At 36.8% G+C, this 71,818-nt stretch overlaps 4 protein-coding genes across 7 annotated transcripts; all 4 read left to right on the top strand.

The window, feature by feature from the left end:
- The first annotated feature begins 34,439 nt into the window (after window positions 1–34,439).
- LOC113297101 (K(+) efflux antiporter 2, chloroplastic-like) lies at window positions 34,440–45,013 on the top strand. Its single transcript, XM_026545501.1, has 20 exons — window positions 34,440–36,556; window positions 37,064–37,235; window positions 37,411–37,501; window positions 37,664–37,800; window positions 37,914–37,973; window positions 38,080–38,199; window positions 38,507–38,575; window positions 39,350–39,415; window positions 40,776–40,865; window positions 41,036–41,140; window positions 41,227–41,355; window positions 41,678–41,887; window positions 42,046–42,195; window positions 43,187–43,240; window positions 43,340–43,398; window positions 43,591–43,657; window positions 43,745–43,921; window positions 44,081–44,137; window positions 44,267–44,341; window positions 44,512–45,013. Exons 1-20 carry the CDS (start codon window positions 34,881–34,883, stop codon window positions 44,632–44,634), a joined length of 3,687 nt encoding a protein of 1,228 aa, XP_026401286.1. The 5' UTR covers window positions 34,440–34,880; the 3' UTR covers window positions 44,635–45,013.
- Window positions 45,014–50,320: 5,307 nt separating this feature from the next.
- On the top strand, window positions 50,321–52,946 carry LOC113297100 (glutamic acid-rich protein-like). 3 transcript variants are annotated; one of them, XR_003333285.1, is made up of 4 exons: window positions 50,321–50,818; window positions 51,177–51,871; window positions 52,002–52,107; window positions 52,329–52,946. XR_003333285.1 is itself a non-coding variant. In XM_026545500.1 (3 exons), exons 1-3 carry the CDS (start codon window positions 50,532–50,534, stop codon window positions 52,848–52,850), a joined length of 915 nt encoding a protein of 304 aa, XP_026401285.1. In that variant the 5' UTR covers window positions 50,321–50,531; the 3' UTR covers window positions 52,851–52,946. The 3 variants fall into 3 exon arrangements, 1 of the variants encoding a protein (XP_026401285.1); XR_003333283.1 differs by having other exon boundaries at window positions 51,969–52,107; XM_026545500.1 differs by lacking the exon at window positions 51,177–51,871.
- Window positions 52,947–60,986: 8,040 nt separating this feature from the next.
- On the top strand, window positions 60,987–62,942 carry LOC113297098. Of its 2 annotated transcripts, none has more exons than XM_026545498.1 (4): window positions 60,987–61,122; window positions 61,792–62,244; window positions 62,362–62,549; window positions 62,667–62,942. In XM_026545498.1, exons 2-3 carry the CDS (start codon window positions 61,801–61,803, stop codon window positions 62,512–62,514), a joined length of 597 nt encoding a protein of 198 aa, XP_026401283.1. In that variant the 5' UTR covers window positions 60,987–61,122; window positions 61,792–61,800; the 3' UTR covers window positions 62,515–62,549; window positions 62,667–62,942. The 2 variants fall into 2 exon arrangements, with proteins under 2 accessions (XP_026401283.1, XP_026401284.1); XM_026545499.1 differs by having other exon boundaries at window positions 62,362–62,545; window positions 62,667–62,936.
- A 133-nt stretch (window positions 62,943–63,075) lies between these two features.
- Window positions 63,076–67,618, top strand: LOC113297097 (transcription factor MYB75-like). Its single transcript, XM_026545496.1, has 5 exons — window positions 63,076–63,653; window positions 63,735–64,592; window positions 64,693–64,822; window positions 64,914–65,969; window positions 67,286–67,618. The coding sequence occupies exons 2-4, from the start codon at window positions 64,451–64,453 to the stop codon at window positions 65,488–65,490; spliced, it is 849 nt and encodes a 282-aa protein (XP_026401281.1). The 5' UTR covers window positions 63,076–63,653; window positions 63,735–64,450; the 3' UTR covers window positions 65,491–65,969; window positions 67,286–67,618.
- Window positions 67,619–71,818: the final 4,200 nt, after the last annotated feature.

Raw genomic sequence — 71,818 nt, 5'->3', positions numbered from 1 at the left:
ATAACGAAGAATCGTAGAATATTGTTGGATATTCAGGCAATTAGAGATAATTAACTGATGATTCTATACTAGCAGGGCTTCCTATCTAGGAGCGTTAATTATCTGAGAGTTGAGCAATATGAACTTGTTGGAGTATCATATTTCTCCTATATAGTCAGGGAAAACCTGGTTGCATCCTGAAGACGTTGTCGCTCTATACTAGCATGCATGTTGTCTAGGAGCCGCCCAATCTTTCGATTCTATATAGAAACTAGAATATGACCCGCGACGTAACGGCCCGGATTTTGGATTGTTGTTATTTAAAGAATTAATATCATAACTGAACCTCACATTGGTTAAAGGCCTTGGTTAAATAGTTAAAAAATTCTTTTGTTTGACATCCCCAAATATCATCTCACGCACTAATGCAAAAAAATTGTATTTGGATATCAAAATCTTGTGCACATGGTAAGTGTTTGCCAAAAAGGAGAACAACATGGTGCTGCTCTTGTACAAATAGCTCAACTCAATAAAGACAGTGGATTTCCTGTCACTCAGTGTTGCGTAATATAATAATTTTTTTTACATAACGATCACCTAATTTATGACATCTCTTCCTTGCTATACAGATTTACAAAAACCAATCTAATCTAGTGCGGAAATACGAAACCAACCTCACGTGGTTTCAACCTAATTTGTGACATCTCTTCCTTATTAAGATTAATAAGAACATTCATAGAATTTGATGCAATAGCAACTTCCTATATCCATTACAATTTTCCAAATCACAAAGAAGGCCATACCAAGAGATTCCTCTTTAAGTTCCATTAACAGAAATCTAAAAAACAATCAATTCAACCTTCCAATAAAAAACAACTAAAAAATGTTTACAAAATCATTCGTCCTTCATCCATAGTACTTTTTGCAAGTTTCCTCTAAATTTATTGTCTTCATCGATGCAATATTCTCAAATTCAACATCAAGAGGTCATTTGATAGTGCTTAAAATGGTTAATCTACTTTCCGCGGTTGGAGAACATATATTCCAACTGATCCTACGCATCTGAAATTGATTTCTCTGAAAATAATCCAGGTCCATCATAACATACCTTTTCGTTAAAGCTTACATCCAGCTCTATTGATGATCTGCATTAAAAAGCACTACCCTACTTAGGCAATGAGTTTAAACTATTGAAAAGCATGGAAAGATATATATCTTGATTGATATTTGAAAAGATAAAGTGACTCTCAAAAGGAAGCAGAAAATTAAGAAATCACCTGTAACTAATTAGAAATGTTGTCAGGAAAGTATTCAAGTTCATAAGCAAGCGAATCTGGCAATGACCCCATTCTGTTCGGTGATAAGCTCCTCAAGATTTTCTAGTCCTGAGCTTGAATCAGAAGTTATATGTCCCGAAAACATGAGCACCAATTAGTCACTAAGTATGACAGATCCAATATATACAATAACTACAACCAAATTATCACAGAAATTTCCATATGAATGAAAATCAATTGCGCCTTATATGTGCGTGGAAAAAAGAATTTTTGCACCCAAATGAGATTATTAACAAACCATCTAGAATTATGCACCCAGTAATTTATAATTTTGGAACACCACAACGATGATTCGGATCCTAACTTTAAAAAAAAAATGAATCATTATAGAGACATCTTATACTAATCACAAAACACCTATTGCCGATGTAGACAAATTCAAAATGTAATTATAGGAAGAAGACCATAAACTTGTACCTTGTAGAAGACATGCACAGACATTGAGAATTGCATTATGTTCAGACTTGTAGATATGCAAGGCAACCCCATAAACTTCACAATAAAATCCCAATGCTACAATCAAGTCCAGATATACATCAATGCTCTAGAAAATTTTGGCTATTCAGAAACAACCCATACAGGGACTGCACTTTCCCAACACCCTGCTTAACATGCTCTCTGCAAAGAGATTATTCTGCAGACCTCTCTATTATATATATGATATGAGGACCAAATACTGAACTCTAGCATGACTTGTAACTCATCCAATATCTCCTCCGTTCAAATCTACTTGGAACCTGCAGTATACAAATCATAATAAAAATGGACATACTTTTAAATACCACCCCAACTTTTCATAACCTTTTGGTGCAGACTTAAATATTCTCAGAATTTGGTTCAATGAAAATATTCTTAGTATTCCTTGAAAACCTATTCTAGAACCACTTTACAAATTAATGTAGGTTCACCTCGGCTCACAACCTATGCCTCCAAACCAATAAGTCTTTTTTCAAAACTGGGTAACATGTATCTAGCGCATTAGTTAATGAAACTCCTTCATTTTTGAATCATTAGTTTTCCAAATTGCACCGGAAAACAACATTTTGGTACCGCAATAGTTCAAATTTTTGGACCTTCATTTTGTCGTTAGAACTGCCGAAGGAAAAACAGACCAATAACTCACTAGCAAAAGGGAATTCAAATCAATATGCACAATGAGTCTAACATCATTTTTGTAAAGGTTTCCCATATTCGAGATATATGGACAACGAATAGTGCTTCGCAATATTAAAAGTACCTAACTTTAAATAATTAAAAACTCAAACAATTATGCTCTTTTGTGTCAAAGCATATTTTTGTTTCTATCACTCCATTTAATCTACTAACAGTAACTGCTATATTTTCCAACACAATTTATTGAGTGCTTACTTTCTCTAATTGGGTTTTAGTTTGATTAAACTGCTAACACATATTTCTCTCCCAACTAATTAGGAACTTAAGCTCATCCTTACACTAAAGTTTTCCAAACCCAAATGCCCCATATAGCCAATCCTTAACCTGAAAACTATTATCTTATGCTCTCTGATTATAATCTATTCATGCAAATCAACCAATGAATTATAATCAAGTTTTTCACTGAAAGTCGCTAGCCTATCTTCTAATGATAATTCTGGCATAGGAGAACTTCGAACTGTATCACTTCCATCTTATCCACTTTCTTTGTTACTAAGCCTGTTTAAATAAGCATATTACTTATTTAAACTGCAGTTGAGGAACTCTTGGTTGTTAGCCTAAAATTCAACTGTTTATCGTCTTGAAGATAGATGGACAACCAATTTTACACCTAATTTTTTTTTTTTTTTTGCATAAATCCCCAGACATGATAATATTCAATTACCTTGGCTTGGATTGACATTCCTTCTGCCATCTTGGTTCATGTACCGATCGCTTTTAATTGTCGTGTCGCTTATTGCAAGTCTTTTGCGCATGATATGGATATAAGAAATATTGACTGACCATCACTCAATTGAACTTGCAAGTAAAGATAGTAAAATTATTGGACGACGACCAAAGTGAGGAGTCCCTTAGTGATGAAAAAATGGTGAGTTTGTCCGTCACAATGTTTGTGCAGAGAAACTGAAATTGGTTTTCTGGAAATCACAATTTCATGAAATTAAGCTCAAACTTGGGATCATCAATCAAATTGATTACAGATTTCAGTCAAACACCATTAAACAAACAGATTCACAGCTTAAAATTCAAGATAGCCATCAGATTGATTGAAGTCGATCAATTTCAGTATCATTTTATTAAAAAGCAGTTCCCTTTCATCGTCGGCCTTCACTGCTGCAGCAGTAATCTAGTACTATATCAATCTTTTACCTGATGACGATGACCATTCTCATATAACAATTCATTCAAGAGAATTCAATTGTAAGATGAAGACAGGATAATAATTGCAAATCTTTCTCATCGATCTTCAAAACTTCTTTTAGCACTCAGTGAGTTAAATAAAACAAAATTCCAAGTTAGATAATAGTTACACATCAAAGTAATAAAATCCAAACCCTAACTAACATGTTATTGTGGCATGATTCTGAGCATAACCACCACCAAGTCCGTCATCCTAAGTTCTGAACAACAAAAAGAACGAAGATGATCAAAACAAACTCTAATACGGAAGAAGTTGATGAAATGGACTAAGAAGAAAAGAATCCTAATTAAGAAGAAGAGAATGTATTTACAGGGTGACACAAAAAATGCACATGAGAATGTATCTCTTCTTACCCAGAGAGAGAAAATAAATAAATAACAACAGAACAATATGAGAATGCATCTAGGTGAATCATTACTCTCCATAAAGTGGAACGGTCTAACGTTGATTAGAGATCCATTTTTATGGTAAGAAAACTTGAAACGCATGGAATTGACTGTTGACAGAGAAGACTGTTAGTTAAAGCCAAGGGAGTGTTAACATAACGGTGGTTCTAATTGATTTCATTCGTTACGGATGAAAAGCTGCAGCAGAATAAGCTGAGACGTTGGATGATAGCGTAAGAAAGGGGTGCATCTTGAGCCACGATTTATCCTCTCTGTTTTTCTGCATTTTAAAAGCAATGATAACCGTTGATTGCTTTAAAATTTTCGTCCAGAACCGTCTGATTGGACAAAAACCATTTGTTTTTGTAAGATAGATAATTACTGAAATTGCTCAGTATTCATGAGATGTGCCTTGGTATCAGCTGGGAGACTACACATCTACAGATACTCTGAGAGACAACCTTCTCAGTCAGAGGTTTTATGGCATGAGCTTTCATGCTTTATTGAGAGACATGAGTCTCAATACTCATCCAATTGCCGGATCCGGAGTATAAATAGTTAGGGTTTTATAATTTTACCCTTGTCAAAAATTCACCATCTGCATTGAGTCCCCTACTTAGTGAGAAACAGTCATGTTCCTCAGTCAGCATTGAATGGTGATTTTCCAGGTACAAACGAAAATAAGTAATTAAACTTAGTCATAAGATAAGACATTACCGGATTTCGACCGAATGAGCAAACCATGGTTTGAGCGAAAACCCCAGTGGCATAATAGAGCGTCATCCGGTGAGCACAAATTTGTGTAGAACCGATGATTTGATGACGAGTCTTTGGTCATTTTAGGATTCACGGGCCGGGCCCGACAAGGAAATCATTATGAAATTAGATTTTGGAAATAAAATTTGATATAAAAGGGAATTAATCCTCTCTTTTTTTTTATTTCCTCCCACCTTGGCCGACCACCATCTTCATCAATTCACTATCTCCCTCACGTCTCAGCAGGAGAAGAATTTTTTTTTCGCCGGAGCCGATCGTCATCGCCCATCCCCGGCCGAATCCCGGCGAACTCCGGCGCCGACCAGGTACGCCAAATTTTTTTTTTTTTGCTTTTGTTGTTTGTTCATGAGTTTTTCATCATAAAATTTTATACATGTGTATATATGAGTGTGAGTTTTGTTGAAAAACCCTGATTTTATTTAAACGTATGTTCGTTCGATCATTAGTTCAAGAAACTAGCAATACTCCCTAACTTGAGAGAGATTTTTCTTTTGAAATGGACCTGTATCCAGTGATAAAAATTTGTTTACGAGCTTTCATGGAAACCAAAACTTTATCATAAAAGATGTGAGCTTTCACGAAACCAAAATAAACCTTCGTTTTAAAGAAAAACGCTCGTACGAAGGAAAATAGATTTTTTTTATATGTAGACGTGACATATTATGAAAAATATGATGATATTTTATTCACATGAGTTTGTTCTCATTAGATAAAAAATTCGAAAATTTACATGAATAATTCACGTTAATTATTGTTTTGTAAATCAAAACGTGGGTTTTGAGTAATCCTCGAAATTAGACAACTTATTTATGATGAAATATTGTCTTGGTGTAAATTTCATAGTTCAGTTGTGGATGTTTATACTATGAAAATTATGTCTATGATTTTATGAAAAATCGGTTTCGGAAATCAATAAGGCTTCGTTCGTTATTGCAGGTTTCAAGGAACGAATTAATTTTGGAGCGTTAACTCTTGCGGCACAATCACTATTGTTAGTGGAATTGTAAAGAGGTAAGAGTTAAGAATTACCATTTTTGTAGATGGATTTACTTGCATGTCGATAATTTTATGTTCTTGGTTCCAGAAAATGGCAGTTTCCAACAGCAGCAATTCTTCCAGTTTTGCTGACGTGGATTCCAAAGCTTCTGCAACTAATTCGAAAGCTAACACAACTCATGATGAAGGGACAAAGTCCAGCATACCCCTGAACAACCGGAGAGTCACTTATGCCAAGCTTATGAAACGAAAAGTCGAGACTGGTGAAGCAGAGGATCGTAAGCGTAGGAAGGATCGGATCCGGCGCTAAATACTGGCGGCAGAGGAGAGGCGTCGATTCGTCGATGGGGTACCTTCTGACTCTGATGCTGACGCTTCCGAAGAGGAAACCACATGGGTGTTACCAGAATACAAGATCAAGCCTGACCGGCGTACCAGGGAGCTTGGAGATGAAGCAGAAGAAGACTCGGATTCGGACGATCCTTATACCCATCAAGACTTCATCAATGGTCCTGATAGCGATTCTGACGAAGAGGAGGATTCCAAGAAGGACAGTGATGATGAATCTGACAGCTTAGATGAATCTGACGAATAACTTTACTCTTGATCTTTCTTTTAAACATTTGAATATTTTCTTAGCCTTCGTAGTAGACATCTTATTTGAACAACTTCTCTTAAGTATTAAGATTTTTCTTTTGTGAGAAATTCTTTTATCAAGGTTATTTCCTCTTGATTGAATCAGATAAAATGGGTCAATCCTCATACACTGAACCCATGGTGATCTTCATTTACCTGCTTTATGGTTTTCATCTATGAAAACATCCAAACATGTCGCAGAAGACATGTAACACACAAGGCTGTCTGACTTCTCTGACCATACCTAACTTTGGTCAGTCCCATGTGTATTATTTTACTCCGCATCTCCATTATTGACCTTGCTCGAGATTTAGGGTTTCAGTAAAACTCGCAACTGAATTGACTATTTGCAGAAGATAAGCGCCTGCCGTATCTTGTATATAACTCCAAGATTTAGGGTTTAACACTTGCGCAAATATTTCTTTCATTCTTGATCTAGTTTCATCGCAGAAGAAACTTCGATTGCCATACCTTTCATCATTATGTCTAGCGATAGTACTTCTTCTCGAAACGGACTTCAGTCGAAGCATGAAATAGAAGCGTCCGTCTCGGTAGGTTGTATATCTTCTTGGTCTCTGTTTGATCAAGGTTATTGATCATAAGAAAATGATTTGTTGCAGGATAATCAGAAGAATCCTTCTTCTCATAATTCGAGGCCCAGGCGGACTGTTAGGGCTCCTGCCCGGTATAGATCGGCTCATGCTGAGGCTGGATCATCCGTAAGTAATCTTATAATTCTCGAAGTTTTATCGTGCTCCATTCTGATAAAACTAAACACTTCCTCATTTCGTCGCAGGCGGATGTTCGTGTCGTTGTTGATGCTAGAAGGAGAATGAATGGAAAGTCCGTGACTGTGGTTGAGGTTGAAGATAGCAGCAACCAGGTATGTGAAGACTCTTCAGAATCCGTGGAGGCTGGAGACGGGGTTCGTGACTATCCAACAACTGGACTCTTGTTTGAAGCTCCTTTGATCAACACTTCCCCGGACAATGAGGTGGTCAGTGGATTTGTCATTCCCAAGTGTCACGCGCCTCTATACACCAAGATTTGGAAAAGGTATGGGCATATTGCTACGACCGAAGTGAATAAAGGTTTTCTACCAACCCTCCTGACTACAGTTGCAGGGTTGTTGCCGATCATTGAGGAGATGGAACAGATGTATCTGCGAGATGTCAAGAATCAGGAACTACACAGGTGGGATGAGATGATTTCAAACTGTGAGACATTACGGTTCAATGTAGGCTGGCTTCGTCGTCGGCTCGAGATAATCAAGATTCATAAGGCGGCGGAGGCTGCTGATGCGATTTCTGTGACCACTGCTTTACTGGAAGAGGAGAAGATGCTGGCTTTGGAGTCGGCAAGAGTCGAGAAGGAAGTCGAGGATTTGAAGACAAAAACTAGGACTTTCCAGAAGAAACTTGACAGGTTTTCTTATAGAGATTATCCATTGTTGGACGGATTGCTCTGAGTGATCATTCGGGAGAGTTGAGGTGTAGGTTTCTGATAAGGTAGAATAATATGATGGCATAGAGGAATTTCGTTCAATTGATGAATGTTTAATGAACAAACGAGCATTTTGCATGCTCTTTGAAAGAAATAAATTACATTTGAGATGTATTTGAATAAAGATTAATTATCTGTTGCTGATCAAGCATAATAGGCTTTGAGCCATTTGTCGTTGATAATATTTCCTTCATTTCCTCCACTGACTGCTAAGATTTTGTAGTATCCACTAGACACTGCTTTGGTGATAACATACGGGCCTTCCTATTTCGGAGAGAGTTTGGGAGAAGACATGTCTTGTTGAATGTGTTTTGCTGTCTTTAATACCAAATCTCCTACTTGGAAAGTTCGAGGTTTTACCATTTTGTTGTAAGCTATAGATATTCTATGTTTGTAAGCCTCCGCATCATTTTCTACTTTATCTCTCCTTGATTCGAGCATGTCCAGTTCAACAACTCTTGATTTGGACACTTCAGCTTCATCCCATCTTATTCCACTGGCCGCTGCAATCCTTGCTGAAGGAATTTTTATCTCAGCTGGGAGTATAGCATCAGCCTCATAGACGAGCGAATACGGTGACGTTCCAATCGAGCTCCTTGGTGCAGTTCTGTAAGCCCATAAAGCCATGGGTAATTTATCATGCCACGGTCGTGGATTGTCATGAATTGTTCGATTGATAATCCGGATCAAAGTTTTGTAGGTAGTCTCTGCTTGACCATTTCCTTGGGGATAGTATGGTGTGGAAAAAATCTGTTTGATCCCGTACTCCTTGAGCAATTTTTCAACATCCTTGTTGGCGAAAGGAGTCCCATTATCTGTGATGATATGTTTGGGGACGCCGAATCTACATATAATGTGTTCCTTGATGAAGGCTGCAATAGTTACCCCTGTAATACCTCTGAGTGGGATTGCTTCGACCCACTTAGTGAAATGCTCAGTAGCTGTGATGATGTATTCATGCTGCTTTGAGGATGTTGGATTGATCTTTCCGATGATATCAAGTTCCCAACTATAGAAAGGCCATGGACTATTCACAGAGTGTAATGGAAGACAAGGAGTATGAATAAGGTTACCGTGGACCTGACATTGATGACATTTCTGAACGTACGCAACTGCATCATCTTCCATAGTCGTCCAGTAATACTTCTCGTGAATTTGAAGAAACAATTTCTTTTTCCCCTGATGTTATCCTTCATGAGTTTCTTTCAGGACTGTCATAATTTCATCTCCGGCCAGGCATCTCAACAAGTCTCCTCCAAAGCTTTTGCGGTACAGGATCCCGTCAAGAAAGACAAATCTTTTAGCTTTCTGAGTGAGTTTGATTGCATATTTCTTTGCTGGTGGTGATTTATTGTCTCGAAGTATTCAATGTAAGGCTACCTCCAGTCCTCGTTGTGATGAAGTGTCAGGGCCTCTAAATGATGAGGAGGCTTCTGACAATTAGGACAAGATCCTTGCAAAGTTCTTGACTGCGCTTCCATGGAGGGCCAGTAATACCCGAGTCTCTGAAGTATTCTATAAAGTGTTATCACCAGCGTCTGTCCACATACTTCTTGATGCACGCTTTCGAGCCTTTCCTTCGCTTCTTCATCGCCAAGGCACCGTGATAGAGAGGCATCATGGTTGCGATGGTACAAGGCCCCGTGGAGTAGGAAGAAGTTTTTTATCTCTTTAAGGCTGACTGTTCCTTCTGCAACGGAACTGCTCAGTTCATGAATAATAGGTTCTCTCCAGTCGTTTCTTGAGCATCTTCAGTTTGACTAAGCCACGTAGATGATACAGCTCGTCTCTGCACTATGATAGCTTTCTCTGACCCTTCGATTGCAACTTGGAGGCGAGGGTTGCCAAGCAATCAACATATCTATTGTTGGTACGGCCAGTGTGAGTGATAGTTGCATCAGCGAAATGAGTTAGGAGTTGATGCGCTTCAACCCTGAATGGAGCAAGCGTTATCTCCTTGAGAGAGTATATCCCATTCATTTGATTGACCAGCAGTTCCGAATCTCCTCTGATCTCCAGATGTATTGCTCCTACCTGTTTAGCTAAGGATAATCCTAGCAAGAAGGCTTCATATTCTCCTGAGTTATTTGTACAGTGGAAATCCAGCTTAAATGAATGTGAGAATACTTCACCAGATGGAGAGACCAAGACTATGCCCGCTCCTCCAGTATCGTTGCTAGGAGTAGCAGATCCATCAAAGTACAACAGCCACGTTTCTTCTTTGACGACTAAAATTTCTGGGAATTCACCTGGTACATCGTCCCGTAGTGTCGTGGAATCTTCCCCTGGAAAGGCATCCAGTAGATCTGCTACCACTTGACCTTTGATTGCTTTGAGAGAAACACATGCTATGTCGAACTCTGACATCTGAAGCAGCCATTTTGTAGGTCTTCCTATCAAAGCAGGTTTCGAGAGTAAAAACTTGATGGGATCAGCTTTAGAGACAAGCACGACCCTGTTAGATAGCAAATAATGTCTGAATCTCTGCATTGCATGAGCTAATGCCAGTCACGTTCTTTCAGCTTTTGGGTATCTGAGTTGAGCATCTTTCATGGTTCGGCTGTAATAGTAGATTGGATGTTCAACGCCTTCTTCATCTTCTTGAGCTAGCAGTGCCCCAATAGCAACATCACTGGAATTCGTGTACAATATCAATGGTCTTCCTTGCACTGGAGATCTCATGACTGCGGGGAATAAGAGTATCTGTTGTATCTTCTGGAATGCCTCCTGCTGAACAGCCATCCAGGCGAAATTTGCTCCCTTCTTCAGTAGAGGAGTGAACGAAGCAATAAGCTAAGCCAAACCCGGTATGAAGCGTCTGATGTAATTTACCTTGCCCATGAAACTCTGTAGTTCCTTCACAGTGCGTGGAGGAGGCATGGTTGTAATGGATTTTGCTTTGTCAGCATCGACTTTGATCCCTTCAGCAGTAACCAGGAATCCTAGAAACTTCCCAGAAGAAACTCCAAAAGCACATTTCAGGGGATTCATCTTCAACTTGTATTCCCTGCACCTTTCGAAAACTTGCCTCAGCACTTCTAGATGCGATGCTTGAGCTTTCGATTTCACCACAACGTCGTCGACATAGTCTTCTACTTGTTTATGCATCATATCATGAAATATTGTTGTCATGGCTCGTTGGTAGGTAGCACCTGCATTCTTCAGTCCAAAGGGCATCACAGTGTAGTGAAAGTTCCCAATGGGAGTGCGGAACGCGGTTTTGGCAGCATCATATTCAAATATCTTGATCTGGTTGTATCCACTGTAACCATCCATGAATGAGAACATACCGTGGCCGCTGGTTGCATCGACGAGCATATCCATGTTGGGTAAAGGAAAATCATCCTTTGGGCAACACTTATTCAGGTTCCGGAAATCTACACATCATCTTATTTGACCATTCTTCTTCTTAACTGGGACAACATTGGCCAGCCATGTTGGATGTTGGATAGGCTTGATAAATCCTGCTACCAGCAATTTCTGAATTTCGACTTTGATTTGTTCCTCGACTTCATGTCTGAACTGTCTAGGTGGTTGTTTGACAGCTTTGGAGGCAGGAGTGATATGCAGACGGTGAGTGACCAGCTTGTCGTCGAGACCAGGCATTTCTTCGTACGTCCAAGCAAACATATCCCGATACTCTTTCAGAAAATTTACTAAGCATGTTCGTTCCTCCAGTGATATTGCAGAACTGATTAAGATTGATCTCGGGTTTTCTTTTGTGCCGATGTTAACTGTATCAAGATCATCAGTAGTAGAATTCGTGCCATCTTGCAACTGTTGCGGAGCATCTTGAACCTCATTATCAGGCGATTTCTCGATCTGGCATGATTCATTAGGTCGGGGAGACTCTTGATCAATCTCCCCTATTAATTTCTAATCTTTGCGCTGCCGATAAATGACCCTCCCTTCTGCATCATGGATGGTCATAAAATTGGATCCTGGAGTCGTGACCTGATCCTTGCGGCGTTTGACCGGCGTAGCAGGTGATTTGACTGGTTCTGTCTCTGGAGATAGTGATGACGCATCAACAACTTCAATAGTTTTCCAACTTGGAATTGGAGTACTGTAGATCTTCTTAGGAGGTTCATGAATGCTCTTCTGAGATTCAATGAATTCAGCATCGTAGGCCAGAGCGTAAGGAGATGATGAAGCGGCTATGCGAACGATCTTGTTGTTGAGTAAAGCCTTCATACATTGATAGTAGGTTGATGGGACCACCTTGTTGTCATGGAGCCATGGTCGCCCGAGTATCATGTGATAGTCAGGTTCTTGTTCGATCACATGAAACTTCACTTTCGATTGAATTGGCCCTACCCTCAAATCTATATACGCATATCCATATGTATGGCTTTGGCTTCCTTCAAATCCTGTCATTAAAATGGGATGGCGAATGATTTTACCTTGTGGGAATCTGACCATCCTAAGAGTCTTCATAGTGACGATGTTTGTGGAAGCGCCTGTGTCAACGAGAGCCCTTCTAAATTCGGTGCCTTTGATGAAACCAGTTACGTACAACGCCCGATTATGTCATTCATTTGCCATGCGATCTTCTTCTCCAAAAGTGATGTTGTCGATCGAATGTTCAGGCACCATGGAGACTTCTTCAACTGTTGGGGTTGGTGGAGTTATTTGCACGTCAGATGATATCTGGCTGAGTACGGCAAACGTGTATGTACGCTGCTCCCTGGAAAAGTGTAAAAGTTCACACAAATTTTCGGTCAATTGTGAAACTTTCTGATCTACCGACTTCTCATAAGTAGTGAAGCTATTGCTTTGAGGGTCGGGTGACAAATCATTCCCCAGTGTGGGGACTTCTGAAGCGGAGATGCCGCCTAACTCAGATGTTAGTTTGATGAGGAAATCGAGTATGTGGTTCATCGTATTCTTCATCAGATCCATGTTCCTGGCGTGAATCTCCATGATTTGAGTCAACTCTGTCAGAGTCGGGGTCCTTCCGCCTTTTGTGCCGTTAGATGTAATGTTAGAAGGAGCAACATTACTATTTGAAAGATTCTGGATCGGGTTTGGATCAGTTGAATTAGTCCTAAGACCAACCATCTTGTGAAATCGTGATATTGCAACCGAGAGATTAATCTCCCACTGTGGTCGCCAATCTGTAGATGGGGAAAAACGATTTGCTGGTTTTTACGGAATTGAGGAGACGTCCGTGTGGAGACTCCTTGAACCAAGCGAAATGTTGAACCTCACACAGATGCACTGCAATAAGGGACTGCTTTAAGTTCGAGAGATCAATCCGTAGGACTCCGGCCTAAACCAAGAACAATGGCCGTTCCAGAGTCAATTCGGTCATAAGAGAGGATGGGTTGATCTGTAGGAGGAAGCTGAGAAATGTGTGAGATCAATGGTGATCTGAGATTGGAGGTGGGTTGTGAATTCAGCGTAAGAACGCTCTGAATGATTGAATTTTACTCAATTGAGAGTGATTGCTCAGACGATGAGTTCGTGTAGACGAAGGATTGTCTGTATGAACTTGCCGAGAAATTGCTTGTTTAGACGAATGTTCGAGTATTCGAATCTTGTCTTTTCAATCAGGATTCAGAGACATTTTATAATGCCGGAGTTGAAAACACCATGATCCCATGAAGTGTGACAGTTGCTGGAATCAGAGAGTGGGGAAGTGGGAAATCGTGTTAAAACCAGTTGCTCATCGTGAGAAGACTTGGTTAATTTTCCACCCACTACTTTGCTGACTCTTCCAACTGATTGCACGACTTGCTCACATTCTCGTTGTGGGTGAACACACGTGCCGTAGACCGCCAGACCAAAACCCTAGTTAATATCCCCCCATGTAACACGATTGATATCTCGTGATTGTGGGGTCAGTTGCTGACTTTATGGGACGATGAGTCCATGTATTGTTGAGTTGAACATGATTTTCAAATGTTCTGAAACTCATGAATTAAATATGTCTGCTGAGACGAGGTATTATTATGTTGATTACCTAAGATGAGCAAACTGTGTTGCTGAATTGTTGAATATTGATAGTTGAATCAATATTCTTGAATCTGAGCAAATATTGCTAATTCGAGCAAATATTGTCGGTTTGAGCGAATATTGCTCGTTTGATGAATTGTTGATAGCAGGACCAAATAAAATATCAGTTTAAGATACTGACTGCTGGGTCGAGTATAATAAATAAAAGTGTTGATCACGGGATCAACATAAAATTATTAGTATTTGAATCCGCTCAGAATCATGTTTTTGCAGAGTTCTGGATTCAAAACCCTAATTTTAATGAAATGATGATTTATTGAAAATCAACCGCAGAACGAAGCAGCGAACGGCTACATGGGATGATGACTCCACCATGTAACGCCCAGATGCTCGAATGAGCAAAATACCAAAGTCTCTTGAGGACCAGTTGGTGAAAGAATGATTAAATGTTGGTTTAATCATTTATTAAAATAATGCTCGTGTGAGCGAAAAATAACAAAACATATCCATGCAAAGATGAGGGACCGAACAAGAAATCATGAGACCGGCACTTGGTGGTCATGGGACCAATTGATGGTCGTTTGAGCAAACCCTCAATTGTTTGAAAAGAGTTTGAACCTAATATGAGCAACTGAGCAAATTAGGTTAAAATAGTTAAAACATGTGGGACCGGCCACTTTCAAGCCTCAGGGTCACCCTTGGTCGGTCAAGGGGATGCACCCGTGTCACCATGGTGTCCGTGTCTCAGTCCTGAGAGTTTTGATATTTTCCGATGCGCATTTGAGCAACATTTTGAGAAAATATGAAGAATTCAGGGTTTTGCCGAAACTAGGAAAATACATGAGATGATGAAAAATAATTAATAAAATAGGGAATTGCAAGGTGTGGGACCGGCCACGGCTAGGGCATGGCCGGGCGGCTGACAGTCACGGTCCCACACACTTTTCCCAGTTTTATGTATTTTCTCTGAATTGAGGGAAATTCCATGAAACTGGAGAGTTTTATGAAATTAGGGACCTTCCATGAGATGAGAGAAATAAAATAATAATAAAATAGGGAATGATCGAGTGTGGGACCGGCACTGGCTAAGGCATGGCCGGCCGGCCAACGGGCACGGTCCCAGGGCACTCTTCCCAATTTTATGTAATTTTCATGATTTTATGGAATTTTCATAAAATCAAAGAGTTTTGTTGAAACCAAGGTATTTTGTTAAAATCAGGGAGTTTTCATGGAATGAGGAAAACAAAATAAATAATAATAACAAAATAATAGGCGTGTGGGACCGGCTAGGGCATGACCGGCCGGCTAGGGCCCGGTCCCACAAGTTTTCTTAATTTTATAATATTTTCATGGTTTTAGGAAAAATTCATGAAATCGGGGAATTTTCATGGTTTTAGGAAAAATTCATGAAATCAGGGAATTTTCATGGTTTGAGAGAAATAATAAAATAATGGGGACGTGAGGTGCGGGACCGGCCACGGCTAGGGCATGGCCGACCGGTTGGTGCTCAGTCCCGCGACACCTTTCCCTAATTTTATTGTTTTCTTGATATAAAGAAATATCATGAGATTAGAGAATTTCCTTGAATCGAAGGAGATTTGCTCGAACGGGAGAATTTTCATGAGATCAGGAAAAATAATAAAATATGATAAAAATATAAAATTGGGTGTGGACTGGTCACGGCATGACCTGCCGGCTGGCGAGCCCAGTCCCTGGCGCCTTTGCTAATATTTTATTATTATTATTTTTTTTATTTTTTTTATTATAAAAGGGGCCACGAAGGCTTTTATTATGAATCAAAATCATTATTACAGGGGAAGGCGGGTAACCTAGCAACAAGCTGGGCACCAACACCTTTTTGAATAACTATTCCTAGTATGTGAAAAAGAGAATTGCCTATCTTAAAATTAGCATCATGTCTAGCCATACAATTTCTCAATCTCTTTAAAAAGGATGTTAAATCAGGACTAAGCTCCCCGAAAGTGGTAAAGGCTAGAACCCCAAAACCATAGCCGAGTGAAGTGCACTTGTCCAGGTACTTATTGTTCTTGCGAGTGATGGCTGCAGAAATAGCAGACCCTGGTATAAAGTTGCGACTCCTAGCACTTGTCCAGGTACTTATTATTATTATTATTATTATTATTATTCCTTCGTATTTTGCATAGGTTCATCGTTCATTCGTATTTTTGAAATGCTCGTTTACGCATTCAAATGCTGGTCTGTGCATTATTGCTAAGTACACTTGCATCATTTTAGTCAGGGCTTATTCGATGCTCAGATGCCTGTTTCGTCGAATATTTATCACTAACCCGTGGAATTCTGTCAGGAAGAACCACGAATTGAAGTGACGAAATATAACGAAGAATCGTAGAATATTGCTGTATATTCAGGCAATTATAGATAATTAACTGATGGCTCTATACTAGCAGGGCTTCCTATCTAGGAGCATTAATTATCTGAGAGTTGAGCAATATGAACTTGTTGGAGTATCATATTCTCATATATAGTCAGGGAAAACCTTGTTGCATCTTGAAGACGTTGTCGCTCTATACTAGCAGGCATGATGTCTAGGAGCTGCCCAATCTTTCGATTCTATATAGAAATAATTACTGAAATTGCTCAGTATTCATGAGATGTGTCGTGGTCTCAGCTGGGAGACTACACATCTACAGATACTCTGAGAGACAACCTTCTCAGTCAGAGGTTTTATGGCATGAGCTTTCATGCTTTATTGAGAGACATGAGTCTCAATACTCATCCAATTGCCGGATCCGGAGCAGAAATAATTACTGAAATTGCTCAGTATTCATGAGATGTGTTGTGGCCTCAGCTGGGAGACTATACATCTACATATACTCTGAGAGACAGCCTTCTCAGTCAGAGGTTTAATGGCATGAGCTTTCATGCTTTATTGAGAGACATGAGTCTCAATACTCATCCAATTGCCGGATCCGGAGTATAAATAGTTAGGGTTTTACAATTTTACCCTTGTCGAAAATCCACCATCTACAAGAACATGTTCAATCAATCAATGCAAGTTCTTTTTCATTGCTTAATATTCGTCTCTACGAGGGTGAATGTCGATCTCAACAAAATATGACTACTGAGAACTACTCTGGAAGACTTCGTGGTCGTATATTCTCAAAAGCTGAGAGGGTATCATTGGCAGAAGATTTTGTAGAGACGTTAAGAAACAACATGACAGTTTATGCCCACGATAGTATTTACATGAATGATGCTTCATTACGATCAACAAGAGGTATAAGTGGGTTAGCTGCACATCTAGCACCAACAGTTGACATCCTACCTTCTGAAAGGTACCTAGTGAAAGGTATGGTTTATTGTACGGAGGCTGTTTAGAAAACACGAAAGTGGCCTGTAAAGGAGAGTTTCAGCCAGAATGTAGTTGGCTTGCTGAATTTGTAAGTTCCTCAAAGAGTGATGCTGTCACATTGATACTTCCAGGTTTGTTTAGAGTTCTTGTGTTTGCAATTGATTTTGTGCACAACGATGCACCATGGTTCGAGAACAATAATGATTACCCAAACACCCATTCTGAAACCGGGAGAGATACAAGTTATAAAAGACAGCTTGTTTGTCGAGCATGTGGTATATGGTTCATGTGAACACCCTTAATTTGGTTGCACAACCAATTGAAACACATGATAAAGTAATAATTAAAAACAAGATACGAAATCAAATCATGAACAAGCTTAAGTGCAGTAAAATAAAATAGAAATTAACACAGCAATATACGTGGTTCGACGGATTGTCTACATCCACGGGGCTAATGGGATAGTTTATTAAGTATTAGATCTGTTACATCTGGTATGAAGAAAAACTCCATTGATGAAGTTCAGAGAGGTAGAGAGAGAAAGCCGAAGCCCCCCCTTCTCTAAACCTAATCGCATCTGCTTATAAAGGGGAGGGATGTTTGGTTCATTACTAAAGTGACCTTGGCGTCACACTGAAGCAGTCTTGGGCTTGATATGGTACACTGTGCTGCTTCATATTATCCTTCTTCAGTTGTTGATGGTCGCCACGTGTATGGTGGAGATTATGGTATCTACAATTTGCCCCTTTTCTTGAGGGTTGTGGGTGAACGATCCTTGAGAAAAATTCCTCTCACCATAATCGTTCATGCTTCGGTTGTTGTTTCCTTCGGCCGCTCCTTGTCGAACGGTTCTGCATTCTTATCATACTGGTACAAGCACTCTTTGTGGCTTGTTCTTTGTTGGTATTTGGCATTGATATTTTCAATACCCGGCTTGGTGCTTGTCCGTTGCATGCTTCAAGTTGAAAATGCTTTGTAAGGCCGGTTGAGAAGCAACAACCTATACATCGTAGCGTCGACAACTTTTACTTCACAACACCGTATTATTTGGGGTCACAGGACCTCGTAGGATTACTCAAATTTATCTGGCACAAAAATGTAAGTGGACGACATTTCGTATCAGTTTTTTGTATTATAATAAATAAGGTAAATTCATCTTATGAGCAGTAACAAATTTATTAATTATTTGTATGGTTTGATCTTGCCCCTGCATTGTGGGGAATCGTAAATCGATTGTCGCTGAGGTAAGATGAGTGTTTGAACCTGTCACCCCGTTGGCCAATCTCGGGCCAGGAGATTACCGAACGGTGGGGGTTGAAAATCTCCCGGAGACGTGGTGTAAAACTGAATGTTTTGCAAACACCCGTTCCGCTGAGCTGCCAAAGGCATGTCATGTTGGGCATCTCTTTCTTATGGAAGCCTTCCCCCTGGTCGTACACTCATAGACGCTTATGGGGGAGTCCGGAGAGATTGCGTGTGAACGCTTTACCCAGTATGAAGATATGAGACCGGTGGTGCTTGCCCCGGTTCTCCATTATCCAAAAACGTATCCAATTTATGGAAATGTATGCATTATTCCGAATTGAAATGTATCAAATGCATATAACAATGTATGCTAATATAAACAAGATGCAAGGAGTCTGAATATTTGCAAACTCTTTAGTTGTGTGTATGCTCCCTTTTGGTTTCGGAAGGTGGTTCTTAAAGCTTGCGAAAGCAAAAGTATCTGATCTAACGTAGGATGCTTTGGCTGTCGAATTTGAGCTGCCCCTTGAACTGTGCTTTTGAAATGATTGCCCCGACAAAGAATTTATTAACTTCTCCGTTGCTGTCACCTTTTCTCTATTGCAGTTGACAAAATCCTGATTTGCTGGAGATCTGTAACAACCAGCACATGCTTCTGCGTGTATTGCCGTCGGGCATGTTTGAATGAAAAAAGTTTCGAGGTTACAGTAGAAGGCTTGTTTACTTGGTATCCACGTGAGATATTTAATCTCATATTGTATTACCCGCTCGTTTTAGGATCGGTCCATGACAAGAAATTATTTTATTTCTTGTGCTTCAAGATACTCGTTAGTAATACCAACATTATGAAATTATTTAATTTCAATTAGCAACTTGAAAACCGCCAAAAAGACCTCGAGATTGACCTTTGTTTATTGATTGGGTTAAAATTATTAAACCCCAAGGACACTTTAGGAGCTTGTAGGGAATTGTATTGTCATCATCATGCATCATCGGAATTTCACCGAAGCTATATTTTCGGAGTGGGGCTGACACCATATTGGCCAAGTTTCTTATGCTTCTCAGTAGTTAACTAGTGCGGTGTCTGGAGCAATAATCGTCGTCTTCGGCAAGCATCATGTCTGCGCTACTTCTCATTTATTGTACAGACGCCTTTGTCTTCGAATCGTCGTTGCAAAGATTTGCACTCTCCATTGGATTATGCATCGTTGATGTCTTTGGGGCATCCCCACCGGATTTTGGATCATCGTGAATGCAAAAGAGATATCTTCCTATCTCTGTGGTAAGAGATATCTTCATTCACGAAGATCATATCTCTCTTTTTTAAGGGATATCTTCATTCATGAAGATATGAAGTTCAGGGAGATTGCTCCGTAAACATTGACCGTCCTGCTCGACCATCATATTCTGGATCATAGTTGTGAGCCTTTGGCTCATTGTTAGTCTTTGGATACTTGAAATAACGCAAAATGAGATGCTGAAGAGACCCTTATCATAAATCATGTGAAAATACATCATCACAACAACCGCCTTGTTGTCATTGCAGATTCTCTAGCTCTCCTTGTCCGAGTGGCGTCATCGGAGTACAGTCTGTATGCATCATAGGGCAGAGCTGAGCGCCGGGAGAACTCTTCTCAAGTTTGCTTTCAGCATCGTTATTGGAATGAAGATCGAAGCTGGGAAGAAACCGTAGGTACACCATCGTTGGAGTGGGGGAACGCAGGTACATCAGACTCGTGCTTCGTCGTTAGAATTGGCATCTTTATGGCATCGTAATGGTGCCATCGATGGCATCCCATTTTGCGTATGAACGAGGTTCGTACTTTGCGTACTAACGGAAGTATAAGAATCATTCTTATAAAGAATGAAGCATCAGCTCTCATATCATCATACTAAGCATTGATGCTTAGTTTAAGGCAAGTCCATCGTACTGATACAAAGCTTTCGTCATTCGCTTCGTAATTTAAAGGTTTTTTCATCAGCTTCGTATTTTGAAGCTTCGTGTTTTGAAGCTTCGTCCTTAGCTTCGTGTTTTGAAGCTTCGTGTTTTAAGGCTTCGTGTTTTAAGGCTTCGTGTTTTAAGGCTTCGTGTTTTGAATCTTCGTCCTTAGCTTCGTGTTATAAGGCTTCGTGTTTTGAAGCTCGTGTTTTGAAGCTTCGTCCTTAGCTTCGTGTTATAAGGCTTCGTGTTTTAAGGCTTCGTCCTTAGCTTCGTGTTTTGAAGCTTCGTGTGGGTTTTAAGGCTTCGTGTTATAAGGCTTCGTGTTTTGAAGCTTCGTGTTTTGAAGCTTCGTCCTTAGCTTCGTGTTATAAGGCTTCGTGTTTTGAAGCTTCGTGTTTTGAAGCTTTGTCCTTAGCTTCGTGTTATAAGGCTTCGTGTTTTAAGGCTTCGTCAACAGGGCCTTCGTTGTTGGAGTCCTCGTCAACAGGTCCTTCGTTGTTGGAGCAAAGCCTTTGTTGTTTGGACCTTCCTCACCTGAGTCTTCGATGAATAGCAGAAGCTTCGTTGTTGGAGCCTTCGTCAACAGGGTCTTCGTTGTTGGAGTCCTCGTCAACAGGTCCTTCGTTGTTGGAGCAAAGCCTTTGTTGTTTGGACCTTCCTCACCTGAGCTCTTCGATGAATTGGAGAAGCTTCATTGTTGGAGCCTACCAAGTTACGCGAAATGTGTGATGTGTGCGTGATAATGTATGCCAGTATAAATAAAATGTAAGGAATGTAAGGAGTATTCAGTATTTGCAAACTCTGTAGTTAGGTGTGATGTATGTATGCCCCCTTTTGGTTTCAGAAGTTGATTGTTGAAGCTCGTGGAAGCAAAAGTATTTGTTCTTGCAAAATCTTTGCTGATACATTGAATGAGGTTTGCCGCATGGCGTGGCTGCTGCTTCTGCTACTGGTATGGCCTTTGAACTGAACTGTTTCGTCTTCCCATATCTTTTAATTGACTTCCGAGACGTTGGTTGTGTCTGGAGGTAAGCCATCATCATTGTTGCTTAGGGCAGGTACTGAATCTTGTCGTTTGATTCTTCGAACTTTGTTGCCCCACTGATCGTGTGTCTTTGAACTTGAGCTACTGCAAGTGCTTCGCATTCATGGGGGTGCGAGCTTCAAACTACTTCACAACTGAACTTTGGCATCCTAGCACAAATGGGAGTTACATCATTGGAGTGGAGAAACGAAAGTGAAAAGCTTTATCTTCGGGTTTGACATCGTCGTTTTCGGGGATCATCGTCCATGCAAGACTTTGGCTCATCGGTCTTTGGAGATCATCCTCACCGGAATCTACAATATCTTGAGCTATGCTTCCCTGGGATTCGTCCATTTTGTTCTTGTCTCATCTTTAAGCTTGAACTGGACATCAACATTGGTACTTCAGTTTTGAGTTTTTATTTACTTTGCACCTTCTCCACTGGGCTTTGCACCTTCGTGTTGTACTTCGATCCAGCGGAACCAAACTCTGGGTACTTTGATCGTTGGCATCGTAATTTGCACGTTGGCTGAAGGTGAGCTCTGAGCTTTGGATTACTTGACCATGCCAATAATGTGAGCCGTAGAGTAGTCCTTCCCTCAACAGGTTATCTATCGAAGATAAGTCTATTACGGCTTAGACCAAGCAGCGATATTTGTCATGGCTTGTCATAAACGTCGGCCATGCCCCTTCGTGACATCGCTTTGCATGGTCGTCCGCCATGCATCCTCGTGACATGGCAGAGCTTCTTCGTCAGCCATTCCCCTTCGTGACATGGCTTTGCATCTTCGTCGGCATGAAAGCTTTGAGTCTTTGTAAAAGAATCTTGGTAGTGTACTTCTGATACTGCCAATTTTATACTCGGAGTCTTTGTAAAAGACTGTTGCTTGATCTTTTGTTTAAACTGGACAGTAGTTTTGTGAACCTTTTATCGTAGGGTTGGAGGAACAGATTTTTATCTTCGCTGCACCTCCGAAGATACTTGGTTGTTGGTCGTATACGTGCAAAGAGATGAACGGAAAATCTTGTCGTAATCCCCTCACTAGGACTGCGGAGCTTAGATCTTAGGGTTTCTTGAATCTTCGTAGTTGAGCTGGGCAGCGGACGGACCATGCTCCGTCATTGTGAATTGTGTTGAAAAACATGTAAGAAGTATGTGGAGTGATGGACTGCATCCCCGGATCAACTGGGCTTTGAATCAAGCTCTGCACCATCGTCACCTGTAACTTTTCATCACTGGACTCTGGACCTCGTGGAAGATTCCGGCTGTCATCGGACCTTGGATCTTTGTCTGGTGTTGCATCGTATCAAAGCATTGCATCACCTTCATTGGTTTGGTCCTTCGGGTTATTGATATATCCTTGCAAAATTCGCCAAAGAATAGAAGTATACCAAAAGAACACCGGAGTAACTACTTCGTCGTCATACAATTTATTCGCCAAAAGAATACACATACAATTTGCCACTTTTCCTCTGACTGTGGCGTCAGTTGAAGTTAGAGGGAAAACTGTCTTCGCATTTTCTACATCGTACTTTGTACAATTTTCCAAAGAATAGAAGTTAGATGGAGAACGAAGGCTCTTCAGCCTTCCCTCTTTACCACATAACATCGTCAGCGGCATGTTTGCCATAGCAAAAAAAATCTCAGCAACTGTGCCTCGTTTTTCTCAGCTTGCATGGACACGCTTTCACGACATTGCCCCATTCTTGTATCCGCGGAGGGACTTCGTTTAGGGCCGCAATATCTTTGCAACAACGGTAACATCCAATAGCTTTAGGATTGCTTCAACGAATTCTTTGCGGCAAGCACATCACTATAGTAGCAGAGACTACAATGATGGATTTCGTCGATCAATTGGTCATTACATCAACCTTGTAGCATCGTGCCTATAGTATGAGCACCAGGTGAGCAATGATAACGAATAGAAATTATTGGAGCTGTACGGTTGTTGGAATGGATATTTGGAGCTGCATCATTCATGTCACACCAGTGACATGAAACCACCTTTGGATTAATCAAGGGGCTTTGTATCTTCGGATTGTTGTGAAACAGCTTTCTTGAACTTGAGCTGAGCTGCATGTGCCTCATATTCATAGAGACAAAGACTTCGAGTCCCAGAACCGCTGCATGTGCTCATCATTTTTGGGCTATGAATCATCGTGGAGATACTTCGGATTGTTGTGGGAAGACTGGAATCTTCCTTGTCATCAGGGTTGTCGTAGTGTGCGGGTATCAGTCCTCCTCTCGGATTTTGAATCATCGTTGTAAGGCTTTGCCTCATCGATAGCTTTGTACTTCGAGTGACCGATGAGCATGAGGGAACGAAGATAGTCATACTACCCAGCTATTACTCCTCTCTTTAGAGGTAGTGGGTTTCTTATTCCTCCGTCGTTACGATTTGAGCTGGCTGTATTGCCACTTTTGGTTGGTCCGAATACATCATCGTGCAGGTCTTCGTTAGCAGAGCTTTGGCATTGGACTTTGCTCATCGCTGCATGGCTTCGTCCTCTAGTGGACTTTGTACTTCATCGTCCACTTGAGTGAACTCTGGCCTTGGACTTCGATCCTGCCATCATCGTCTACTGGAGGAACTGAGCTACATATATGTAGCATCTCATCGTCTTGACCACCTACTGTTGTGGTTACGAGGAGTCTTTACAACATCGTTGAGAGCTTGCCTCGTTTTGGTGTGAAGTAGAGACAAGATTAATTGAAAACTTGTTTGTCAGACCTTACAAAACTTGTCAGATTAATTCATAAAGACTAGGACATCAGTAAGATAAGACATGATAAAGTAGTTTGTCAGAGAAAATACAGTGGTTTAACTAATAATATCTTAAAGTTTTGAAAGAAAATAATAGAATTCTATATTCGAAACGAAGAGCTTGGGCTAACCAATGCTAAATCCGGAAAAATGCAGAAACTTTCATTTTCTGTTCTTTTAAAAATAAAGCAAGAAATGAAGGGAGACAGAATGGATGCAATAAAAATAACAAATCCGGTGCATATTCCGGCAAAGATCAATTAGTTCATAAAAAATCCGTTCACACCAACTAGGAATGAAGAGTATTGGGTTGTAGACCAACAGACCTGCCTTAAAATTACCCATAAAAAACCAGTTCAAATAATGGTTTCATTGTAATCTTTTCACAAACAGATTTTGAGTTACAATTGAATCATTTTTTCAAACAGTTGAAAGGTGGATCAAGGCTTGATCTAGCAATGGTAAGACAAAGTGTTAAGTAACTGTGAAATCGTTCTTTTGAAAGCTAATATCAAAGGAAACGATGGTATAACAATACCCATTTTATAGTGCACCGGCAAAAGTAAAACGAAGGGAAAAATTAAGCAACGAAGAGTCTTGACTGAACTCTCAAAGAAATGGATAAAAATGGGTTTTATAATTGAAAATCTTTTTAGAAAATTGATAAAATACTGAAAAAATAATAATGATGGTTTTCAGATGGTAAACGTTGGATTTTGATGATAGCCAAACAAACTTTCCGTCTGAAAACAACGATTCAATGAAATTTCAGATGATAGAAATAAATTAATTTCGGAATAATAGCAGAATGCTTAAGAAACTAAAAACACAGGTAGAATAAATTCTTTACCCATAGCCTGATTCTAGCGCCAAATTGTGAACACCCTTAATTTGGTTGCACAACCAATTGAAACACATGATAAAGTAATAATTAAAAACAAGATACGAAATCAAATCATGAACAAGCTTAAGTGCAGTAAAATAAAATAGAAATTAACACAGAAATATACGTGGTTCGACGGATTGTCTACATCCACGGGGCTAATGGGATAGTTTATTAAGTATTAGATCTGTTACATCTGGTATGAAGAAAAACTCCATTGATGAAGTTCAGAGAGGTAGAGAGAGAAAGCCGAAGCCCCCTCCCCCTCTAAACCTAATCGCATCTGCTTATAAAGGGGAGGGATGTTTGGTTCATTACTAAAGTGACCTTGGCGTCACACTGAAGCAGTCTTGGGCTTGATATGGTACACTGTGCTGCTTCATATTATCCTTCTTCAGTTGTTGATGGTCGCCACGTGTATGGTGGAGATTATGGTATCTACAGTTCAGGTTTACAAAAGAATTAGAATTTTATCCTGCCGATAAACTTGGTGATTTTCTATTTTTGAAGATCGGAAACAATCAAACGGTTCTGCTCATTTTAGCTTGCCGATTTACTTCTTTAATTACTATGAAAGAGGCAAGTTACATTTGTTTCGCTTTCATGCGAGAACTATGGTCTTTTTGATGAGTGGGAGAATGTTCCTGGAGTTCTTGTAGAAGTACCAAGCTTGACATAAAACGTCAAAGAGAACATTTTACTAGGAGGTGCATCCAGTTTGGTTGAAATGATTACCATCTCGTTTTTTCTTATGGCATCAGATTTGGTCGAGGTCTACAAGATATTAAGGATGCAAGCAAAGTTTCCAAATCGAAGATGGAACAAGAGTATATCGATTGGATTTATATTTGGGGTGATTATTGGAGTAGTTGTTGCACTAGTCTCAAATTTTTATGCGAGCAGACATAGGAAAGACTGTGATAAAGTTAACAGAAGTGGTCTACCTATTGAAACAGTAGTGGATTTTAAGTGCGCACCAGTCATGAATTTTCCGAGAAGTAGTGAACATATTGTTTTCCCTGATTACATTTCTAATGAGGAGATGGGATTAATTGTTCCAAAATTCAAGAATGGACGTGTTGTATTCATGTTTGCTCGGCTGGTAATAATCATTGAATCATACGGAGATGAATTGCTATGCATACTGAACACCATCAACGATTATCTTCATGTTAAGGTAAGGTGTGGACATGTTATATCTGCCAGGAGCGATGTTGGTCCACTGATCACCATGGACCCGATAAAATCAGCTTGGAACATTTCTTTTAACATGTTTGATGCAATAACTTGTTTTGGTGGACACAATATAAGTGCTCTTGGAACTGTTAGTAAAGACGTGGAATGGTTCCTTGACGTAATTTATTCCATATTCTTTTCTCCACCTACTTCTGCATCGCTGCTTGCGACTATTTTAGACAACACCGTGGACGCTAGACGATACGTAGAAGATAGAAGACTTGGTTGGTGGACATTATTTCAAAACAAAAATGTTGATACCGCAATCGAAGAAGTATTTTTGGATCAGAGAAGGAACGAGTCAATTGACATACTCGTGGAAGTCGTTGCTGGCATGTTTCTTATTACAAATGCTAGTGACGTGACTTTTGTCCTTGATCGTGGGAGACTTAAGCACAACTTCTATCATGCTTTGAGACACATTTCTTGGATGTTTCGGTTTATGATCTCTAGAGCTATGAGTTCTGTGTTCAATCGCGGTAAGCCGGTAAGCGTAGAATCTGCTACTTCCATGGAGAAAAAGAATTCATATTCTGTGATGACAACTCGAGGCCTAAAACAATATATGGATAGAATGAAGTTCTTCTTATTAGCCAACTCGAGGGCGAGTTTCTTTCAAGAAGGGGGACTAATGTAGGACATCCTCTGCTTCAAGACAGCATCAACTATGACAAGTTGATCCCTTTCGACTGAAACAACTGTGACTAGTTTCCTCCATTCTTCTGAAGCAACTATGATAAGTTGATCCCATTCTGTAATCAACTTTTTCTCGTTTACTTGCTTTGCAAGTCTTTTACTTTCCTAGTTTAGTTATAATTTCCTTTTCTTTCTTTTAGTCGGTTCTTGTAGAACCTATATAAAGGCTAAGCCTTCTTGTTTAGGAGATACAATCTTTTATCAAACATTATTATTATCAATCTTATTATTCGTTTATACGAATTCTCTTTTATCTTTTCTAAATCTCTTTATCAATTTCATCTTATTCGTATCTCTTTCGTCTCTTTGTATCATCTGCAATCTCCGTATTGCATTCTTCTTAACGAGTTCTACATTACATATCATGATATAATTCACAAATATGGTTGTAAAATCCAGTTTGGAAAATATTTTTTTGATGAACCTCGGTCGAGACTATCACAAGCCTTTTCAATATCTAGTTTCAGTGTTATTTTTGGATCTTTGGTGATTATTGAGGTTCTGATGTGAGGGAATAGTTCTCCCAATTGTTATATTATCATGCATTGATTTTTGTGGAACAAAGGTACTTTGATATGGACTTATTAAGAATGGTAGAAGGAGTTTTATACGGTCGACTAGGATTTTTGATATCACTTCTTAAGTGACATTGCAGAGACTAATAGGTCTGAATTGGGATGCTTTTGTCGGGTTGTCCACTTTTGGAATTAGTGTAATGTTTGTGTGATTTATGAGGAACTGAATATTTAGCGAACTAAAAAAGCTTCGCACCATGGTTATTAGTTGATTTTGTGTAGTTCCCCATAATACTTTGAAAAACTTACTGGTATAGCCATCAGCCTCAAGAACATTTACAGAATTTATGGAGAACAAAGCTTGTTTGATTTTCATTGTAGTTACTTCCTTCGATAGCATGCCACATTGTGTTGACGTCAATCTTGGTGTGAAATCTGCAAATGGCTCCTTATCTATTATTATACAGGTAGTTGTGTATTTATTAATGAAATGGTTGAGGATGATATGAATTACCTGATCCTTATCAGTCATCAGTTATCACTGACCCAATTGTCTTGCGGATCCTGCAATTGTATGTTATTGCGATTGTGGTGGATGGTTGCTTTTGTGGAAGAACGTTGTGTTATTGTCTCCTAATTGAAGCTATTGTATTCTGGATATTTGTTTCCAATATGTGGCTTGGAATTAGAGTAAGTGAATGTGTTGACTCCCAAGTTTTTTTTCTTGAGTTAGCTAGTAATCCAGGTCTTCTCCTTGTCTAATAACACTGATGTTGATCCCTTTGAATTTGTGTTGTCGATTTTTTAATCAAGTTCATAGATCACCGAAAGCCTCTTTATTCCAGTCCATAAGGATCTGAGTCATTCGGCTGAGTCCATGCTGATTCGAAAATTTGTTTGAGCTAGCCACATATGCTTGAGCTTGTAGTTTTTTTGTCCTCGCCAGTTAACTTGTAATTTCTTTTGTCCTTGCCAGTCCACTGTTTTGATGTGAGGATGGGGACATGATCAGAAACAGTCTGTGGGAGATGCGTGACTATTGCATGAGGATTGGCGGTACGCTAATGAGGAGTTGCAAGTGCTACATCTAATCTTTCCATGATGTTGTCTTGACCTTTTTTTTTTTATACGATCAGAGCGGGAATTGAACCCGCAACCTATAGATTGGGAGTCCGACCCCTGGCCAACTAATGCGAGTTGGTTATGTTGTTTTGACCTTGCTAATTGTTTTTTTTTCCAAGTGTAAGGATTTCAACGGAAGCCTAAAATGATGAATCTCTTTTGATCTATCATTGTGAGGAATGGTTGAGCTTGACCATATGTGACCTTTTTTTTTCTCTTCCGATTGGTCTGTTTCCTTATCAAAGTCACCTATTACCACCTACGAGGTTGAATTTTTGATGCTAAATCTTGCCATAAGTCGATTCTAGCGTTTGGGTGTGGAGGGCCGTAAAGTCCGGCGCAGGGCCATGGTTGCCCTGGAGCAGGGGGGGAATAAGGAGGACGTGGACGTAATTTTGGGATTGGAGCAGAACCTGAATGTCAAGGTTGTTTCACATGAGACAGAGTCCCCCTCTTCTACCAATCTTGGGAATTGCGGTTAGGTTTTGGAATTGAAGGACTTGAGCAAGTCCCGACATATGCCATTCATTGACTAGATTTTCAGATAGGAAGAGGATGTCAGGTTTGGCTAAGGAAATTAGCGCTTCAAATGTTCAATTATTGTTGGGTTATTTATTCCTCGACAATCCCACTATAATATATTCATTTTGGTTTGTCTACGATGGAATTCGGGTGCAATAAGGATTATCTTACTCCGATACAGTAGATTGGGTTAGCCTTACGGAGGAGAAAAGATTGATTAGGAAACCTGTTTTGAGGCATACTTTTGCATAGGTTCGGCTGAAAAGTTATCAGCCAAACCTATGAGTTACCAGCCGAACCTAGGAAAAACATATGTTCGGCTCAAAATTTGACTATGCCTCAAAAAATTCCCGTATGCCTCAAAACAGGTCTCTTAATTTGTTGCTAGTAGATGACCGGGGCTTTCTTGGGCTTTAGTGAACAAGCTTTGATGAATGAAGTTTTTGGGTTTTGCTTGGGTTGTCAATTTGGTAAAAATGAATAGGAGGGTGAATTGTCGCACTAGACATTTTTTCCCCTCCCGACTAAATAAGTTAGGGAAAATAAATATCAACTAGATTTTGTGCCCGTGCTACGCCCGGGCATTTTTTTTCTTTTTTTTAATCATATTTTTGATAAGAACAAATGAATATCATTCACATGCCAGTAATAGCTTCTACCATGCTTTCCTACACATTGAAATAAGAAGGAACTTGGGAGTGAATCATCTAAATTATAATGTAGACAACGTAACTTATTAGGGTTGACTAAAAACTAAAACTTTATTCCATAGTATTCTATAGGAGTTAATTTCTTTTAACCATATTTTTGTTTTGGTGAGATGTGGCTTCGCCTCACCCCATCGTGCATTTTTGATTTGGTGTCACTGGGCTCACCCCCTCCCGTCGCGATGCATTCTATAGTAGTTTTCCCAGTTTCTTTTAACCATACTTTTGATTTGGTGTCACCCGGTTTCGCCTCGCCTCGCCCCGTCCTGATGCATGCTTGGCTCAGCTTCGCCTCTCCCCATCCCAATGCATGCTTGGAAAGCTTCGCCTCTCCCCATACCGATGCATGCTTGGCTCGGCTTCGCCTCGCCCCGTCCCGATGCATGCTTAGGATATTTGATTTGGCGTGGCTCGGCTTCGCCTCGCCCCGTCCTGATGCATGTTTGGCTCAGCTTCGCCCCATCCCAACTTATAATTTTTGATTTGGTGTGGCTCGGTTTCGCCTCGCCCCATGCCAGTGCATGCTTGGCTCGGCTACGCCTCTCCCCATCCCGATGCATGCTTATAATTCTTTTGGGAGTACCAAGAACATAACTTCCGCCAACCTGTCTGTGGTAGTGGCAGAGATAGGATCCAATTAGCGCACTTACAGAGTACAAAACTAAGGTTGAAATGTGAAACAAACCAAGCCCCCCAGAAAAAGGCAAAAAAGTGTAGTGGAATACCAACAAAAGATAATTAAACTATAATAAAGAAAATTGCTGATCCATGTCAATCTTTGACTCTTACCAAATTGTTACTTTCTTGCGGCGTTATTTTTCAAATCTAGCCTATCCCCGATGAAACCATGCTTTTATACTGCCCAAGGTAGCATTACGAACCAAGTCGTGGAACTTCTCATAATAATTACATTTAATATCACGAATCAAACTTTCAGCCATGTCAAGAATGAAAGATGCTAGAAGCAACGTAAACAGATAGAAGACAAAAAGACTATGAAAACAGTCCTCGTTAAAATTGAATACAAAGAAAAAAGTGCATGAAGAAAATAATGAGAGACATAAAATTACCAGGAGGAAAGTTAAAAAAAGGATAATTAACCAAATGCATCGTTGCAAACTGATGCATTTCATAGAAGACTGATGACGACGATATTAGTGTTCCTTAATGTAATTCTATTTACCGAGCAAAAAAAAAAACGATATTAGTATTGCCTTACTAAAAGATAATAAAAAATTTGTAAATCCATATGCATACTTTAGACTCACACTGAATTGCTACTTGTTTTTGTGAAGGTGTTCTTTTTTTAGTATATCCTTGGTAAAGCATAATCTAGAAGCATCAGACAATCATAAAAACGAAAAAGGCAAAGTCAAAATGGAAAACAAAAATGACAGTACACATATCTTCCTATAGTTGTGATGATATGTCTGCCATTGAGTTACAAAGCGATAGAAAAAAATTGCCCTCATTGGGATTGATCGCTGGAGTTGTCGGACACACTTTCTATGCGATCGTAGAAGAAGAAGAAAAACGTAGTTAGAGAACATAAAGAAAAAAGAAAAACCTAAAACAAAATTTTGATCTCAGATAGAAACAGAGACAAAGAGGGAGTACCGCATCAGGTCTTGAACTTGGTGACTGTTGTTGACGACCTGGAATAATAATATGAAAATCTAGATTAAAAATTAAGGTGTATGAAAAAAATATTAATGTCAACAGAAAATTGAAGGAATAAGAAAAACAACATAATTTCTCGTGATTAAACCCATCCAAAAATACATACCTTAACACTCTCGAATAGTGCAGCATACCAAAAAAAAATTAGAAGTAGAGCGAAGCAGAGTGAAGCATATGCTGAAGCAAGAATAAATCAGAAAAATCCATCCAACAAAACTATGAACAGAGTTACAAAGATTTGTTTGTGCAAAGCATATTGTAAATCCCTAAGCACATAAGCAATGAAAATCTATAAAGCCAACTGAATTACAGGTAGGCTCATGAGTCTTAGAAGCACTTTGCAGTCGTCAATACGCTGGACATGTTAATGAGTTAAACCCATACAAACTACGAATGACATGAATATTATGATAAAATTATGATTCCTTATAAATAAGAAAAATAGAATACTGATCAAGGCATTTGGATCTATGGTCAAAGCATTTCCTTTCAATTGGCTTTGTAATCATCAATTCAGCTCCAAGTTTTGCAAATCACCAAATTATGACTTATTAGAAGATGAAAAATTAAACTAAACATTTATTTTTGATCTCTTAATCAGCAAACCCATTTTCCTGACTTGCCAAGCTTTATAATTTATATACGCCTAAGGATCAGACTGTTGATGGAACTTGAAATCTAGCACAGGTAAATGATGCACACTTGATCATGTTATTTCAACGTCTCGACCCAAACTCTATATTGACTTTTTGTTCTCTTTAATTGTAACCTATATTAAATGTCTAGTGTTGTCACCCGTATATTAAAATCCATACACATATAATTAGACTATTCCTTTCGTGTGCATCAACTAATATGAGATATCAAAGTGCTGCATAAATTGAAACCATAAAAAAACAACACGTCAACATAAGTACCACACCACACCTAAGCGACTAATTTTGTTGGAAAAAAAAATCAGCTTAGTCGGAGTAACCCTTAACCCGCAAAATAAAAAACAAAGTGATTTCAATCAAAAAAAATTAGGACATGTGACGAAAAATCGTACCTTCCTAAGCCTAAGCTATGCGCCTCACTTCTTTGTACTGTTTATAGACTCAGAGAATCAAAGAGACACGGACAAAAGGGTTAGGGTTCACCAACAGAAAAATCCAAAATAAAACGAAATAAAAACAACTATAACAAAACAAATAACAAACAACTAAATCTTCTTCATCCATTATCTTACCTTGAATACCTGTAATCCCTAAGAATGCATCTATTATTATTTTCGGAAAACAAAGTTTATGTGGTCTTTTCCCCAGTATTTTTCCATGGACTTCAAGTTTGATAGCGCCACAGAGTTCATCCTTCAACCTTGATCAAGTCTAACTAATTTCCCGCACTTGCACCACCCTTTACATTTTCTACTTGATCCAATTTTGTTCATCTCAACTGCACATGGAATATAAATTAGGGTTTACGTAAAAGGTTGCTGTGATTGTAGAACATAAATTAGGGTTTACGTAATTACTGTTCCAATCATTTTTTTAAGTGTTCATATCCATGAACCGTACCAAAATCTGTAAAAGAAACCAATACCAACAACCAAAAAAATAAAGGAAAAGCTCCGCTTCGGAAAACATAAATTAGGGTTTTCTAAGTGCTTATAAAACATAGAGAAGTAGAACCGCGATAACTTTTCTAAAGTCCGAACGATTGTCGACCACCAGATTCTTAACCAAGCTCGTATGATCATAAATCAAGAGATTAGAGTTTCAAAATCAAAACAAAGCAGCGAAACCCTAGTCGACCACCAGATTCTTAACCAAGCCCGTATGATCATAAATCAAGAGATTAGAGTTTCAAAAATCAAAACAAAGCAGCGAAACCCTAACCTATGTTTCGTTCGGCTTGATTCCTTTGTCCCCTGGCTAGTTGTTTTTCTTTTCTTTGTATCATCATTATCCCATGAACAAAGCATATCCTAGTGTTTGTTCTTAGATTTTTTTTTTTTTTTTATGTTTTGTGAGCGAAACAGAAAACTGGTTCTTAGGGTTTGGTATGTATTTTTTTTGGTTTTATGTTTTGTGGGCGAAATTTGTGTGGGAATTCCTTTTTTTTCTCTCTGAGAAAAAGTGAAACGGAACAATTATGTGAGTGGGTGAGGGTCACCGTTCAACGTGGAGTCTTATGAGCTTAGGATTTTAAAAGAGTTAGATTTGTGCTCCATTTTTTTATTCTAAGATATGGTCCAGCATTTCCGGACAAAGCTTACAAGGATCCTCTACTTTTAGAGCCAGTTCCCAAAGGTCTGAATTCAATCTAGACCACCTGACGTAACTTACCTGCTAGGGGGAAAAAATAAGTAGACAAGTTATATTTATGGGTGCAAAAACCCCGGTCCCCTGGAGAAATGTTTTTATAATTTTCGTCTGTAATGCGCGAGAGTGAGGTTAGCAGTTGACAATAATGGGAAAATGGCCCTTCGTCCGCACATAGGGCTGAACTTGAACATACGGAACCTGACCCTATTTGGTAGACGCTTGAGTATATAAAAGAGTTGTTAGTCGAATATCCAGCCGTGTATAGCTCTGTCGTATAGCTGCGTCCATGATATTTACAGTCAAGAAAAAGCCCTTAACCACAAAAACCCTTACAATACAAGGACCTAAACCTTACAAAATAATACTAAAAGGATTTTATTTAAAATATGATCCTTACACAATACTCCCCATCCTTATTTGTCGTTTTGCTTTTTGCCCTCAGGGTTTGGACACGTGAGCCGAAAATATAAAACGGAAAGTCACGTGATTCTTTTTCATTGGTTGTTCTTTGTTTTACCTGGATTTTTCTTTTCTCATTTGCCCTAATTGCCTCAAAATCCGCCATTGGATATTCTCTATTCAAATTCTGAACCTTCTCAGAGAGATACTCTCTTTGTTTTGATCAGTATTTCTGGTATCCAAACAACTTCCTCTCTCGACTTTCGTCACTTTCATGGTGGTTTTCTGGTTTTAATACTGACTGCCGCTACTGCCATCACTGTCAGTAACGAACTCTATCAACTACTTTACATAGTGAATATCATATCATATTCATCACTGTATAACAAACCAAAAAAAGTTCACTCGGTATTTGATTTCATTTTTTCTTGTTCGTTGTTTGATTTCATTTTTTCAAATATTTGTTGTTTATTTTTGATGAAATGGTAATAGTATCGATGAATTAGTGAAGTTAGGGGGATTTGGTATTTGAGAAATTTGTTATCTAGATAGAGGAAGATGGATATAGCTGCATGTAGTTTCGGGCAACCTTATTTGTGTATTGATAAGTCAATTACATGGAAATCTAATTTTACAAATAGTTCACGACTGAGATTTCGATGTAAGAGTTTTGATTATGGTTGTATTGGAAAATCGAGAATGTGTTTAGATTCTTCTTTGAAGAAGAAGATAAGTAATAAATCTATAGTTCGAGATAATAGTTTGTTATGGGCAAAGCCTTTAAGGAATGGGAATTCGAGTAATGTGGTGAAGATGTCAAGGAATTTATTAGGGCGGATTCAGTGTGATAGTAGTGATTCTTTAGCTTTTGTTGATGGGGATGAGTTAACTGGGAATGATAGTGATGAGAAGGAGAAGGGGAACTCGGGTGACGAAAGTTTTATAAGTGCATCTATTTCTGATGGAGATTTAGATAGTTCTGTAGAAGGGGATAAAACTAGTTTGGAGGACCTGAGAGACTTGTTGCAGAAGGCGATAAAGGAATTGGGAATTGCTGAAAGGAATAGTAGGATGTTTGAGGAGAAGGCTCAAAAGATATCAGAAGCTGCCATTGCTTTGAAAGATGAAGCTGCAAATGCTTGGACTGATGTAACATCAGCACTTAATGCGATTCAAAATGTTGTTGCGGAAGAAAATGTAGCCAAAGAAGCTGTACAGAAAGCAACTATGGCGGTATCGATGGCTGAAGCAAGACTCGAGTTGGCTCTTGAAGCTTTAGATAACAAAAAAAGAACAGTAGTTTCTCCAACATCTTCTGTAGAGAGCAACGAGGGAGATGAAAGAACGATTGAGGGTTTTGACCCGTTTGAAGATGAGGAGGAAGAAGTTTTACTTGCTCAGGATGAGATTAAGGACTCTCGTGTTACTTTGTTGAAATCTGAAACAGAGTTGCGGCGGGTGCTGAGCCTTAAGGAAGGGTTGCAAAATGAGGTAGATAAGTTGACTGAGATTGCAGAGAAAGCACAAATGAGCTCTTTGAAAGCTGAGGAGGATGTCGGAAACGTAATGCTTCTTGCTGAACAGGCTGTTGCTTTTGAACTTGAAGCTGCACAACATGTTAATGATGCGGAAATTGCTTTACAGAGAGCAGAGAAAGTTTTTTCAGGCTCAAACGGGGATATATTGGACTCTTCAAAACTTGTACCATCTTCTCAAGAACCGAGTTTAAAGGACGAAGTGATTGATGAGATAATTAAGGTGAGTGGGGAAGTCATTACTAGCGATGTTAGTGTTGATAAAGAAATTGAAGGAGGATTGAGTAGTGATATGCCATTGGGAGCTCTTATGTCATTGGATCACGTATCCGATGTATCTGCGCAGACTTTTGAAGAGTCAAATATTTCTGATGATTTGCCTGGCCAAGAGAATGGGAAAATAAAGGTTGTTGAATCTCGTAAAGAAGTTGAAGTTGATATGGAACCTGAAGCGGAGAAGTCAAAGAATGTAGTGCAGTCGAAGAAGCAGGAATCTCAGAAGGATTTCTCTAAAGACACTTCTGCACCTCCTAGTACCCCAAAAGCAAACAAATCTTCTCGTTTCTTTTCTGCATCATTTTTCTCTTTCCCAGCAGATGGGGCTGAAGCTACGCCAGCTTCAGCTTTTCAAGGTTTTGTTATGACTGCTAGGCAACATCTGCCAAAGATAGTCGTTGGGGCATTGCTTCTTGGAACAGGGTATATTCTACTGACTCATGTTCTTTTTCCTTTGTATATTACGGTATTTTTCATAATCAAAAAGTATTGCTATTCATTATCTCAATAAAACTGTAAAGATAAATGTGCTGAGTGTTCTATAGTCGGAATTTTTAGGAAAGATATACATAGTGAAAATAGAAAGAAACAAGAAAAAAATTTAGTTGATACTCAAGTATTTACATAAGTTGGAAACTTTTATTGAAAATTATTGTTTTATTAGTCAGTCTTGCGGGTAGGAACAAAGTTACACTTCCTTAATATTTTCAGAATGACTGGTATTTTGTGTTGAGGGGAATCCATTTTTCTTCTTTTCTTTTTCTTTTCATTTCTCGTGTTCTTGATTCTCACACATGAGAGATTGTTCTTTTTTTTTTCCTCCAAATTTTGTTGTTTACATGTATGTCTAATTTGAAGGTTGCCTTTTTTTTTTTCTTTCTTTTTGCTTTTCCTTCTCTTTCCTGATTTAAAGTGCTGCACAACTATCAGGTTCACCTTTTTTCTAAATCGTGCGGAAAGGAATTCCTTGCTTCTTCAACAACCAGATGTCATAACTATGGGTATCGAGGAAGTATCCTCAAATGCAAAACCTTTCATCCGTGAAATAAAGAGATTCCCCAAGAGAGTAAAGAAGTTAATTGACATGATACCTCATCAGGAGGTACCTCCCATCTCTTGATCTGCCTGTTTGTTTTGGCTACACGCATTGTTTTGTGAATAAAAGTAACATACTGTTGAAATCTTTATTAGTATGTATCTAAACATAAGTTCATTGATTATCGATATATGCTGAATATCATTGACCACCTACCTTACTATCTCCTCTTTCTGCTCAGGTAAATGAAGAGGAGACTTCTCTCTTTGACATGCTGTGGTTACTTCTGGCAAGTGTTATATTTGTGCCAACATTTCAAAAAATACCCGGGGGTAAAGTTGTTCGTTTTCCGTTTATCTGGTTTTTTACACGAGGCACTAGGCCATATAGCAGTTGGCGTTTATCATATTATTTTATTTTAGTTGTTGGTTTTTGTTAGATCTGCGTGTTGCGTCCTCGCTCAAGCTGAATTTTCAGAGAAATTTTTTCTTCAGGTAGTCCTGTTCTCGGTTACTTAGCTGCTGGTATTTTGATTGGGCCCTATGGCCTATCAATCATTCGTCATGTACATGGAACAAAAGCTATTGCTGAATTTGGTGTTGTTTTCTTGCTGTTCAATATTGGTCTTGAGGTTTGTCTAGTCTAAACTATCTTGATCAGGCTTTCTTTATATTCTGTTTGTTTTTGCAAATGCTTCTTATATGTTGGTCTGCTTCCTTCTCTCACATCTTTCTGCAATTTCAGCTCTCAGTGGAAAGGTTAAGTTCTATGAAGAAGTATGTTTTTGGATTAGGCTCTGTGCAGGTGATGGAGAAGCTCTCTTTTCATTTCTGTTTCTTCTTTGAATATCAGTTGTCCCTGAATTTGTCAACGTACTGGCCACTTTTTAATTTAAGGAGTAAATTTACAGGTTCTTCTGACTGCAGTAGTTATTGGCTTGGTTACTCATTTTATTGGGGGTCAGGCTGGTCCTGCAGCAATTGTCATTGGGAATGGCCTCGCATTATCTTCAACTGCTGTTGTCCTTCAGGTACCAATAAGTTGGCATTAGCCATGTTTTCTTGTTTTTCCGGTAGAAAGGTAAACCTGTTCTCATATTTCTCAGTAAGTCATTAAGTAGGAGATGTACATCATGCACGTATTTGCTGGTCTTCCACTGCTTATTTCAGATTTTCAGTGTTTTCTACTCCTCCCCCATCATTATTACTCTATCATCTATGTCATAATGCTGTCAGATGTTGTATTCACACAGTGATATGTTTATTTTTTGTTCAATAAGTTTTGTTAATGAAAATAGCCAGTGATGGGTAGCTCATATCTTAGAATCATTTTTGCAGGTGTTGCAGGAACGTGGAGAGAGCACATCGCGCCATGGACGTGCTACGTTTTCTGTTTTACTTTTTCAGGTATCTGTAGTCTTATGGTTAAAATATCTCTTAATAGTCTAGCATTACCTAGAAATTATATCTTTGGGATTGTAACGAAGAAATCTTGATACATTAGAAGGAAGGAAATACGGTAACCACTTTTTGGCAATTTAATGTCTCCGAAGCAGTATTTTAAAATGATTGTTATCATGTTATGGCAGCATAGTGGTAGTAGGCTGTTACCGTTCTTACGTTATGCTTAATAACAGAATGATTAGAAACTGTGACTGCTCTAACAGTTGTTTTTCAAATTATGCTTCTAATGGAGAATTTTAGAAAGTAAAGTTGGAAAAGAATCATAAAATTGTTATTTTTTGCTGTAACTTCTGGCGGAAGATATAACAATGTTCATTATTTGTTGACCGTTTATCTAAATAAGTCGAAAGCATAACTGTTGCAACAGCCCTTATAACTGTTAGCATCCAGTTTTCAAACTATGCTTTTAAAGTTTGCAATCGGTCATATTTACTAATTAGCACACCCTTGCACTCCCAAAGATGATGTCTCACCGTATAATCATCTTTATGGGGCTTGAGTTACATGTTTAAATCTACAGCGTCACGACCTTTACCATGCTGTCCTAGTTTTGGTCTGTTCTTTGCAGCTTGGTATGCCAAGGAAGTTGGGGAGTGATTGTATGCTTAGAGTCTGTGGAAACTTGAATGGGGTGCTATTTAGTTGCTGATGTACTAATGTAGTTGAAAATTAAGTTTGAGGATTACTTATTTGCATCGATTTATGTTTTTGTTTCAGGACTTGGCTGTCGTTGTTTTGCTCATATTGATACCTCTGATTTCACCAAATTCTTCCAAAGGAGGGGTAAGTTTTTCTTCTGAATAATAACCTATGCATTTCTTTGTATATACTCCCTCCGTTCTTTTTTAATAGGCCAGTTTCTATAAATAAAAGTTTCAAAAAAATAGGCCAGTTTCCTAATTGGGAAAGTCAAATGTTATTTTAATTTTTTGGGACCACTTTTCTCTTAACTTCTTTTGATGACAAGTGTCATGTGGACCACTTCACTTTACTTCTTTTGCTAACAAGTGTCATGGGGACCATTTCAATTCACTTCTTTTATTGACAAGTGTCATGAGGACCACTTTCAATGATTAGTTCTCTTAATTTCCTTAAATTTCGCTAAAAACAAAACTGGCCTATTAAAAAAGAACGGGGGGAGTATAAAACTTATCCGTATGTGAATTTCTTAAAACCAAAGTGTACTGTTGGCAGTTTGAAATCAATGTATAAAGAATAACCATTGTGTTATACCTTTTTTGGATTATGTCTTGCAAAACCTTGAATCGAAGGATGAAATATTTTTCAAAATCAATTGGTTAAAGTGGCAGAGCCGTTTCTTACCTACTCCAACTTATCACTATTTGACAATATGGAAGGGTACATCTTCATATGTTGGATCTTTTTAGGGTTATGATTTCGTAGGTCAGTGTCTTGAGAAATTTAAACTTATAAACTAGTGTCTTAGGGAATTAGCAGTTGCAGCTGAAGCTGAAAACTTTATTTTGGTAGTCTGTTTCCTACTTTTCGCAAGCATACAGAACATCTAAACTCTTAAACTGAGGGTAACTCCAGCCAGAGAAATATATGAGATTAAGCTTAGGGTTAACTGAAATTTCTGCCATTAAAAGTGTCCACACCTAATTTCTCTTGTTATTATAATTTACTATGGGATCCCAGTCATTTATTGTGGAATTCATTTGAGACTGGAAGTAATTTTAAACAATACTAATCCAAGTTTCTTATAGTGTGCGTTAGGGATCAAAATCCGCTTCATAAAGAAACTGGGTCTTTAATTGGGATTTCTGATCACCTTAAACAAGTGACTGTAGATCTTTGTTTTCCTTATGCAAGCCCAGACCAGAGAGGCATGTTGGTTTTCTGACTATTTTATTTTTGTTCGGGATTGCGGGTCCTTGTGGATAGTTATCTTTATGTGGTGGTAGTAACATTTGATACAACCTTTTACTTATCCAGTTCCATTTAGCATGACTCACGAATAGATGCAATAATTTGCTTCCAAGAAACCTAAAAAGAAGCAAATTAGTTTCTTTTCATTATCGTTTACCAAAGTGGATTGACGTAGTTGCATAGTTTTGCCTCTTCATCTCTGAGGTGGATCTTATTTGTAGTTTTGTGAGTAATAACATCTGCTATTTTCCAGGTTGGATTTCAAGCCATAGCTGAAGCTCTTGGTGTAGCTGCTGTTAAGGCTGTAGTTGCTATAACAGCCATCATTGCCGGAGGCCGCTTGGTAATATACGCACTGCATTGGTGGTGGATCTATACAAGTTTTGTTTTTATTTCACTTTAATCATGGTTGGATGCAGATCAAATAGCGAGATTTATTTGCTTCTGTGGAAGTTACACAAACTGTTTACTTTGTTGGGTATGGTATCAATTCATTTCATGTGTAATTTGCAGTTGCTTCGACCGATTTATAGGCAAATTGCAGAGAACCAAAATGCTGAAATATTTTCGGCAAATACTCTTCTTGTCATTCTTGGGACGAGTCTGCTTACAGCAAGGGTATGCATACTGATGCTCTTAGCTATCTATTTTCACATTTTTCTTTTTTCTTTGTCAATAGCAACTGACATCATTTTCTTGACCAGGCTGGCCTTTCTATGGCACTGGGGGCTTTTTTGGCTGGCTTGCTCCTAGCAGAAACTGAATTCTCGTTACAGGTTGAGTCGGACATTGCTCCTTACCGTGGCCTTCTTTTGGGTCTCTTTTTTATGACGGTATGCAATTTTTTCAGTCTGTTTCGTAGTCACAATGTTCGTTACCTTCATTTTGGTTATTTGCGTCCACATCAACAGAAAATGGCGAGCCCTTTCTTGCTGTTGCATCGGACATATATAGTCCAGTTAGTTTTACCTAGCTGCTGCTGGCTACCCTTTTGTATCCCGAGTAACTGTATTTTTTCAAATAGTTGCATGTGTCACGTGTTTGTTAAATGAGTCGTTTGAATTGCTTTCTTGCATTGAATATAATATAAGTATATCAAACAGGGGTTCGCTTGATTAGTGATTCATGCCTTTTTTTTTTCTGTTGCATTTTTAGGTTGGGATGTCTATCGATCCAAAACTTCTTCTTTCAAACTTTCCAGTTGTTATGGGGGCATTGGGCCTCTTACTGGGTGGTAAAATTATATTGGTTGCGCTTATTGGTAGGCTTTTCGGTATTTCAATAATTGCTGCAATAAGAGTTGGTCTTCTCCTTGCACCTGGCGGGGAATTTGCATTTGTGGCATTTGGAGAGGCTGTTAATCAGGTTTGCCCGCTGTTTCTAAAATTATATGTAATTTGTTTCCATAGTTTTAAGATAGCTGTAGATAAATATTGGATGCAGAGTATCATTGGAGATTGAACTTTGCTGGCTGTATGTTTGGTGAATAAAAACTTTAATATATGTATCGCCTTCACTTGCAGGGTATTATGTCTCCTCAACTCTCATCTCTGCTCTTTTTGGTAGTGGGTATCTCTATGGCACTCACGCCTTATCTAGCAGCCGGGGGCCAATTACTTGCATCACGGTTTGAACAGCATGACATGCGTAGTTTGTTGCCAGTTGAGAGTGAGGTATTATAACTAACTAGTAATCATATGTGATGTGCTCCTCTTACTTTAAATTCTTAAACTATTAACACTTGGTTTCCCGTGGAGATTGCTGTTTTGCAGTATTTAATTCTTGGTGTCAACTACTCATGTACTCTAGCCAAATTGAACTCCTGGTTTCAGGAAATTATTTTGTAAATTCCCAACAGTTCACCTATAGTAGAAATGAGAGAAAGCGAGGAAACTGGTTTTCACAACACTTTTTTGAAAAGCCCCAAAATAATATCTACATACATGCAATATTATCTTGAGTCATGAATTTCCTTCTCCAGAAATTTATGATTCGTTACTTGTTGCATGTAAATGCTTTTGTTTTTTTTCTTGATTTCTGTCTTTACAACTTCTATTTCTAAGTGGATCCATCAATTACTAACTTTCTTACTTCCCTTTCCAAACTCTATTCCTTCAGGGACCACCATCAAGTGGTCTGATGGTTCTCAAGCTCCCTCCCATAGGGGAGGTTGGGGATCGAACCCTTGTAATAGCATAAATCCTAGCCTAAAGTACCTAGGTGTAGTTCTAGGGACCACTGTTCTATGTATTAAAAAAAACATATTCCTTTAGTTTTCAAATTTCTCGTTCACCTTTTCCTGATAACTGTTCTTCGATCTAACTTTGAGACTTCCAAGTGATACACAATTGAGGAAAAGAGAACTCTAGAGAGAACAGAGTTGCATGCACTGTTGTCTTGATGCTTTTGTTTGTCCAACCAGTATACCTGGTAGAAGTTCCAATGGCCACTTCCATAATACCGTTGTATTCGTTTTAATGTGATAAGTAAATATTTTAAGATCTACAGTTTGTTTTTGAGAAGGTATTCCATAATCACACTTTTATGTAAATTATTTATCTACGTAGTTGATGCTTCCTATTATATTTACTAATGAACTATAGGGAAACTTGCATGGTCCAGTAATTATTATGATTAATCTGCTATATTAATTTTGATATCCAGACAGATGATTTACAAGGCCATATCATAATTTGTGGATTTGGACGCGTCGGTCAGGTGAGTTCTATCAAATAACCAGCGGAATTCTTTTGATGGCTTGCTTATATAATGTTTATGGATGATGTTAACCCGAATATAAATCGGTTTAATTTTCAGATCATTGCCCAGCTACTTTCCGAACGCCTAATTCCATTTGTTGCCCTTGACGTTAGGAGGTACAATTGTCTTCTTTTTTCTTGATTTAGTGAACTCACTGTTGCATGGATGGAGGCAAAAATGCTCTTGTTTAGTTGGTGTTTATCCCTAGTGATAAAAAAGAAACATCAATAGATCTCATAATTCATTTGACATAAAGGAAAACTGTAGCTTTGTATTATTTTAGTAAACGAGATTTCTTTTAATTTCAGCGAACGTGTTGCCATTGGACGTGCCCTTGACCTTCCTGTATTTTTTGGAGATGCAGGCAGTCGTGAGGTAATTGACTTCCTTTTTTTAAGCAATTTTTTATCTGAGGCGTGTTCTTCATCTCTTTCTCCTGAAACTCCTATGTTTTTCAATCAGGTTCTTCACAAAGTCGGTGCTGAAAGGGCTTGTGCAGCTGCAGTAACTTTGGACACCCCAGGTGCAAATTATAGAACTGTTTGGGCTTTGAACAAGTACTACCCTAATGTGAAGACTTTTGTCCGTGCCCATGATGTTGATCATGGTATTAATCTGGAGAAGGCGGGTGCAACAGCGGTATGTACAGATGATTAGAATATAAGATCATTGAGCTTGTTTTATTCCCTTGCTAAGCTTTTGTCGAAAAGGCTAGATGGTTAATACTCAACAGGAATGGGCATGATTGTTACAACATCTCCACTTAATAATGTGCACTTAATCACCTCATCTTATCAGGTTGTCCCAGAGACTTTGGAGCCAAGTCTCCAGTTAGCTGCTGCTGTTCTGGCACAGGTAAGCGCAGATATTTTGGTTCCTCTGTTGTCTGTTTCCCTTCTTTTATCAGGGTGGTTTTTCCTTCCATGGAGTTATCAGTTTGTTTCCAGAAAGTGGACTGAGCATTTCTTGTTTCCTCTTTTATAGGCTAAGTTGCCTACGGCAGAAATTGCAGCAACTATCAATGAGTTCAGGAGTCGTCACCTCTCTGAGCTTACCGAGGTAACGATATAATAGCATTGGTTAGTTTTTTTTTTTCTCGTTGTAAGAGGGTGAGGTTTTCTACACAATGACAATGTACGACTACATGTAGAGAAACTAAACCCCATCCAATTTAGACTTGCTATATCATAGTTTCCTTACGACTAACATCCTAAAACAAATATATGCAGCTATGTGAAGCTAGCGGAAGCTCTCTCGGTTATGGTTTCTCAAGGGTAATGTCTAAACCCAAGATTCCGATCTTGGATTCTCCAGAAGATAACAGCTTAGGCGAAGGAACCCTTGCAATATAATCTAAATCATCTACGATGATATACAAAGATGATAAAGAGACAAGAGGAACTTAAAAAGGAATTTTGTACATCTGGTTATTTCTTTCACTGGCATAAAGTTGTACAGGAATGTATTTCTGAAAATACTTTAAATACATTTTGTTGTCAGTTTCTTTTTACATTTCAAAGGAAAAAAGATCGATCCATGAAATATTTAAATTGGATCGACGTTCCTGCAGGTGTATTTGAAACAGATGGTAGCTGGTCTGTTTAGCTAGACTAGAGATAGAAAGAGGGCAGTTGGCACTGTAATGGATTAGTTGATCAATTTCTGTTTCTTAAACCATGAAATGCAAAAATGTCCAATTGTCAATGAATAAAATCAGCTTATTCAATTACAGTGAACTCTGTTGTCTACATTTTTCATAGCGTTGTTGTCGTCAGACATTATAAAAGAGTCAATCCCTCCTCTAAAATTTTAATTCCCTCCCCTTAATGCTTCCCTCCTCAAATTCGTTTTTTCCCTCCTATTAACAGGTCCATGGACACTGAGCTTTTGAAGCTTTTTTTTTTTTTTTATACGAAAAAAAAAATTTATTGCTTAAGTGGGAGAATTGTTAATGTCTCTTGCCAAGAGACTACAAATTTCCTCAGAGGAGTTATTTGAAATACTTAAAAGTTGAGACTCGAACAAATTTCGCAACTGAACTTTTGAAGCCTAAAAAAAGAAAGAGGTTTTTAGGCTAAGGTCCGACCCATGGGTAACCCATAATATGAGGCCTTTAATTAAAAGAAGTTTAAATCTAGGCTCCGAGTTATTAAAAGACATCCATGTCCTTTTATATATTGTCAAGCCCCAAATTAAATAAAATTTAAATTTAAGCCCAAAATTATTAAATCTAGGCACAAAATTATCAAAGTATAGTGTAAACATGCATGTGTATCCAAAAGTTACACATCCTTATGACATGTGTAATGCAAAGTTACAATCAAAAAAATAGACATAAAAGAGAACACATACAAAAAATACATGTATTACTTTAATATTCATTTATAATAATTTCTTAGCATGTGTAACTAGAAGTTACACACGCATCTGTCTAATGTAATTGTGAGTTACATATGCATCTATCTAGTGTAATTGAGAGTTACACATGCATCTGACTTGTGTATTCAGCGTCAACTCCAATTCCAGCGGGACCAATACCACAAATAAGCAATTAACTTTTTATGAATTTATCGGAAATTTGGAATATAACAACAAACAAACATGAACCAGTGTCAAAAGAAAAATGCAAAAGAATATTGTTCAATATTTAGGAGAACAACAAAAAATAGTCCATAAGAGTGCTTAATGTTGATAACAGTTACAATGAACAGACATATGAACCAATGCCAAAACAATAATGCAAACAAATATTATTCAGTATTTAAGAGAACAACAAAAATAAAAGAGAAGAAAAATTGAAGAAGCATCTGGCTAGTGTAACTAGCAGTTATACATGAAATGACATGTGGAAAAGCTGAAATATACATGAAATGACTAGTGTAACCTGAAATATAACTAGCAGTTATACATGAAATGACTAGTGTAACCTGAAATATAACCAACACATCCTCTCTGAAATTAGCATAACTACCACCACCAGCTTCTTCAAAAACTATACAGACACAAGCACTGAAGGTCATATTCAACAAGTAGTCACCAAAAACTTTAAATGTAAAACAAATAAAATATGTTTCAACTAGTATACATCCTAAGTTACCGTAATATCATTAATAACCAAAAAAATGGACAGTAATAATATGTTAAATCATTCTTATATCATATGCAATTCAAAGCATCTAATTCAACCAAAAATCCCGAAAATTATAATACAAGCAAACAGTATTTTAAACTGCAGATTCAATGGATTGGTTTTACATGAACAACATTCTTGGTTCAGTTTAAATATGTCAATATATCTCATGATATCAATTGCCAAAGCTAGTCTATTAGTTAAGTCTAATGAATTACTTATATAAGTTTCAACCGAAATAAACCAAAGGTACTGACATTTAAAAATCGAAACACAAACCTTGATCCTTGTACTTCTGATACTATTGAGCAAGCTCTGTGTAGTTTGAGGTAGTCAATCCACTACAAAAAAAATAATTCAAAACCAAATAAAGTAATCAAAATTATTTCCAGCACTATTCAATATTTTTCAGCATACATTAACCATAAATGAACCAAAAATCATATAGAGACATATCATTGTGTAAGCTTACACCAGCTGACTTGTGTAACTGAGAGTTACACATGCATATAACATGTGTAATTAGGAGATACACATGCATCTGACTTGTGTAACTGATGCATATGACTAGTGTAACTAGGAGTTACACATGCATATGGCTAGTAGTGATGGATGGATGGATAAATTCAATCAAATATGAGATGATGATCAGGTTTGTAAACCGATTAATCAAATGCACAAAGGTTGAACACATACATACCTAACTTCACCAGTGAAAGCACCTTCTTTCTTCACCCAGCAAGCAACCACTTGAATCTCATGATACAATGACATTTTAGCCGAGGTAAGGAATACAAATGGAGAAGTGACCATAACCTCTGTACAAAAAAATTCCCAAATACATTTAAATACTTATAATCCATAGAAATATCAAATGTAATAGCGTATACACAACATTTATCAGCGCATCCACTCACCAACAACATCTATGGATGCAATTTCAGCACCGTTAGGGTGTCAACAATCTTCTTCACTTGGTCCTCAGTTCCATTCTGAAATTCCACAATTGCTCAATTATGAATTCCACTTCCTAGTCCTCAATTCATCATTTCAGCGCCAACTCCAATTCCAGGAAAACCATTCTACAAAAATACCACAAATAAGCAGTCAATTTTATTGAGTTATTGGCAACCTGAAGAAAACAAAAAGCAATAAGCTTTTATGAGATTGAAAAGAACAATACACATAACAATGTATAACCAGTTTTACATGCACTTGACTTGTGTAAATCGGAGTTACACATGTATATGACTAGTGTAACTAAGAGTTACAGAGCATCTGAATAGTGTAACTAAGAGTTACACATGCAATTCAGATGTGTAGACGCAAGTTACACATTCAATTTGGATGTGTAGACGAAAGTTACACATGTTGTGAATAATCATCAAAATGAGAAACTCAATCATATTGAAATATTAATCCAATTCTCAACAAAAGAACAGTAAACTCAAATCATAAAGTATATACAATTTCAATATGATACGTTCAAACCATAAAAAAACTCAAAGAAACTTATCTTATTTCACTGATTTTCTATTGAAATAGTTGTTGAAGTTGCTTAGATTCAACTGTATGCTTCCAGTTATCTTCATCGATTAAGATTTCATCTTCAAGACAAGGTACTGAATGTAAAAAATATAGATTGAACTTAAAACAATCAGCCAAGAACAAAATCCATTAAAGATGAGCTCAAATCAGTTCGAAAATTAAAGTAAACGAAATTCATATCAAATAGATGGGTAAAACGAATAATGATTCACATATTTCGAATCTGAAAACCGATTTTTGATCGAGGTGAGAGATTAAAAGATAGATCCAATTTTGTTCAAGAACCCTAGAAATTTTTCTTTGAAATTTCTTTGGAAATTTTCTCTCAAAAGTAAAATTGAGGTAAGAATATAACAGATCTAACTTTATTTATGATTTCTGTAACATATTTGAACTGAAATGAAACTATTAAAGTTTCCCAAATGATTTTTCTGAAAATAAAAATTCGAAATCTCAGAATTAAATCAACCAATTCAATTAAAATGTTAAAGATGAGTATGCTTATCTGTTCGATTTGATTTTGTAGGCGAATCTTCAGATTCATTTGTTGCTGATGATGATTATGACTTCGTTTTCTGTTGATTTTCACCGAATCTTCCAAGAACAAGTGATGATGATGTTGAATTAGGTCTAGATAATAAGGATTTGTGTTTGTAAGGATTAGATCTAGGTTTTGAAACCATTTTTTTCTGGAAATTTCGATGAGAATTTGTTTCTTCTCGGCTGGATTTTTCTTCAAGGAGAGAGCAAAAGAAAATGAGAGAGAGGAAGAGAGAGAAAGTGAAAGCGGAAATGAAACTGAAAACTAAACTAGATCTAGTTTTATTACCTATAAATACTAAAGGACAGTCTTGGTATTATTAGAATTATTATGGATAATATTCTCATTGTTAACCCCTGAATTCTAAAGTTCTGAGTCTAAAAATATCAAAAGTAGGAATTACTGGCTAGTCCAGTTCTAGCAGACCCAGTTAATGGCTAGTCCATCCGTGGAAAATATTTACTCTCTAGTCCAAAAACATGTTTTTGGACTAGATTATTTACTCTCTAATCCAAAAACTTCGTGGAGACTATAAAGTGTATTTTATAAATTCCTAAAACACCCTTCCAGATCTAATTAGTATCAACACATGTAAATGTTACTAGTAGTATGTTACCACATACTAGTAGTATTAATACGTTGATACTACATATTAATATGTACTGTACTAGTAGTAACAAAAATATCTTATTGTTACTAGTAAATTATGTAACTACTTTACTATACTAAACTAGTATACTACTATAGTATAGTATACTAGTATACTAGTAAACTAGTAGTAACTAGTACTAGTAGTAAAATATGTAGTATCAATACATAACAATTTTTTTTGATATGTAGTATCAATACATAAGATACTACATATCAATATGTAGTATCGATATATAACATACTACATATTACATATCAATACATAACATACTACATATCAATATATAACATATTACATATCAATACATAACATAACATACTACATATCAATACATAACATACTACATATCAATATGTAGTATCAATATATAACATATTACATATCAAACATACTACATATCAATATATAACATACTACATGTCAATATGTAGTATCAATACATAACATACTACATATCAATATGTAGTATCAATACATAACATATTACTATTAGTATACTAGTTCCTACTAGTATACTACATACTACATACTAGTTACTACTAGTATATTACATACTACATATGTTATAACTACATGCTACATACTAGTTACTACTAATTACTACTAGTATACTACTAGTATACTACATATGTAATATGTAGTAACATATGTATTATTATACTACATATCAATATATAATATACTACATGTCAATATGTAGTATCAATACATAACATATTACTACTAGTATATTAGTTACTACATATGTTATCACCACATACTACATACTAGTTACTACTAATTACTACTAGTATATACTAGTAGTAACTAGTATATTACATACTACATACTAGTATGTAATATGTAGTAACATATGTATTATTATACGTAATGTTATATACTAGGGTTAGTAGAGTAATTTTACTCTTTTCAAAACTTTTTTGGACTAGGGAGTAAATATTTTTTGGCGCTGGACTAGCCAGTAACCCGGATCGGGTTTTGTGGACTAAACAGTAAATCCCTCATATCAAAATGTGAAAGAATAGAGTCGATAGTGAAGGATCCATTTTGTGGGGCTTCTATATATTGAACCCATATAGTAGGGGTCATAGTATTTAAGAAAATTTTATACAAGAAGCCCAAGACCATCAATGCAGGACTCTACATTTATTAACGCAATTACTAAATCAATTTTCTATTTCATCCTCCTCCTTCACATTCACATTGTCTCGAACCCTTAATTATTTTTCATTAGTCTCAAAATCATTGTAAAAACCCCTGAAACAGAGAAATTCAATCCATCTCCTTGGAATCTTCAGTTCATCTTAGCTACATAACAAATCTACAGAACCCAATCCATTTTCTTCTCTATGTATTTAATTTAGGGTTAAAGATTCTGATGGGAAGAAAGAGAGGTAAAACGGTTGTTTCCAATACATCAAATCTGGAAGATAATGCCGAAAAGAAATTGAATAAAAAGAGGAAAAACAAAGAAAACCTAGAACAACAGAGAAAGACGGGGAAGAAAATGAAAACAGATGAGAAGAATGATGAAGTTATTAGTGACAGAAGTACTCCAGAGAAGACACAGAGGAAGAAAGCAAATAAAGTGGATTATGTTGTTGTTAGTGAACCTAAACAACGTATAACAACGAATAAATCAACATATAAGTCTGTAAAAAACAGGTATCGCATTACTTCTTTACTAAATTATTTTCTTTCTTTTCAATTATGAATGGATTATTCTTGATAACTGGTGAAAAGAACATTTTTCACTTGCATACGAGCATTGTATGTATCACCTGCATCCGTTGATTATGGTGAAAAATGCATCTGCCACCAATGTGAACTATGGTGAAAAAAACATTTTTCACTTTCATATGGGAATTGTAGATTTCACCTGTATACATGCTGCGAACAGTATGCAGTTTTTTACCAGTATGAACAGTGGTGAATAAATTTCACCTTCCACAATATGTATCTTTTCATGTGTTAAGTTGATTCATCTGTTAAAATGTTAATATTAGTTGTTTTCTTTTGTTAGAAAAATTCAAGTTGTTTAGGGAAAATTTCGGTAATCTGCATGACCTCTTCTACGAAATTGAAAAAGAGCTCTTAGAGTTGAATCAGCAACAACTGGATGCTTTAGAATCCACACCATTTTGGAATCTACTACAAGTCTTCATGAACAAACAAATATCTAGAGATGAGTTGTGCAAGTGTGCCAAAGGGCTGGAGAAACTAATTAAAACGTTTAAGAAGACACTAGATGGTAATGGTGGATTCCAACTGTGTGCAGCAGGTGAGGTATTTCGGCCGACTCCTGAAGAAATGGCTGTTATCTTTGGGATGCAAGTTATTGAGAATGGTATATAAGACGAGTTACTTGATGAACGCAAAGTCACAACTACAAAAAATGATTTGTGCATAAAATATGACTTTGGAAAAAAAGGCCAAGCCATAAAAAGTACTGAGGTTCAATCTGCTATTCTTAATGCGATCAGAAACGGAGAAGTTGATGAGTTGGTACGGCTTATTGTGTTCTATATTTGCCAAACAACATTTTTCACGAAAACCGGGAATGCAAGTCTACCTTGTAGTTACCTAGTGTTTGTCGAAAGTGTAGATGTAATCAACAGAATTAGTTGGCCTCATTTGATAAACAAGACCATGATGGATAGCATTCAAACCAATTATGGGGATACAAAAACTATAACTGGATGCAGTTTCTATCTCTTGGTAATATCAACTTCTTGCACTGTCTTTTAATAAGTTGTGTTCAGCTCGTTATATGGTATTAAATGTACACCAACATTGTTGTTTGTGGTTTTTCCAGTATTGGTTTGCTGAACATTGCTCCTTGATACAGAAGGACGGGCAAAGAAGCCATATATCCAAGATTTGCAAGATGGGATACTTGGAACATATCAAAGGCAATTTACAATCTTGGAAGCTTGCCTTTGACAAAACAACAGGTATATCTTTATATAGTAAAACGAAAACCCTTTTCACAAATAGAAAGGGAAATTTTCTTACCAAAGGAAAGAGGGCAATGCATGTTGAAAATTTCTTTTCTCGCCACAGAAAAAATGATTTTTTATTTTTTATTTTTTATATCACCATAAAAATGCATGTTTCTAAAACATTTAATGTCTTAGGAAGAGGTAATTATTGTTTATCTACTTTTGTATTGTAGGCTGCAAGTGTGCAATTGAGCTATGATTTGAAAATGCAAGTAGAAAATGGTTTTGAGAAGAAGCTGATAACTCCACTCTACAGAAATTCTCAACTAGAAAACATTAATTTGAGAGTTGGAGATCTTGAAAAAGAATTGAATATTTTAAAACGAGAAAGAGATGATCGAAATTTTAAGCTACGTGGAGTTCAAATGTCCTTACGGGCAGCAATGAACCAATTGAAGGCAAAAGAGATAAGAGACCATAAAGATGTTAATCCGGAAATGTTACAAGTCATGAAAAAGGCTTTGGAAGAACTTTTCAAGGACTTGGAAGAAGATGAAGTAGTCAATCAACAACCGCAACAAGAGGAAGAACCAGCACAAGGGAAAGAACCAACAAAAGTACAAGACAAAGATACACAACAAGAGCAAGAGAAAAAACCACCTCAAGAAAAAGAAACACTACATTACCAAGAACCTCGGCAGACTGATGACAACGATGCATCTGTAACAAGTATTGCGATGTCATTGAGTTGGTAACAACTCAGAAACTGTACTAATTTTTGACCGTCTTGGTTGGCGGCAATGCCCTTCTGAGTGTGCTTACATATGGCATGTTTTCATCACTCCTATTTTTATTCTTTTTATCACAAGTAACGTCACTTGGTGAGATCTTCAGCCATGCCTTGCAAGCTTGAAAACTAAGATGATACAGAAAAGAAAAAAAACCCACCAAAGACCTGATATGAACACGTTCTCCTTAATAGCAAAATCAAGGAGGGGAAACAGAAGTTTTACACTAAGTAAGGGTGCACACGGTACGGTTCGGCTCGGTTCTTGCCGAGACCGAGTATCTGTACCTTACACCCTTCGGTACCAAAAAAATGGACCGGTCCCGGTACCGAGTACCTCGGTTCCAGTTTCATTCGGGACCGGCCGGTTCCGGTCGGTACCGGTACCGGTTCCGGTTCCATTTCAGGGGGAAAAAAAGTTCATAAATATTAAAAACATTGTTCTAAACATAACTGCATAAGCATAAGTGCATAACTGCATAAGTTCTAACTTCTAAGCATAATTTCATTAAGCATAAGTGCATAACTGTATAAGTTACAACTTCTAAGCATTATTGCAACTTCTAAGCATTCCACAAGGCAGAAGTTCCATTTCTGGACATGTTAGCCCTATAAGTCCTTCCACAGTAATTGTAAGAGGGTTCTTCAACATTTCTCCGAGTGAAATGACGCCATATTTCCATCACTGACAAAGTTGGCACTTCCTGTATTTGAGCTCAGTGAATAAGACATAATACATGTGAACAGTGAACTAGTACATGAAATTTAACTATCTTCAATCCTTAAAGTGGACTAGTACATGAATAAGAAGAAGAAAACATGTAATCTAGTAAACAATGGACAATCATTTATAGTGCTTCAACATTTACTGTGAACTAGTACATGTGAACATTTAAAGTTTAGTAATTTGTGAAATCTGTTTAACATGTGCTTCTAGTACTTGTGTGACATGCAGTTAAGAAAGAACATAAAGTTCAGTAATCAGAAAGAGGCTATGTACAATGCGTTCCATAAAATTCTTTAGACAATGATTCCCATTCTATAGAAGAAGATAAAAATGTTCTACTGTTATGAAATTGTAAAGTTCAGGATTTTTCTACCTTGTGCAATTGATGCAGTCCTGCGGCTCCTGCTTTTGATAATGTACCTTGATTTTACTTGTCAGGCAATTGCTCTCAATTGGTCTCAATCTTTGGCCTGTAGAGTGGGGTAATGTAGCTTATGATCAGCAAAATCTGGCAACTCATTGCTTATAAATTGCCACTCTTAACAATGACTGACCTAATCTTATACAGTCAATTAAAAACTCGTATAGGAACACTAAATTTGGTGGTTAAGCTCAAAATTATAAAAAGATGCATTGAAATTGTATGATAAAATGCATGTTCTACTTCGATTTCCCAGAATTAAAATTAAAAGCTAATGAAACACAATTAGCCAGGCATTCAACAAACCCAAAATAGAGACACGGAAACAAAAGGCAAGAATACTTACAGAGGTAAGAGTGGGCTACACAAGGTTCTGTGAACTGGTTATCTAATTACTTGTGAAAATCCATACAAATACCTCTGGAAGTGAACAATTTAGCTTTCTATTTCAAGTATGATTCATAATAACTGTTCAAAAACATTCATCAATAGCCTTTAAACTAACTCAATCAAAAGAATGGTAAACTAAATACTCAGAGTCAAATTCAACACCCATGTTAACATTTTATCAGCATTCACAAAACTAAAAAACAACTATTAGTCTATTACAGAAATTTTTAGGTAACCCTAGCTTTAGACTAGCATTTCCATCTTCACGGCTAAACTACTGCTCATGAATCAAAGATCTAAAAGCAAAAAAAATCATCCAAAAATGTGACAGAACACTAAAAGCCTAGATTTAGTTTCAGAAGTGTAAAAGAAACAACATCCATATGAAGAAGAAAAAGATCTTACGGTGATTGCAGTGAATCCTTTAAGCCGCTACTCGCTATGAAGGTTTGGTGGGAGATGAAGAAAATCCTTTAAGCCGCTACTCGCTAGAGAAAACAAAAATCCGTTAATCTCAATCACAGATTCACAGACATGCATACAAAAATTAAAATCAAAAAATTAAAAATTACTTACCACCGGAATTGTTCTTCTAATTTTCTTCACACCGGAATTAAAAACGAAGAGACAGACGAAGTAATACGGTTTGAACTTTTAATCGTTTGATTGAAGGTTAACAGAGAAGATGAAGATCAGAAGAAGGGGAGAATTTCTTCTCCTTCTCAGAGAGAAGTACTGAGAAGAGGCGAGAAAAAATTAAGGGAACTGAAACCCTACGAATTTCTTCTCCTTCTCACAGTGAGCTTATTATTAATCCAATGGCTGAGACAGATCCCTTATCCCCTAAATCTAACGGTCAGAATTATTCGGGACTTCGGTCCGGTACGGGACGGTTCATGTGTTGGACCGTGTACCTGTACCCCCAGAGCTCGGTTCCTATTTTTGGGACCGGTACTTGTACCTTGTACCTCGGTTCGGTCCAAAATCAGGTACGGTTCCATCGGTTCCGGTTCGGTTTGTCGGTCCGGCTCGGTTCCTGTGCACCCTTAACACTAAGCATAGCCGTAAAATGAACTTTTCATCAAAAACATTTGCGTGTCAAAATCTTATAATCGCAAAATCAGTGGCGGAGGAAACACGAGTGAAAAGGGTTTTCTTCTCTTTTCACCATGTATTGGCTTTGGTCAATGGTTTGGACCAAACATGTTTAATTTTGGGAGTCAAATCTTCATTATTGTCACTACCAATTTAGTTTTTTGTTAATAAAATGGCTTGAATTATTGAACGCTTTTTTTTTTTACATATTAATTGGTAGTGACTGCAGAGTCCCTAAAGAAAAAGAAAAATTGAATCATTGAACACAAACAATGGATCAAGGTTAACCTAAATAGGCTAGAAGACATGTTACATGCCTCTTTATAACTATTAAATTTGCTGGATTACTTAATCGAATTCAAATTTTGTCATAAAAAATCTAGAATATTATCCGTTCCCTGTACACCAAATTGTCGATTGGAACTAACTACTACAACCGCTGCCACGATGAGAGGGCCGATCAAAGAAGAATCTGAAAATGGGTATGTTTGCGACTACTTTCGACCCGTTTCAGAAAAAATGATATTTCGCCTTGTTTCAGAAAAGTGATACTTTCACTCAGTTTCAGAAAAAATGATACTTTCGCCCCGTTTAAGAAAAAGAGATACTTTCGCCTTGTTTCAGAAAAAGTGATATTTCCGTCCCATTTCAGAAACTGAGCGAAAGTATCAATTTTGCTGAAATGGAGTGAAAATATCACTTTTCCAGAAACGGAAAATTAGTCGATCCATAAACCAAAATATGGTTGGATGATGTATTATGCATCCTTTGCGGTGGTTTGCATAATGACTATGTATTCAATTTTCGAAAATTGTGTCTAAAGTGAAAGTATCACTTTTCTTGAAACAGAGGGAATACATACATAATTTTTTTTTTGAAGCATGTACATACATTTTATTAGTTGCAATGGAGAATTAGTTGATGTATAAAACCAAAATATGGCTACATAAAGTATTATGTATCCTTTGTGGTAGTTTGCATAATAGATATACATTTAATTTTCTAAAATTGTGCCTAAAATGATAAACACTTCCGAATTTTTCGTAAAAACTCTAAATTTGATATTGTTGTTTGTGCTCATTGCGTAGATTTTTTTTATAACATTTCCAACGAGATAAAATTTATAAAATTCCAAGGCACGGATTTTTAGATATGTTATACTCCATATTAAAGTTTGCTTTCCAATTATACCCATAAAAGAATATGATACATAAGGAAAACTAGGATACATAAGGAATTATGTGAAAAGGCTTCACCAAAAAAAGCCTCACCAAATTCAATCTTTTTATCAAATTGAACATTTTTATTAGGTTTCAATTTACAAAAAAGTGGTCATAAAAAAGACTCCCTCCTTTCCGGCCCTCCGGTCGGTCGGCTCAATTATTTCTACTAATTTGAAGCTTACCACTAAAAATTAAAATGATCTCAGTTTGAAGTACAAATAAAAAATCCATGATACTATTTTTTTTCCTGTTTATATCTAATTTTTCATTTATTTATTAGTGTTAATTAATCGTGTTAGTTATGGATTAACATTCTTACTTGTGAAATTAATTGTTGTCAATGAATACTCAAACATGAAAAACTTTGAGAAAATTAATTTTTATTTGAGAACATCAAACTAGAATCACTGGTTGATGTTCTTCGTTCACGAAGAATCGGCACATATGACAAATCAGCTGATTTCAATAAATCACACTCTAGGATTGGTGGATATTGATATTCATATCGTTATAGCCTAAAAAAGAAACAGAAGAAAATAGCATTGTACTCTGACCTGAATTGGTCAATATGAATCTCCACATCGATCGATGATGTGTGCATATGAAAATATTTCAAACACAATCATCCATCGTGGCCTGTTTTGACGGGTTCCTAACTTAGCTACTCTTTTAATCAACATAATCAAACCTAATACTCATACTCAATTCGAGAATGGGTATAAAATCATACTCATTTACAGTTCAGCAAAAGTATAAAATCATAATTACTCTCTAATCGAGTATGTTCCATAAACGCTAGTAGTCGACGAATGTTTATATCCGAAAATTAATAGAAAGAATGAGTATTTGCTCAAAGCAACAATTGACCATCGAGAATCTTTACATTAGCCAACTTTGTATTGATGTTCTTCAAAACTAACAACTCAAAAAACAATAAGTCCTCGTTCATGTCTATATTTTGTCATTACCTTGCATTTCTCAAGTTTTTAAGTTCGCCAAACGAATTGTCCGGCCCATTAGCTCAGTTGGTTAGAGCGTCGTGCTAATAACGCGAAGGTCGCAGGTTCGAGACCTGGGCCAAATAGTTTTTTTTTTTTGTAGGAATTACCTGTAGGTACTATTATAGTGTTCTTAGTTAGTGGCAGGTTCACTCACTAAAGCCCAGTAACGGTAGGTCCATAATTAAAAGAAAAGAGAAAAATGGACCTAATTTTTTAAGCCCAGGTCCTGCACACGTGTGTAAATATTATGTGCATTTTTAGAATTTCCAAAATAGTCTTTACTATATATAACAGAAACATAAGCCAGTTTCTCTCCATATTCTTTTTCTTCTCAGATTCAGTTTCTCTCTCTCTCCCCCTCTCCCTCTCCTCTTCTCTACTGATGCGGGATTTAATGAAATCAATTCATTTTCTTCATTCTTTAATTTCTAGTTTTTTGTATTAGGATAAAGCTTGGAAACGAAGAACATCTTGATCGATTAGTTTGTGATGAAACAGTGTGGTAATATATTTTTAGAACATCTTGATCGATTCAAGAACCCAAATCGATTCTAGCCTTTGGTAAGTTGATTTTCCTTATTAATCTTCTTCTCGTAATGTTTATTCGAAGGTTTCAAGATCTAATCATTAATTAGTTGATGTTTGATTATGTTTTCCAATTTGCACGCATGATTAATCAAGTGTTCCTTCATTTTCATGAAAATTATCCAGATCTAGATCAATAGTTACGTTTTTTATTCATTTCGTTACTAGATCTGATTATACTAGTTTTCTTTTGTTGGGTTTAGGTTTTTTTCAGTTGTTTTTGTGTATGAACTATCAGTACGTATTTGATGTACTGACAAAAAACCTAGTTAATTGTTTAGTTTTTGTTTAAATAATTTTTTTATTGTTGTTTGATCCAGCAGTAATATATGCGTACTGAATAATTACGTTTTTTTTATTCATTTTGTTACTAGATATGATTATAATAGTTTTATTTTGCTGGTTTTAGGTTTTCTTCAGTTGTTTGTGTATGAACCATCAGTACATATATGCTATACTGACAAAAAACCTAGTTAATTGTTTATTTTTTGTTTAAATAATGATTTTTGTTGTCTAGGTTTATTTTAGGTTTTCATTTTTCCTTACTGTTGGTATAGTTTAGGTTTTCATTTTTCCTTTCTTCTTCAAAAGCTTATTTTAATTTAGGTTTTTTTCTTCTCGTATTAGAGAAATTTTCATGTTTATAGCAAAATCTAATGTTTAGGTATTAGATCTGATGTTGATAGTAAACTGGAAGAGTTTACTTTCTTCGATTTGGTATGATCTCTGAGTGTGTTTGTGTTGCACCGCGTTTTTTAATTGATTTTTGGGTTCGATCCATGAGTACGTATATGTAATACTGAAATATCTTCTTTGATTCGGTTATATTCAGAGTTTAATGGATGTTTGATTATGCTTTGATCTCCTTGTTTGATTGTTTTTTTTAGTTTATTAAAAAATAGTTCAGATCTATATGGATAATCATGTTTTTGTCAATTTCTTCACTAGATCTGATCATATCAGTTTCATTTTGTTGGTTTTAGATGTGTTTCGGTTTATTTTTGTGTATGAACCAACAGTACGTATCTGCAGTACTGACAAAAACCTAGTTTTGAAGACCTTTTTTTATTTGATTCAGAAGTACATATATGGAATATTGAAATAGAAGTGTTTCAATACTGTTTTTCACGGATTCGTTAATTATTTTTGACATGCAGCTGATTGTTGTGTATGAACCAACAGTACGTATATCCCGTACTGACAGAAACCTAGTCTACTTTTAAGAAGAAGAAGAAGAAGAAGAAGAAGAAGAACAAGATGGTGCATCGTTATGATTTACGAGGAGAATATTTGTTTTCTGTTTCCAGGTATGCTTTCTAATCATCTTGTTTGATTATTTTGTTCGGTTTTTCTTCTTTTGATTTGTTTTTTTGATTGTATTCTGATAATCAAATCGATTTGATTGACGCTTTTATGGTTTTTAGGTCTGTTACAGTTGTTTTTCGTGTATGAATTGACAGTACATATATGGCGTACTGATACAAAACTCTTCTAATTTTGTTTTATTTGAAGTTTTTCCATTTTTTTTGGTTCGATCCATGAGTATGTATGTATAATACTGATAGGAAGTGCTATTTGTTGTGTTTTTGCTCCTTTTTTAGTCTTACCCTTTATTACTTATGTGAAATACTGTAATATGTCTTTCGATTCTCTTATTTTTCATAGATTTGTCACCTGTTGTTGTCATACTGTTGATTTGTAGTTCATGAATCTTCAGTACATATATCGCATACTGATAGGAAGTGCTCCTTGTTATGTTTGATTCAGTACGTATATGAAATACTGAAATAGATGCTCTTTGTTACGTTTGATTCAGTACTGGAATTGGATATGGAGATGATTTGGAGCTGCAGTTCAGAACTTATTGCAAGAAATGACAGATTTTGAATGATAGGAACAGGAGTTGTTGTTGGTTCATATTCGCAAGCTTGTGAAATTGGTGGTGGTCTTGATGAAGTTACAAATTGGTTGTGATGTGTGTTTGAAAGAAGGTGTGCTGCAAATGGATTTGGAGGAACATAGAAGGTTGGATTGCTGATGTAAACTGAAGATACAGATCAGATAGAGGAGGAATTGTAGGTGGTGATTAATGTGAACAAAATCAGTGGATGAGATGTTCGTCTCAATGGGTTTATGAAGATGGTAGTGCTGTTTAAACAGGGAAGAAGAACAAGTCTGTGTTGCAGCTGAATTGAAATGACAATGGTGTTGATGTAGCTGTTGCAGTTGTGGTTTAAGCTAACAAGATTGTGATGCAGCAAGATAGAAGATTACTGAGAAGATGGAGCTGAAGGCAGTGGTGAATGGTTGACTGCAGAGGTGCTGGTGCTGCAATAAAGTAAAGTGAATTGAGGAGTACTCAGATTCCTAAGTAGTGTAGCAGATATGTACTCAAATTTGTACACAAATCTATGGTCCTTTATATGTTTTAATTAAATTTGGACCTCTAGATAAATAAAATCCCGATTTGGTAGAAGTATGTTATTTCACACGTACTTAAATAGTGGGGTATATTAGTCATTTCCATGTTTTCAAATAACTTTGGACCTTAGAATAAGAGTAAAATCTAGTTGGACCCTGCTATAAATAACCTTATGGGCTTAGGACCAAACAAGAAATTTTCCTTTTTTTTTCCCTTGTGTGTCTCTCCGTCGTCCGGTATCTTCTTCTTTTTTTTTTTTCTTTTTTTTTTCCTCGTCAAATTTGTGTTTCTTTTTGTACAAAATTTCCTTCCGTTTCCTCTGAATAAAATTCCCCCCTCTATCCTGATCTAATCCAAATTTGGAGTATTCTCGAAGGTATGTCTTTTTAATGGTGTTCTTATTTTAGAAGGTATTTCTGCTGGTTGATTTTTGTTCTGCCAATTGAAAAGGACTCGAAAATCTTAAATTAGGGTTATAACGCTAGGGTCAATTGTTCTTGATTGTTGTTATGTTAGCTACTTGCTGCTGTGGAGTCCACTATGTATTCAATTGAGTGTTGAAAATATAGGTGTGGAAATCATATTTACACTTTCGAAATTGTATATAAACGATGCCTTCGGATGCATAGCAAGTCGTATCGACTTCGTTCTATTTGCCTTTGTACTTAAACAAAGTAGTCAGAAATTTCAGAATGTTGACCCTAAGTATGGTTCCTCGTCGATGTACACTGATGCTTGCTTATCAATTGATCATCTTAGTTGATCTACAGGCAGATGGTTAGAGTTACACCTTATTGTTCTCGATGTGTCATATCAGCTGGAATAACCTACGAGATAGATTTCACAGAAATTAACCTTTTGACTTAAATTACCATATGTAGTTGACATGTAGCTTTGAGATTATAATGTCTATTACAAGGGAGTTTTTGCATACAGCTTCGGTAATTATTGAATCTATGCGACACACTATTATATTTATTCTGATGTATATTATGTTTAGTTATGTGTTGAAAAATGAGGGTAATGAAGTACTTTTTATTAGCAGAAAGACAGAATGGGGAATTCAACTGAAGAGTATGCTGCCTTCGAGGAGAAGGTGAAACGTACAGTTTACATCGATAATCTTTCACCACTGGTGACAGATGCTGTTTTGAAAACCGCCCTAGGGCAGTTTGGAACTGTAGAAAGCGTTCAATTTATCCCGAATTATGTTGAACCAAAGAACATCCCACAGTGCGCCTTGGTGGTGATGCAAACGGAAAAACAGGCGAAAGCAATCATATTTGAGATGAGTAATTTCCCCTTTATGATGTCTGGGATGCCAAGGCCTGTTAGGGCACTTCCTGCAGAAGTGAAGATGTTCGCTGATCGCCCTATAAAACCTGGCAGAAGGATAACATGCCAATGGTTGGACCCCAGTGATCGAAACTTCGATGTAGCACAGAAATTAAAAGAAGTTACACAGAGACATGCTAGAGAGGCTTCATATCTTCTACAGGTAAACTTAAATGCCAAACTTTTTGATTGTCATGGTTTCAGGAGTATCAATTTAGTTTTCTTTTCAAAGCAAAACTGTCTTCTTATCATTGAGATACAACTCTACTCTCTTGCACAGCTTCAATTGGAGGAGGAAGAAAAGCTCGCAGCAGAGCAGTCAGAAACGCTTAAAACAAATTATAAGAAGTGTGAGATGCTGGAAAGCCTGTTCTCAGATGGATCTCATGGCCGCTTGGCATATCGATACAACCTGAAAGTGACAGATGACTGAAGGACCTTTTTAGGGAGACCTCTCAAGAGAAGTAGGTAATCTGTGTGTTTCTCTTATAAATTTTGCATTATCATTTGTCGGTTTGGGAACTCGCTAAGTAGTAAGAAGTTCCAACCATTTGTACTAACAGATTCTGTTATTGTTGCTTATAGGTTAGATGACTACTTCTGCTTCTTTTCGGTGCACATTTGACTTTGCTAATTTAGCAACAAACAGACAATAAGAAATCCCAGTTAAACGTTTGAACTTGAGTTATCTGTCAGTTTTTCTCATCTATATCGAGATTATTAAAAATGTTTATGTAGGATCTTAAAACCAATTTGTTACTCACTATTAAGCACTGAGTAGTATCAGAATTATATGGTCATTTATTCAATGTTGTACTGTTAGTTGGCATCAATAATAAAAATGCTTTCAGTTTACTTAAACGTTTGAAGAATTGCAGTGGTCATCTCAAGTTGACTGTTAATTTTTTATCTGTTTCGTGACTGAAGCATCCTTATATGCAAGCTTTGTTTTTCTTTCGAAGTGTCTTTCTTTTTCTTTCCTTAGATTATTTGAGTAGAAAATCTGTGGTTATCAATATCAATCCTTTACCCCTGTTGATTGACATGAGCACAAAACAGTATAGCAACCACAGGAAGGGTGTGTTCTGCCATGCTCTTTACCAGACCTAACCCACAGACTCAAAGCCCATACATTATTCTATAGAAGGAGTTGGCTCTCATTCAGGGTTACTCTCTTGTTTTCAGTCCATTTTGTTATTCTCTTGTTTTTAGTCCATTTGTAAATTCAAAAATTGAATCAGATGCATGTTTTTCTCTGTAGGTGATTTGCTCATGAAGCAAACATCAATAAGAACATAACCTGCCATTACAGTTTTTACACCATGTCGGGTATACAAATGCAAATTTTTTTTTTGTTTTACGCATTTTGAATTTGCAGTCGTGAAGAACACCAAGGTAGTTCTTGCATTCAACTGCAGAGAGCTGTTATGGTTAGGCCATGAAAACCAACCCAAGATCTGCCTATGACATAAATTCACCCTTTTGAGTGCTGTCCACATCGAGGGTAAACTAAGAGAAGGGTTAGCAACGGAGTCAAGTAATGCTAGGACCATTTAAGAGTTGCTTTACATGGTAGGTACAAGAGCTTCTAATTCCTAACTTATTGGTTGATTGAAAGTTGTACCGAGTACTTATTAATTATTATACTCACAGGCACTACTAGTACATTAAAGCAAGATATCTATCACGTCAATATCTGGCAGCATTCTTGCGGAATTTAAATCTTTCAGTCTACTATTGTTTTCGTGTCTTGTACCGTGTCTACTTTATGTGAAGGTAATGACATAGTAGTAAATGGAGATGTAGATAGACACATGGAACCCGGATGTAAAAATTGGAGATTATGTGGGATTGATGTTTCTCACCTGAATGTAAAATAATTGATGCCATCGTCAATGCATTCTTTTTTTTTTATGTGCAAGGGTAAATCCAAAGAATGTTTTTTAGTTCGCTTGCGGTGAGAATTCTGACTACAGCTCAGTGTTAATCATAATACTAGTTTTGTAATAAAGTGAAGAAAGAAAGTCTTATAGTAGTCACTGTAAATAAATTATTCTTCCAATATACTTACCAAATTACAACAAATGAACGCATTGAACCGACATTGTAAATATTAGCCATGCAATCATTCTACATTTGTATATATAAGCTTCCTCTCTTTTGTAGTCTCTAATCTGTCTGAAGATTATCATTTGCTTCTTTGCATGAATGAACAAGGCTGTATGTTTCTAATTGTATATATTTCTGCTAGATGCTGAGTATATGCAACATATCAAATATTGAGTTAAAAATCGAGAAAACATATACTGGTATAAAGATATATATATATATATATATATATATGTGTATTGTTATGAACTTACAATGCTATGGAAAGTTCCTCTTCAATTGTATTCGCAGAGATGAGAGGTTTGAGAAAAGGTACTTGGTCTAAAGAAGAAGATCAACTTCTCAGGAGATGTATAGAAAAGTTCGGCGAAGGGAAATGGAGCCAAGTTCCTCTCAGAGCAGGTACATATTTCATTACGTACTTTCGAGCACACTCTTTCATTAGGTTCATAATAATCATTAATTCAAAATTCTTCCTAATATATATTTGAGAAATTCATAGGACTGAATCGATGCGGGAAGAGCTGTAGATTGAGGTGGTTAGACTACCTACGACCAAATATCAAAAGAGGAGATTTTGAGCCAGATGAACTGGATCTCATCATTCGAATGCATAAGCTTCTCGGTAACAGGCAAGTACGTCAATTAATATGCTACCTAAGGTTTTGATTTATCTGTCTGTATTGGCTTGGTAACATATGTCTGTGATATTGTTTTTTTCAGATGGTCATTAATTGCCGGTAGGCTTCCAGGAAGAACAGCAAATGATATCAAGAATTACTACAACACTCACTTGAAGAAAAATTCTTTCTTCAAATACCATACTGATCAGGAGGAACAAGTGGTAATGGTCGAGAATTTAGATAATAACATTAATGATCATTGTCCACGAGTTCCAAAACGTAAATGCCAACTTCTTCTGGACATCAATAACGTAGATGATGGAAATAATGTTAATCTTTTGAAGATGAAGACCAAGATTATAAGGCCTCTACCTCGACGCTTCTCTAGAGGAGAATGGCAGTGGATTACAAATAAAGCTTTACCGGAGAATAGAACGGACAATATTAATAGTGCCACAGCAGCTACAACCCCTAATATGGATAGTAGTAAAAGAAGTACAAAATTTTCTGAAGGCATTGATGATGATCACCGTACTCACTATTTTAATTATGATAATGATCAGGAGGTGGATGAAGGTGGTAATGTTGCTGACAACAACTACTGGAATAGTTTTTATTTGGATCACAATTCAGGGCATATGTTAGGTGAAGAACAAGATCCATACTTCATCTTCTAGAAGTGAAGTATAGAGTTAAGTGGTTAATTTTATTACTAAATGAAAAAGAGCCAAAAAAGCACCATTATAGAAAAACCCTTTCCTGTTTCTGGAGCCTTTTCCTTTTTAAGAAAAATTCTGGTAACGGTGCAGCAGAATCAAAAAAATATAGCAGAATCAAAAAAATATGTAGGAATTATCAATAGGTACTATTACAGTGGTCTTAGTTAGTGGCAGGTCCATCCACTAAAGTCCAGTAATTGGAGGTCCATAATAAAAAGAAAACAACAAAATTGGACCTAAAATTTTATCCCCTGGTCTTGTACACGTGTGGAACATATGAGGACGTATTTTTAAATACCGAAAACACCCTTAAGTATATAACAACAGTAACCAAATCCATTTTTTCTTCATTTCCTCGTTCTATTCTTTTTCTTCTTCATTTTCTCATATGTGCTTTGGTGAAGAGCTCCGGCTATGAAGATCTCCTGAGGTATCTTGTAAGTTGATTACCTATATTGATCTTTAATTATTTTAAGTTTCTTCTTGATTTTATCTTAATCTAAGATCCAAATCTCTTGATTTCATGGAGAAAAATTCAAAATTCATATTTTAGGGTTCCGAAAAGAGGAATTGAATTCGTTTTTTTTTGTCTTTACGATCTTCATGCTTGATTCGTTAATTTTTTACTTCAATTTTGGTAAAAATCCTTCAGATCTAGATAGAAAGTCATGTTTTATGTTCATTTCATTAGTAGATCTGATGTTTTAATTCCATTTTGTTGGTCTTTGGTTTGTTTTTAGTTTGCTTTTGTGTATTAATCATCAATACGTATATGATGTACTGATGGTTTTTGATGAAAATAGTCCAGATCTAGTTATAAAATCATGTTTTACGTTCGTTTCGTTTGTAGATCTGGTATTTTAGTTTCATTTTGGTGGCTTTTGGTTTGGTTTCAGTTTGGTTTTGTGTATTAACCATCAGTACGTATATGACGTACCGATTTTTCTGTGTTTACAATGCTTCTATATGTTTGGTTTCAGCTTTTGCTTGTGTATTAAACATCAGTACGTATATGACGTATTGTTTTTATGAATCTTGATCGTAATTATTCGATTTTTTGGTTAGATTACGATGGTTTTAACTTATTTGAACTCTCAATTTGATTTTCTTGTTATTTCCGTTCTTTATTTTCTCAAAATCATACTTATTTGTTGTTTCAAGGGTATTATCCATCACTATATATGTTGCATACTAATACAAACTACTTTTGATTCTATTTTATTCTTAGTTTTATCACTTGTTGTTTGATCCATAAGTACATATCTTCGATACTCAAATAAGATTATCTCGATTTTGTTTTTTTGATAGATTCATTGCATGTAGTTGTTTTTTAGTTCATGAATCAGCAGTACATATGTGGCATACTTATACGAACTGCTTTTGATTATGTTTTATTCTTAGTTTTATCACTTGTTCTTGTTTCATCCACAAGTACATATATGCGATACTGAAATAAGACTATCTCGATTCTGTTATTTTTTTTTTCCATGGAGTTGTTTTATATAGTGAATTAACAGTACATATATTAAATACTGAAAAACTGCTTTTTGAATCTGTTTTATACATAGATTTTAGTCAGTTAATTCTTATGATTTTGGCAATGCATATATGGAATACCGAAATAAAATTGAACCATCGTTAGGTAATATTAATTTTGATGTTTGTCATATTACTTGTACTGTTCATTTTTATCTATTATTCATATCTGGATTGTTGTTGTGTTTTAATTGTTACATTTTGGTCACATTTACAGGTTCAATATGTCTACTGTTAAGAAGAGTGTTGGCGCTTTGGGAGGACGTGGTCCAATGGGAGTGGAGCACTAGAGAGATCCTGTTTTTTGTAGTATATGAATTTTTACATATATGTAGTGAAAAATTTCATTTTAACCCGTTTCTTTTAAGTACATCATATATGTACTGCTGAATTATATTGTAAAAAACAACTAAAGTAAGTGATGAACTTACGCAAATAATGAAATTTAACCTGCAAGCAGTGTAGCAGATATGTACCCAAATTATGTAAGCAGTGTAGTAGATATATACTCAAATTATGTAAGCAGTGTAGCAGATATGTACTCGAATTTGTAAACAGTGTAGCAGATATGTACTCAATATAATGAGCATGTAGACACACATGTCTGGTAGTCGAGGGTATTATGGCCATTTCCATGTTTTAATTAATTTTGGACCTTCGGATAAAAGAAAATTCTTGTAGGACCCTACTATAAATAACTATATGGGCTTAGGACCAAATAGCAAATTTTTCAAAAAATATACTCCCTTCATTTTAGAAAAAAAAATATTATCACTTTTTCTTTTTAATTTAAAAATAAGTCAAACTGAAAAAGTGATAATATCTTTTTTTAAACTAATGGAGTATATACTTAAAAGGCCAAGGAGGAAGCATCAAATTGAAAATGCAACCACAGTTGGAGTTGTGAAAAGTTCTCATATGATAAGAGCCAATTTCACCATAAGTCGATTTAACAGAAGTAGGAAATTATAAAGCAAAATTACCAAAAAACGAGATAACGTGGCAGGGGAAATAAAGGCGATTTCCTAGGGCATCAAATCTCTTGCATTTCTCCATGGCTGGAAGCCATTTTCCTCCTTCTCCTCCGATTTCGAACACTATTCAGAGTAAATCAGCATCTAAATCTGCAATTGGTAATGATTTAAAACTTGGATTAGAGGATTTTCCGTTGTTACCAGTTCCTTATTCATCCTTGGGAGTTAATGGAGTTTCAAAACCAAACCCTAACTCTTGCTAGAATGGGAATGGTCACAACATATCAAGTACTTCCGCTCCATCAACGAAGCTTCCTAGTTATGAAGAACCGACTTCGGTTGATGGTCAACCAACGACAGTTTTTTCATCAGGTGAACTCAAGTCTCACATTGAATATTGTGAGTCTCTGGTAGTTGGTTATTTTGCAGGTAATAGGCTAGCTTTTCCTTTTGTGCAAGATAGTTTATCTTCCCAGTGGAAACAAAAGGGGATTTCACCATGACTATTCATGGAGAAAATGCTTTCCTTTTCAAGTTTATTCAAAAAGAAGATAGAGCTCGAATTTTGGAATTAGGTTCAGTACAATTGCAAAAAAGCTATTTCTTATTAGACCTTGGCCACCCTTCATAGAATCTCATATTGATTCCATTAAAACTGTGCCTCTGTGGATGAATCTCAGGGGGGTACCAATTCATCTCTAGAATGATGTTGGTTCAGCTAGGATTGCTAGTTTAGTGGGTAAACCGATCATGACAGACTCACAAACTGCATTGAAGACTAGAATGTCGTTTTCTAGAGTCTGTGTCAAAATTGCAGCTGATTGTTCTTTCCCTACTGAGCTTCCAGTCAAAATTGATGATATATAGCTTATGGTAAAAGTAGAATACCCTTGGAATCCAATTCCTTGCTCTCATTGCAAGAGCTTTGGTCATTCAAGTGTAAAATGCATCTACAACCCAACCCCAAAGAATACTGATGTTTCGATTCCAAAGAAGTCTTCTTTAGTTGCAGGTGACATCATTGACCCTAATGAAATAGTGCATAACACAACATCTGATGTGGAAGCTTCTTTTGTGAATCAGTCTTTAAAAGAGGATAATAGATGTGGGAGTAGTAGTGATGAGACAGGGATTTCTCAACCGGAAAAGTGGATGGCATGTGTTGGGGGTGTTGTTCCGAATGCATCGTCTACTGCGGTTGATCCTTGTGCAGAGATGTGTATGAATGGGGAGAGGTTAATTGATCAAGAAAAGGTCCTTGGCGAGTGGTTCTCTTATAAAAGAAAGAAAGGCGCCGGAAAAAAGAAGAAAGAAAACCACTTACGGGTTCCTACTCTTGAAAATGGTCATCCGGTTTTGGAAGGTACAAGCATCCCAACTGTTGATCCCTCCATTCCCCCTGGATTTGAATGTCAAAACAAGTTTCATAGGTTCGAAGAAGAAGAAGAAGAAGAAGAAGAAGAGATATCCACCTCCAATTAGTGCTGGAAGATTCAATGGTAAGCATTGCAAAGGCGTCATTGTCCAAGCTAAGTAAAGGAATTGGTAAGAAATTGAGTTCGAAATCCAAATATACAGGTATGCTCCCAAATGGTAATCTCTCAAGTTTAAAAATGAAAAAGCCTCCTAAGTCTAAAGTCCGTAACAAAGTTTCGGCAGATAAACTTTTGAATTTTGGTTCTTCTTGGGGCTTAAAATTTCCACTTCGAAAGACTAATCTTGAAGAAATGTTTAGAGATCTCACAAAAAATCACGATGATTTAATTATAGAAAATGTTGATGTTGCTAATTGACAATAGGCAGTGGTCTTCTTTGTGGTTTGCAAGTGGCTTTTGATTTAGGTTTCACAATTTGTGTCTTCTTTTGTTGATACTCTTTGTTTTCTTAGAAATCTCTTTGCTTTAGCTTTTCTTTTGTTTTGTTGCATCTATTGTGAGCTTTTCGCTCTTTGTCAGTTGTAATCGCCCGTACATGGTTTGTGTGCATTTTAATATATACTCTTTGACCGATCAAAAAAAAAAAAACAGAAGTAGGAAATACCAATAGGTCCTATGAATAATATATTAGGATGAGTTTGGTCCAGTTGACTCAGTCAACTGTCTGCTTGGTCCTTTTTGAAAATATAAATTATAGTTTGGTCCTAGAAATTATACTTTGGTCCTAGGGCGACGTCATGGATGATGTAGTTGTCATCATGTAGTGGCAGAAATACCCTTTTGGGACCATATATATACAAAAAATCAATAGAAAATATCTCATTCTCAGATTTACTTTCTCTCTCCTCTCTATTTTCAGATCTAGTTTCTTTCCTCTCCATTTTTTTTCTTTTTCTGCAGCTGCAAGAAACAATGAAGATTTGGGTTTTTTCTAGGGTTTTTGATTTGCAGAGATGATGAAGACGATTTGTAGACATGATAGAGACGATGAATCATATAAAGATTATGAAAAAGACAACGATGAAGATGCTTCTTTTGATTTTTTTTGCTACTGTTTTTGATGTTTTCTATGGTGTTGAAGACGAAGATGATGATCTTTTGTTTGCTGCTCGTGTTGAAGATCTCGATTGTTGATGTTTTTCGTGTTGATGATGATTTATGTTTGTTGCTCGTGTTGAAGATCTTGATTTTGATGTTTGTTGCTCGTGTTAAAGATGAAGATCTGTTGCTGTTGAAGATGATGTTGTTTGCTGCTGCTGTTGAAGACGACGAAGATGATGAAGATGATGCTGCTGCAGTTCATTTATGGAATGAACTCTGATTTTTATGGGTTTCAATCAGGAGTTCATTTCTGGAATGAACTCTGATTTTTATGGATTTTTATCAGGAGTTCATTTCTGGAATGAACTCTGGTTTATATGTTTTTATCAGGAGTTCATTTCTGGAATGAACTCTGGTTTATATAGGTTTTTATCAGGAGTTTATTTCTGAAATGAACTCTGGTTTATATGTTTTCTGAAAAATTAAGTAGAAATTAACATGAGTTCATTTTGACGAATGAACTGCTACAAAAAATAAGTAGAAATTAACTCGGAAGGGTACTTTGGTTCATTTAATATTTTAAAATAATTATGGATCAAATGGAAAAGGTGATTTCTGAAAGGACTAAACAGATATGGGACCACCTAAAAAAGGACCAAACGATATTTTTCCTTTAACAGAATTCCACCTCTGTAAAAAAGAAGAAAAAAAATAGCCAATACAAATTTTTGGCATATTTCAGTATAGCTCGGCTTGTATTAATAAAGATACTATGGAAACCCAAACAAAAGACCAGTAGAGAAATCTTATTATTTGCAAGCTTTTTTTTTTACCCTTGATAGAAACTTGACGAAGGGGGTTGTTTCTTTTCTTACGCTCAACTAGTTTCACCATCTTTTCTTCATTCAGCTAAATAAATCAACAAACAAACTGTCAAATGGTGCCCATGGATGTTGTATTTTGTGTTGGTGAAAAAAGGACACCATATCCCAAACGATTTCAGACCATGGAAGTTTTGTATCCAAACCCAGGTTTCAGAGTACATGAAATTGTTGTTCTTGTTTTGAAATTTATCTTAATAGTTTGTGTTCTCAGTCTAAATTCCCCGTACAAAACTGTTAGAGCATAGCTCGGTTGAACCCACCAAGCGTTGGTAAGTCAAGTTTGGTTGTCATATTTTAGTGAATCAAAACTCATGTTTAGAGTCGCTTGATTATGTATTAGAGTCAACTTCGTATAAGTTAGCTTGAAAGTATTAGTATAATGAGACTATACAAGTATTGAGAAGACTTGAAGATG

The sequence above is a fragment of the Papaver somniferum genome, chromosome 7 (genome assembly GCF_003573695.1).
Source record: "Papaver somniferum cultivar HN1 chromosome 7, ASM357369v1, whole genome shotgun sequence".
NCBI classification, from domain to species: domain Eukaryota; kingdom Viridiplantae; phylum Streptophyta; class Magnoliopsida; order Ranunculales; family Papaveraceae; genus Papaver; species Papaver somniferum.
This window is presented reverse-complemented; position numbering and strand designations above follow the sequence as displayed.

What these genes read in the sequence shown, in the direction of transcription:
- LOC113297097 (XM_026545496.1), top strand. Translation starts at nt 64,451, where the DNA reads ATGGAAAGTTCCTCTTCAATTGTATTCGCAGAGATGAGAGGTTTGAGA. An exon ending in CCAAGTTCCTCTCAGAGCAG is followed by an intron (nt 64,593 to 64,692) that starts GTACATATTTCA and finishes AGAAATTCATAG; the next exon opens with GACTGAATCGATGCGGGAAG. An exon ending in CATAAGCTTCTCGGTAACAG is followed by an intron (nt 64,823 to 64,913) that starts GCAAGTACGTCA and finishes TGTTTTTTTCAG; the next exon opens with ATGGTCATTAATTGCCGGTA.
- LOC113297100 (XM_026545500.1), top strand. Translation starts at nt 50,532, where the DNA reads ATGGGAAGAAAGAGAGGTAAAACGGTTGTTTCCAATACATCAAATCTG. An exon ending in TATAAGTCTGTAAAAAACAG is followed by an intron (nt 50,819 to 52,001) that starts GTATCGCATTAC and finishes TCCTTGATACAG; the next exon opens with AAGGACGGGCAAAGAAGCCA. An exon ending in TGCCTTTGACAAAACAACAG is followed by an intron (nt 52,108 to 52,328) that starts GTATATCTTTAT and finishes TTTGTATTGTAG; the next exon opens with GCTGCAAGTGTGCAATTGAG.
- LOC113297101 (XM_026545501.1), top strand. Translation starts at nt 34,881, where the DNA reads ATGGATATAGCTGCATGTAGTTTCGGGCAACCTTATTTGTGTATTGAT. An exon ending in CGAGTCTGCTTACAGCAAGG is followed by an intron (nt 41,141 to 41,226) that starts GTATGCATACTG and finishes TTTCTTGACCAG; the next exon opens with GCTGGCCTTTCTATGGCACT. An exon ending in TTGGAGAGGCTGTTAATCAG is followed by an intron (nt 41,888 to 42,045) that starts GTTTGCCCGCTG and finishes CTTCACTTGCAG; the next exon opens with GGTATTATGTCTCCTCAACT.
- LOC113297098 (XM_026545498.1), top strand. Translation starts at nt 61,801, where the DNA reads ATGGGGAATTCAACTGAAGAGTATGCTGCCTTCGAGGAGAAGGTGAAA. An exon ending in AGGCTTCATATCTTCTACAG is followed by an intron (nt 62,245 to 62,361) that starts GTAAACTTAAAT and finishes TCTCTTGCACAG; the next exon opens with CTTCAATTGGAGGAGGAAGA.